At 38.7% G+C, this 52,747-nt stretch overlaps 4 protein-coding genes across 4 annotated transcripts; 2 read left to right on the forward strand and 2 right to left on the reverse strand.

Annotated features, from left to right (window-relative positions):
* Nucleotides 1-1,478: 1,478 nt before the first annotated feature.
* LOC146639933 (uncharacterized) lies at nt 1,479-3,095 on the forward strand. Its single transcript, XM_085356598.1, has 3 exons — nt 1,479-2,192; nt 2,312-2,480; nt 2,996-3,095. Exons 1-3 carry the CDS (start codon nt 1,502-1,504, stop codon nt 3,093-3,095), a joined length of 960 nt encoding a protein of 319 aa, XP_085212724.1. The 5' UTR covers nt 1,479-1,501.
* A 9,343-nt stretch (nt 3,096-12,438) lies between these two features.
* LOC146639934 (gastrin-releasing peptide receptor-like) lies at nt 12,439-15,490 on the forward strand. Its single transcript, XM_085356608.1, has 4 exons — nt 12,439-12,746; nt 13,736-14,087; nt 14,401-14,514; nt 15,221-15,490. Exons 1-4 carry the CDS (start codon nt 12,439-12,441, stop codon nt 15,488-15,490), a joined length of 1,044 nt encoding a protein of 347 aa, XP_085212734.1.
* A 9,776-nt stretch (nt 15,491-25,266) lies between these two features.
* On the reverse strand, nt 25,267-32,299 carry vegfd (vascular endothelial growth factor D). Its single transcript, XM_085356618.1, has 8 exons — nt 32,186-32,299; nt 29,062-29,266; nt 28,862-28,982; nt 27,352-27,421; nt 27,092-27,219; nt 26,891-27,003; nt 26,005-26,170; nt 25,267-25,285 (listed from the first exon to the last, which is right to left on the reverse strand). The coding sequence occupies exons 1-8, from the start codon at nt 32,297-32,299 to the stop codon at nt 25,267-25,269; spliced, it is 936 nt and encodes a 311-aa protein (XP_085212744.1).
* A 2,663-nt stretch (nt 32,300-34,962) lies between these two features.
* pir (pirin) lies at nt 34,963-51,340 on the reverse strand. Its single transcript, XM_085376432.1, has 10 exons — nt 51,273-51,340; nt 49,218-49,270; nt 48,065-48,183; nt 47,889-47,981; nt 46,324-46,404; nt 40,693-40,909; nt 37,182-37,226; nt 35,722-35,804; nt 35,215-35,281; nt 34,963-35,081 (listed from the first exon to the last, which is right to left on the reverse strand). Exons 1-10 carry the CDS (start codon nt 51,338-51,340, stop codon nt 34,963-34,965), a joined length of 945 nt encoding a protein of 314 aa, XP_085232558.1.
* Between the last annotated feature and the right edge of the window lie 1,407 nt (nt 51,341-52,747).

Consider the following 52,747-nt stretch of genomic DNA (forward strand, 5'->3'; position numbering starts at 1 on the left):
GTTGTAGCTTTACAGCTGAATAAAAACTGATAAAAATAATTGTGCGTCTCCAAAACTTGTAAGTAAGCACTGTAATCAAATAAAGACATGACACCACCATTGTCATCTGATATTTTGTAGGCATGAGTCTGATACCGACTGTGTCATGTCAGCTGACTTCCTCTATCACAGTGTAAGGATACAGTGTTTTTCCACGCTCTCCTTCAGGTCTGTCAGGTGGTTGTTTGAGTTTCTAAGTGCATAACCAGTCATAGTCTCCCAGTATAGTTGGTCTGGCTCTGTCTGTATTAGGGAATTAGATTTGAGCATTTTGATTTGATGTTATTTTTCTCACAGTAACATAACTTCTGATATTTTCTAAGTCGTACACTGTAAAAAAGGGCAGTGAAATTGACATAAAAACCATGTAAAACCCCTACAGAAATGTATAGTAAACCCCAAAACACAACTTTCCTGTTTCGATCACAGTGAATTATTGTAAACCTTTAAACAGAATGTTCCTGTTATATTTACAACATGAATGTGTGATTATAATCAAATTTATTGGTTAAAACTACAAATACTGTGAATAAAAACAGTGAAACACCGTAATACTCATAACCAAACAATCATGTTAATTTGACATGCAAATACTGTAAAAATCACAGTTTTAGTCAGTTTTTCTTAAAAACACATGACGTATATGTAAGTCACTTTACAACTGCATGGATGTACTGGGCCTACTTTTAACATGATTCATGAAATGATGCAAAGTCATGGATTGGACTAATAAAAATGTTTTCACAGAAGATGTCATTGTGAACCTGAGAGGTTGCCTCTCCATTTATAGGCTATATAAAAATATACAATTAAAATTGTTTACATCATGTTTTTTTCTTAAATCATTTGCAGCCTATTGTAGGGTAACCAATAAGTAATTATTATTTAACGACTAAGTAATGCTTCTGTCATAATGCTTGTATTCTTTATGTTTCTTTTAATTGCAATGTGATACTTAGACTAGAATACTTTTTTGGGTTAGGTCAGCAATGTCTCATTATTAAAGGCTAAACAAACTTACAGTGCCTCCCATAGGATCTCTATGGTGCCTCATCTCCACAGAGCTGTAAGCTACTTCAGGCCACTCACAGTTGCACTGAGCGCGCCTAATTTTGAATGTGCATCTGAAGCTCGTCTCTGATTGGATAATGACGTGAGGGCGGGAGGAGAAGAGCGCCTAGTTCACGACTATAGCTAACGAGCCAGCACGAGAGAGAAGACGGGAGAAGAAAACATCGAACTTTCAGCAACTATGTTGTTAGGACAAATTACAAACATACGATTTCAAGTGTTTTTTGAGGATCTGTGTTTGTTCGTCAGAAAGTCTGCACGGTAAGTTCAATATCTTGGCGACGTTTTTTCGAGATAAAAGCACCAGTTGATATTTAGACCAAGGCTCATAACCTAGCGCTAGCATGCTAGTTCAGCTGAAAAGCACAGGCAAACTTTAGAAATACTAAAAATGATCATCTGCGTCTTTTGTAAAAAGGTATTGGTCACATTAAGAGGCTATGTACTACATTGCAGAGTGCATAAGAATGAGCCTTGTTGTATTTTTAAATGTGTTGGCGCCAATTGCAGCCAAACATTCACCACGTACTCTGCTTTCAAGGGGCATTTTTATCGTGTGCACAATGCACCTGCACTTCAAGCTACTCCTAAAGCTCTTGTTGCAGATTTAAAATGTGCAGTTTCATTATGTGCCCGCCATTTTCAAACAGTGAAAGAGCTAGTGTCTCACTTAAATGATCATATTGCAGGGGGCAGGTCTGTGTCATGTCCAGTAAGTGGTTGTAAGCATATGTTTACAAAAAAGTCATCATTTACTTCTCACATGTGTAGGAAGCATAAAGCTTGTTCCCCAGATGGTATTGATGACATGTACAAGGAATCTCGTCCTCAGCCCCCAAATGACAGTACAGAATATTCAGAAAACACACATGAAACTATGGCATCTGCTAGTTCAGCCAGTGATATGCCAGAGAAGGATAGTCATTCTTATCTCAGAAACATGTGTCTCTTTTACCTTAAACAGCTACTCAGCTACTTTGAAGAGAAGGAGGAGTCCATGCTTCTCTGTGTTGAAGATACATGTCTGGCAGATGAGGTACAACTGGAGCAAGTGCCTCTGACACCCACTATTATCATGTGTGGTAAGTCTGTTTCATAGCTCTCTCTCTCTCTCTCTTTTTTTTTTTTAAGTGCATTTTTTATAGAATGTCATGTGACTGCCGTGTTTATTGATATAACCTGTTAAATAATTTCTTCACAGGACAGTCCTGCTATTCCTCAAGAAGATACATGCTGAGTGTTGATCGGCACCTCGTCAGCACAAACATATCCTCCTTCATTTCTGCACTGTGCCTCATGTTCGGGAGCTACTACAATTTCAACATCCATTATCCATCTGAGCTGGCTTCCACTTTAGAGTTTCTTCAGAGGTGAACAAATATGGCTTTGTTATTTCTCATAACTGAGACTCTGGGATCTGGAGTCTGGCTTTGATGTGGTTCGAGTCCAGGTCTGGCTCTGAGTCTCGGTCGGCTTTGGAGCCGGTTTCAGTTGTTTTTTCTGTTTTTTGTTGTTGTTTTTTTTGTTTGTTTGTTTGGTTTTTTTAAATACATTAACAGTCTGAATCTGGGTCCAAGCTTGGCCGAGACTCAGGGCTAGACCAAGCGTCAACTGACGTCTGACTACCTATAACCTTTGCTTTGGATTTTAACAATGCTAAAGTGTGACATATCACTGCAGAAGACACTCGTGAAGGGTGCCAATACTTTTGACCATGCATTGTTCACTTCCCCACAGCATTTTGGTTATACTTTGTCTTGAACGTGGTCATGGCCATGACTGTATATATATGTATATACTTAATTTTTACTTACTTTGTATGTGTATTTTAACTGATCAATTATAAAAATGCTTAATAAACTTTTATATGATTGTTATTCTACAGGTGTTTCTTCTCCATAAACCCAGAAAAAGGAACCAAAGTAGAGAACAAAAACTCAAAGCGTCGTCTCAGTGTGAACCCTCGAGTCCTCACCCTGATTTAGGATCTCGCCGACCACGAGTGGCGCTAAGCCTAAATCTTGACTCTCTGTGGACTGTTAGTTTTACTTTGTTAATTTTGTTCCACAATGTGTACTGGAACCTTTTACTGGTCGAATGCATGAAGCCAATTCATGAAGATGTTCTTTCTTTGTAGGAATGTTCTTTATTTACATAAGAAAAGAAAAAAAACAACATGCTGCTACTGCAGTGTTTCTAGACCACATGTGTAGGTTTGTTTCACCACGTGGTTTTGCTGATGTTTTCTGACCAGGGCCATGGTTGTGGTGACAGCAGGGTGCGTGTTGCGTTGCACGGTGATTATGATCATTTTTGGCACAATATGTGTTTTTTGTTTTAAAGTCTTAACAGGTTATTTAACTTTTTCTGGTGGAGGGTCTAACAAATGCTTGTTTCATGAACATGGTTCTTGCTTTGCAGGAATGTTCCACAGCTTTTATAGCCTATATTTTGATTGAATTGTGTAGTTGCTGTGTGCCTTGCATATTGTGTTAGTTGGAAAAATGGATCCATTTGCTGTCATTTTGCTAATGTGGCTGCAAAATAAATTTCCCAAAAGTGATATTTTCCTCTCTTGTGTTTTCTCATGTGTATTTTTGCATGTTTGGGTGTAGGCGTAGCAGTAAGAAATTTGCTGGGTTATGGTTAAAATTTTACATTAAAACATAATATTCAGCATAGATTTTATGTATAATTTACAGAGCAGCTCCATTTAATATGCACAGTTTCACCGTAGTTCTACCATTTTAAATTAGTTCTTTGTACGATATTTCCCTGTTAATTTTGCAGTTTATGGATCCACAAAAAGCATTTATTACTTGTAAAAGATACAGGAAATAGTGTATTTATATATCACATCTATGTGTGAAATTAACTTCTTTTTCCTGTAGATTTAACAGTTTTAATCTGAGATTCATTCACTGTAAATCAATTTACAAGTTGCATCTGTAAAGCGTTTTTACAGGAAGTCCCTGGTAACCCCAGCTACCAGGGTTTTCCTGTAAAAACAGCACGTTTTTTTTTACAGTGTATTTAAAAAAGGTCATGGCATATTTTTATCCCTTCCCTGCTACTCGCTGACTTCCTACCTTTCACTTACCCTTGATGTTGTTTTTGCTACCCAACCATCCTGTCCCAAAAAATTAAAACTGCAATTACCAGTTGGTAAATTAAAAAACAAAAAAAAACAAGCGTCAGTCAGCAACACTGCAAAGAAAGTTGGCACAGCTAATAAAATCTAAACTGATTCAAACAGAAGGCTACCTAAAACCCAATCGTAAAACTGAAACAAAACCAAGGAAGTAGAGAAAATAAAAGTGTATGTGTATGTGTAACACATCGTGTGAGAATACTTTCATGGTTATCATCTGCATGTGGTACAACAAGGGCACTGTTGCCACTTCCTCTCGGTGAGGAGTGCCTTTTTTGACTTTGTTAGGGAGCAACAACAGTTATGTCCCAGCACATTAAAACAGATAAACATTTTTCTCACGCTGCTGAGCATAATAACGTATATTTTTAACTTTCAAAAAGACTGTGCGCATGTCATGAGTGTACCTGCATCAGCTTCTTTATGTGCTGTCACTCACTGGGTGGTTCTGAACATGAAAAACGGAATCCGGGTACAGTCGGTGTTCTTGGTTTAGAGGTTTTGTTAAGTCACCCATGTGGTTGTCTTTCAGTTAAGTTTTCCAGACTGGAAGGCCTGACTAGCAGTTTCCGCTCTAATTCATCTCAAAAGGGGGTTCTATCAGGACTCTGTGCACTTATCCATGGCTTTATGGACCTTGCTTTGTGCACTGGTGCAAGGCATTGATGTAAGGCTGTGACGAGCTGCTTGGCCATTGAAAGCTTTTCCTAGGAGTGCTCTGTGCACTGTTCTTGAGCTGAAGGCCACATAAAGTTTGGAGAGCTGTAGTAACTGACTCTGCAAGAAGTTGGTGACCTCTGTGTCCTCTGCTCTAACCCTGTACGGATAAATATAACAAAAACAGAGTTAACGATAAAAACTATTAAAAAAAAAATAACGATAACACCCGATAAAAACCCTGAAAACCATAAATTTCACACCCCCGAGCCTCACCGGTGGTAGTCCATGCCCCCATCTTTTCCTACTAATGCCCCTTTTCTTGTTTTCTTGACTTTATTATCTCACCTCCACATAATGGCTTCAGACCTCTCTACAGCATATTAAATTACCTGGCAGTTCTTCAGAGCAACATGAATTGGATTAGATATGTTCTTTATCCGTGACACCTTGCTAGGGTTTTGGTTGATTTTTCTTTCTGTGTTTGTACCTGTGAAATCTGTGTAGTATAAATGTTTCTGTGGATCAACCATAATTGGTCTCTCACAGTTAAACTTTCTGCCTGACTGCTTGCATCTATTGGCTCTTTTTTCTCCCTGATGCATGTAAGGTTCCATTATGGTGTGGCAGCTGAGAGTTCATCGCGTTCTGCAGGAACCTGCTGGGCAACTGGCAGATTTGAGGCCACAGGGAAAATCATCTGGTTAGTACATAAGTGCACAAGATCTCATATACAATCCCGATCAAAAGTTTAAGGCCATTTGAAAAATGGCAGAAAATCATATTTTGCATGGTGGGATCTTAACAAGTTTCCAAGTAGAGCTTCAACATGCAACAACAAGAAATGGGAGTGAGACAAAACATTTTTTTGAGAATGCAATTCATCAAAAACAATGCTTAAACTGAAACAGGCCATTTTACAGCTGATCAAAGGTTTAGGACCACATGCATTTAAAAGGCTAAACGTGTGCAAAAATGAGGGTTCATTGACATTTTCTGTCAGGTAGCCACACTGCCATGATGTTCTGATGGCAAATGCAAAAAGCATTCCCGTTTTGAATATGGTCAGGTTGTTGAAAGACATAAACAGTAATTTGGAATTTCTTAAATGATGCTAAAAGTTATGGAACAAAAAAGTCAGGTGGAAGACCCAAAAATATTTCACCAGCACTGAGCGAGAGGATCCAGTTGGCTGTCTGTCAAGACACTGCACGATCCTCGACCCAAATTAAGTCCATTACTGGTGCCGACTGCAGCCCTGTAACCATCAGACGGCATCTGAGACTGAAGGGCTTAAAAAAACATCTTCAATCCCTCGTCTCCTTGAATGCCACAGAACTGACCATTTGGACTTTGCAAGAGGGCAGTATAGTTTAAAATAACTGGCTGAAATGTTCTGCAGATTTAAAAGACTTTAGACCACAGTCTGAAGTGACAAAGGTAATCACCCACACAGCCACTATGCAGTATAATACCTGATGCTAATTGTAAGATTTAATAGCTTTATTAATGGTGGCATTGTAACATTGCACAATATATGCATTCACGCCACCCACCTTCTGACTGAAATTAAATGTGATGACTAATATCCCACAAGGGTTATTCCTTCTCAAATCAACAAAGGTCTTTTGTCTGAATGGTATACATTTGCCTTTTGCAAAAAGGCTAAAGAAAACATGTTGATTACTTTTAACATAAAAATCCTTCCATTCTATTCCACTTACCCTTATCAGGGTCATGGAGGAGCTGGAGCCTATCCCAGCAAGAGGTCACCAATCTGCTACAACCACCACACCACCATGCTGACCAAGTAGCACCAGAAAAACAATAACATCAGAGATAGTGTAATCTGAAAGGAAAAAAAAAACTCCATCTGGAGTTTCCAGATGGCCCGATTATACAGGGAGTGCAGAATTATTAGGCAAATGAGTATTTTGTCCACATCATCCTCTTCATGCATGTTGTCCTACTCCAAGCTGTATAGGCTCGAAAGCCTACTACCAATTAAGCATATTAGGTGATGTGCATCTCTGTAATGAGAAGGGGTGTGGTCTAATGACATCAACACCCTATATCAGGTGTGCATAATTATTAGGCAACGTCCTTTTCTTTGGCAAAATGGGTCAAAAGAAGGACTTGACAGGCTCAGAAAAGTCAAAAATAGTGAGATATCTTGCAGAGGGATGCAGCAGTCTCAAAATTGCAAAGCTTCTGAAGCGCGATCATCGAACAATCAATCGTTTCATTCAAAATAGTCAACAGGGTCGCAAGAAGCGTGTGGAAAAACCAAGGCGCAAAATAACTGCCCATGAACTGAGAAAAGTCAAGCGTGCAGCTGCCAAGATGCCACTTGCCACCAGTTTGGCCATATTTCAGAGCTGCAACATCACTGGAGTGCCCAAAAGCACAAGGTGTGCAATACTCAGAGACATGGCCAAGGTAAGAAAGGCTGAAAGACGACCACCACTGAACAAGACACACAAGCTGAAACGTCAAGACTGGGCCAAGAAATATCTCAAGACTGGTTTTTCTAAGGTTTTATGGACTGATGAAATGAGAGTGAGTCTTGATGGGCCAGATGGATGGGCCCGTGGCTGGATCGGTAAAGGGCAGAGAGCTCCAGTCCCACTCAGACGCCAGCAAGGTGGAGGTGGAGTACTGGTTTGGGCTGGTATCATCAAAGATGAGCTTGTGGGGCCTTTTCGGGTTGAGGATGGAGTCAAGCTCAACTCCCAGTCCTACTGCCAGTTTCTGGAAGACACCTTCTTCAAGCAGTGGTACAGGAAGAAGTCTGCATCCTTCAAGAAAAACATGATTTTCATGCAGGACAATGCTCCATCACACGCGTCCAAGTACTCCACAGCGTGGCTGGCAAGAAAGGGTATAAAAGAAGAAAAACTAATGACATGGCCTCCTTGTTCACCTGATCTGAACCCCATTGAGAACCTGTGGTCCATCATCAAATGTGAGATTTACAAGGAGGGAAAACAGTACACTTCTCTGAACAGTGTCTGGGAGGCTGTGGTTGCTGCTGCACGCAATGTTGATGGTGAACAGATCAAAACACTGACAGAATCCATGGATGGCAGGCTTTTGAGTGTCCTTGCAAAGAAAGGTGGCTATATTGGTCGCTGATTTGTTTTTGTTTTGTTTTTGAATGTCAGAAATGTATATTTGTGAATGTGGAGATGTTATATTGGTTTCACTGGGAAAAATAAATAATTGAAATGGGTATATATTTGTTTTTTGTTAAGTTGCCTAATAATTGTGCACAGTAATAGTCACCTGCACACACAGATATCCCCCTAAAATAGCTAAAACTAAAAACTACTTCCAAAAACATTCAGCTTTGATATTAATGAGTTTTTTGGGTTCATTGAGAACATGGTTATTGTTCAATAATAAAATTATTCCTCAGAAATACAACTTGCCTAATAATTCTGCACTCCCTGTATCTGTGTATTGTGATCCATCATAGATCACGATACACGCATGCAGTTTGAAAAACACAAGCGCAAATAGTTTTGCTACATTAATAGTCCCATATAATGTAGGCTAAAAGCACAGCATTTGAAGAACCTCCTCTCTTTGCGTTTCTAGTGACTGTTATTAATTCAGACGTCCATTAGGTGGCACAATAATATCAAGATATACATAATAAGGTGGAGCCGCAAATTGGCAACACTTAAAAACTAGTAAATGAAAAATCTTTTTAAAATAAACTCAGCAAATGACTACATGTGTTCAGTAGGAGATCAAACAGAGAAGATATAAGTTAATTTCTGTAATTGTGACTGATTTTCAATGTTTTCAGTTAGCCCTTATATGAAAACAACAAGAAAATGATAAATTTTGACATATTAGCATACGCATGGTAAACCAAATGTTTAATTTTTATATAGTGCCCTCTTGAAATGGATGAATCTCATAAATTAAGAGTATCTTCCATATAAAGCATCAGTATCTATATGTGCCATCACATATATAGTCACAGACTTGATGAATCCCACACTTTCCCCAGTAAATAAAGAATTGTAAGGAAAAAAAAAAGAAAGAAAAAAGTAAATACTTTACAGATACTATACACACTGTTGTGGGATTAAAGGTTTTTGTCCGTCAGTTATATTTCCCATGACTCTTGTGAAACCTGTAGACCGAATTTCTGTAAATCCTGCAGAATTATGTGCAGTTTCATAAAGTTCAGCACAGCGTTTCATGCTGTATCACATAACTGGCAGGGAGCTGTGGTAAAAGGTTATTGAGCTGTCTACCTCCACTGTAAAATTACACACAGTGAATCTCTGTAAGAGCATCACAATATTGCTTGCTTGACATTTACATGACATTTAAGGCTTTGTGTAACCTTTTCCTCGTGAAATGATTAATGATTTTACAAGGTCAGAGTCATTTTTATTAAGAGTGAAAAGTAATCAAACAGTTTTGGGTTGCATAAATGTGTTTTCTGTTGTGAAGTGTAAATGTTTCTGTGCTTTCAAATTTGGACCAGATCATCCTTTCAGCTCCAGGTTTTCTCTCCAGGTTCTAATCCCCCTTTGTCCTTGTTCTCTTGACTTTATCTCGCCTTCACATAATGGCTTAAGACCTCACTACCATCATTTGCTATTACAGTTGAACCATATTAACTTAGACTTCTCCACACACACACACACACACACACACACACACACACACACACACACACACACACACACACACACACACACACACACACACACACACAAACAGGGAATAGATTAGATATGTTCTTTATCAGTGACACATCGGATGCTGGCTGGGTTCTTTGTTATTGTTCTGTGAAATCGGTGTTGAATAAATGTTTCAGTGGATCAGCAGTAATCAGTCTCTCACAGACCATTTTTTCTACTTGAGTGTGTGCTTTGGTTTTTCTCTCTGATGCCCGTGAAGTTCCATTATGTTGTGGCAGCTGAGAGTCCATTGAGACATCACTTTCTACAGAAACCTGCTGGGTAATTGTCAGATTTAAGGCCTCCAGGAGATCAGGAAAAATCACCCAAGCAGCTAATCTGTGAGCACACGGCATCAGAAGTAGAAGAAAGCCTGCCTAATAGAGTTCAGGCTACACTGAAGGATAGAGGTGGTCATACCATACATTGACTTTCAAGCTTGTTAGAACTGTACAAACTCTATTTTTGCCTTATTTCTATGTATGTATGCATATGATTCAACTGATTTTCAGTCCCTCCCTAAGGTTCTGATTTCCAAGCTCCTTAGATTACCATGACCTGGATGACTGAGAGATTTCTGATGAGGCTTCCGTGAACAGTGGATGAATCAACTGAACAGCCTGATGCAGCTCGATGCTGGATTTTCTTTTTTTAGACCTGCCACCTTTCTCCTCCACTTGTCCAGTTTCTTCATTCTTTTTAAGCACAGACTGCACACCATGTCAAGTTGTCAGATTTTTCAGCCGATCTTTTGTTGGTACCAAAATACATTTTTATGCCTGTCAAACAGTTTGGCTGTATGACATTTCTCCCTCTCTCCCGATCTATATGCACACAGTGGTGGGAAAATGTGTTTGCCCACTTCCTGATTTCCTTTTTTCTATATTTGTCACACTTAAATGTTTCTGATTATCAAGAAACATGTAAATATTAGACAAAGATAACACAAGTAAACACAATATGCAGTTTCTAAATGAAAATGTTTAGGGAGAAAAAAAATCCAAACCTAAATATCCCTGTGTGAAAAAATGATTTCCCCATAAACCTAATAAATGGTTGAGCCACCTTTGGCAGCAAGACCTGCAATCAAGTGTTTGCAATATCTGGCAGTGTTCTGGCAGTGTTTTATAGTGCTGTGGAGGAATTTTGGCCCACTCATCTTTATAGAATTGTTGTAATTCAGCCACATTGGAGGGTTTTCAAGCATGAGCCACCTTTTTAAGGCGGTGCTAAAGCATTTTAATCTGATTCAGTGCAGGACCTTAACTAGGCCACTCCAACATCTTCATTTTGTTTTTCTTAAGCTATTCAGAGGTGGCCTTGCTGGTGTGTTTGGGATCATTGTCCCTCTGCAGAACCCAAGTGCGCTTCAGCTTGAGGTCAAAAACCTCTTGGATGAGTAGTTGATGGAGCAATTTTGGTTGGCCATCCAGTCATGGGAAGGTCCACCGCTGTTCCAGGTTTTCTCCATGTGTGGATAATGGCCCTCACTGTGGTTCGCTGGAGTCCCAGCTTTAGAAATGGCTTTATAACCTTTTCAAGAGGGAAAGATCTGAGTTACTTTGTTTCTCACTTGTTCCTGACAAGTGTCTGGCTTTTGAGGATCTTTTGGTCAACTCTACTTTCCAGGCAGGTCCTATTTAATGTTTTCTTGTTTGAACAGGTGTGGCAGTTATCAGGCCTGGGTGTGGCTAAAGAAATTAAACTCAGCTTTCCAAAGATGTGATACACAAAAGTTAATTCATGTCGTAATAAGGGAGGAGGTGGGGTGTGGGTGGGATAGCATTTTGGTTGATCTGATATCCTCCTGTTGGTGTTGTTCCCAGATCATCATACTAAATGTTGTTCCAGGATCAACATTGCAAGTGACCAATCAGAATGTTGTGACGTCATACTTTTGCGACTTCGGGGAAAACCGGCGTAAAACAAAAAACTGTACTTAAACTGCGTGAAACCGCCTCTGTCCGCCGATCAACGGACCCTGACCCTAACCCTAACCGTAACCCTTTAATAAACAGTAAGCAGAATTGATATTGTCCTTGCAACATTGGAATTTCATAAATGCACGAATGGCAAAGGAATAACGTCACAACAATGTGATTGGTCACTTGCAACGTTGAACCTGGAACAACATTTTCATGATGGTCTGGGAACAACACCAATTTTGTGTCTACTTGTGTTTTCTTTGTTAATATCAAAATGTAATTGAAGATCATTTTAGTGTGACAAACATACAAAAACATTTTCTATCTATCTATCTATCTATCTATCTATCTATCTATCTATAGTGTAAAAACAGACTTAATATGACCTTTGTTTACATGTTTTCTACAGTACATACCCTCCGTGCTTCATAAAGTAAATACATAGACAAGACTATTTTAGTGATACTTAAAGTTATACAATTATAAAACGTCTTTCTAGTTTGATCCACCTTTAGAGAAAAATGTAACTGTGAAATAATAGATTTTTTTTTTTTTGCTTCTTTTGTGTGTTTCATTTTCAGGCTTTCTCTCTAAAATCAAATACCACTGACACACTTATTGATTGCTCTTTATTGGTGCACTTTGAGTTCCGCTAAGCGCACCGGGTGGCCGCTTGAGACCTGCACACGTCATCAAAATATCACGATAACTTCTCCAGTTGTTTTATTTTTTGGAAACCCTGAAAGGACGTGTTGTCATATCTCAGAGTTTAAACATTTATCCCAAATTATCTCTGGAACAGTCCGTTGGCTTGACGGTGGGGGAGATGGAGCATCAGCATACAAACGCGTCGCGCAGCCTCATTTCTCCTCCAACCCCGGCGCAGACGATGTTGTACACCGGTGTAGCCATCGCTTCTGTTTACGGTGTAATCATTGTGTTGGGGCTAATCGGCAACATCACACTCATCAAGACGTTTTGCTCTGCCAAATCCGTCCGAAATGTGCCGAATCTCTTCATGTCGAGTCTTGCGCTCGGGGATGTTTTACTGCTGGTGACCTGCGCTCCGGTGGATGCCAGCCGCTACCTGTCAGAGGAGTGGCTGTTCGGCAGACTGGGCTGTAAAGTCATCCCCTTCATCCAGCTCACCTCGGTTGGGGTTTCTGTGTTCACTCTCACAGCCCTGTCCGCTGACAGGTAGGTTTTTACCAGTGTAACTCATCATAACTAAGGATAACTTAAAGCAGCATCCATAAAGAAGTTAAACGACTGTATGTCTTCTATTGAAACCACAGGACGTAAAAACTTAATGTCTAAGTAGATATTTACCTGTGTATCGATCCTCGGAAAATTACGCATGACAGAGCTTCTGCTCTGGTCTGTTGCCACGTGTAAGGCTATAAATGCAATCAATAGCTACACAATCATAATTATTTGTTATAAATGTATTAGTTAGAATTAGGAAACTATTGCTATTATATATAACAGTCACTGGTACAGCTTCGTAAAGCAATTAAAAGATGTTCTAAGTTTCGGCTTTTGGTGAAAAACATAAATGCTGCACCTATAATGTTCCTGTGCATCCTGTGCTTCAAGAGTTTGTTATCTGAATAGCCTATAATGCAATCCTAAACCTGATAGAGGAAAAAAATACCTTAAACATATCTTTGACAAGAAACACGATTGTTTACATGTTTGAATGTAAGTATGCGAGGACAATCAATTCATTTTGCTGCACATTTCCTAGACCTCTTTTCTCCACTCCTCTCTAAATAAACAATGTTAAAGGATTTTACATAGAAAGTTTGTTCACAAAAAGCTGCTGACCTCTGAGTTTTCCCAGCTCCAGACTGTTAATGGGACAGGAACACACCTTTGAAAACAACAGAAGCTGTAGATTCCAAACTGGTCTGAGTCAGTCACTATTAAGGAACACTGGTCAATAAGATGGAAATAACGTGAAACGTACTTTGATGGAAACAGGCAATGGGAGATCCTTTATGGGACAAAACCCTGTTTTAGATGCAAGGATGTGGTAGGTTTAATTAATGTCTACTTTTAGATTTCACTTAGAAAGCACTGACTGCCTTGCATGCCTCTACAGAACACACAAGGTCTCTTTGTCTCCTTGTCTAACTGCGCATGCATGTGTGTGTGTTTAATTTACCTCTGTCTGTGTCTTTTAGGTACAGGGCCATTGTAAGACCCTTGGATGTTCAAACATCAACCTCCACTACCAGCATTGTCCTGCAAGCATTGCTTATCTGGGTCTTGTCCCTGATCCTGGCAATACCTGAGGCTGTGTTCTCTGACCTCCACACCTTCAACATCACCTCCACTAATGAGAGTTTTGTTACCTGTGCTCCTTATCCCCATGGAGTTGAACTGCACCCTCAGATTCACTCCATGGCCTCTTTCCTCATTTTCTACATAATACCACTGCTGGTCATATCTGTGTACTACAGTTTCATGGCTCAGAGCCTGATGAGGAGCACCTGCAACCTGCCAGTGGAGGGAAATGTGCATGCAAGACGACAGGCTAGTGTTAAATTTGTTACTTGGCAAGCTATAGATCAGTTTAGGTTATTCTTATGACATGAATCCCCACTAGAAATTTACTGTCAACTTAAAAATGATCGTTGCTTGTCTCTTGTCTTTATTATGCTACCAAGGAAACAAAAACAGTCAAAACAAAAAATTAGGGGAATAATTCTCCATACTGGAAAAAAATGTATTTCCACCATGTTTGTAGTCTTTTAAAATGTACCATATATTTCCCCTGTAAATGTTTGTTATGGTCCTCAAAATCTGAATTAATCTAAACATTTTGTTTTTTGTATGTGAACAGCAGATTGAATCAAGAAAACGCTTGGCCAAGACAGTGCTGGTGTTTGTTGGTCTGTTTGCACTATGCTGGCTACCCAGTCACGTTATATACTTATACCGCTCCTATCACTACTCCCAGGTAGGCAAATATTATTATTATTATTTTTTTTATCAGAATCAGAATACTTTATTGATCCCTAGGAGAAATATTGTTGGTTACAGTGCTCCAGTACAAACAGTAACAAAAATAGACAATACAAGAAGTAAGAAATATCTATCTATCTATCTATCTATCTATCTATCTATCTATCTATCTATCTATCTATCTATCTATCTATCTATCTATCTATCTATCTATCTATCTATCTATCTATCTATCTATCTATCTATCTATCTATCTATCTATCTATCTATCTATCGTGCAAAACGAGTGTAGCTATTGCAGTATTTGCACTGTTACAACTCATCCATCTAACACACTGTGTGTTAGGTGGATGAGTTGTAACAGTGCAAATCAGTTTATTTGTTTCTGTCTTTTTGTGTATTGTAAGTGGAACATATCTCAACTTTAAAAAAAATCTATTCTGCACAAAGTTATCTGATATATCCATTGATTTATTAATTTTGGTTCCATCCCTGATCTGAAAATGCCGTCAGCGCTTTTTGATTTAAAATATGCTATTTAAATAGAAATTGTTGTTTTGGAGTGTATGAGAAATCTGTTCCTGTTGGCTCACATAAAGTAGATCTTTTTAAAAAGAGTCAAGTCAGATGAATTTAGGTTTTTTTAAAAATATTTTTAGATACCTCAAATCTAATCTTTTAATCTCTTTCTCGCCTGCCAGGTGGACACCTCGTTGCTTCATTTCGTCTGCAGCGTTGTAGCTCGTATCCTGGCCTTCACCAACTCCTGCCTGAACCCCTTTGCCCTCTATCTGCTGAGCAAGTCCTTCAAGAAGCAGTTCAACCAGCACCTGTGCTGTTGCTGTCGCATCATCATCAAACACTCACAGAGCCCGATACATTACAGTACACGTGTGACTTCTGTCCGCAGCTCAAATCACTCTATGACTGTCATTAATGGTAGGCAGCTCGGACAGGAGGACTGTGTGTGAGCGTGAAAGTGAACTGCATCATGCATGTAACATATGTTTGTGTGGTTTTCTTGTGGCTTCAGTTCTCCACATGATACAATAAGCCCAAAGAGTGATGTCTTCTCGAAAAACATTACACATCTACACAGTCAATTCAATCAATCTTTTGTTGATGTCCTTGAATCTTTTGCGGTGTGTAATATTTGTCTTTGTTAACTGTTAACTGTCACAAAAAACACAACAGAAATAGAAAAAAACACAAGGAAAGTGTTTCTGGGGAGACAATAAACCGACGGACCAGTTGCAGGAACCCAAAACATGGTAGGTGTGTTTTATCATGATTCATATAATACTGATGACGGATTTTTAGGCTAATAGTTAGGCTAACACACTTACCTCTCATATTTTCTTTCCTCACAAAACTGATAAATCCTTCACTTCTTTTAAGTGTCTCCCAGTGCAATTCTTAGCATATTTTGGTTCCTGCAACTGGTCTGTTGGGTTATTGTCTCCCCAGAAACACTTCCCTTGTGCTTTTGGAAATCTGTTTTTTCCTATTTCCGTTGTGTTTTGTGTGCTTTTGCAGCGTTTTTCTTATTGCTGGTGTTTTCGTAAGTTGCAATCCGTTTGGCCTCTCAGGGCCACTGTAGGATAATCATTTTCCTTAAATAAGAAATTTACACAATATATTAATGTTTTCTATAACTGTTATAGGAAGCGAACAGTTATTCAGTGCAACTCATTTTTAATTTTACAGGGCCAATTCACAACAGTACAACATCTCAAAGCGGTTTGCATTGCTGGGTAACGACCCTGCAATACTAGAAGGAAAACCCCAACAATCAGTTTAGCTCCTGTGAGCAAACACTTGGTGACAGTGGAAATGAAAAACTGAAAAGGAGAATACGTGGGCAAATTTAGCTTAAAGACACCAGAATTCAACAAAAGCAAATCTTGAACTAATAATTCAACAGTATCCTGTTCTTTTAATGACAAAGAAACGGTCCCTAGTGAAAATGTGACCTTTTCATTTCCTACAGACTTAGTGGACTTGCTTTTTTATATAGAGGAGAGGAACAAAAGAGTTTTTTCCTCTCTCTCTTATTTCCCTTGTTTCATGTTGCTGTGTCATCAGCAACATGACTGATTAGTTGGCCAATCATTTTAATTAATATGATGAATTAGAAACAACACCAGCACTGTGTAATTGGATATATCTGGTACTTTTGTCTTCTGCCTTATTTCCCAAAGGAAACAAGAAGGTGAGAAAAACCTCAAGCCTGGATAAATGTTCTGCTTCTTGAGAAATATCTCAAGCTTTAATTCCCAAAGGGAATGAAGCAGACCATTTATCCAGGCTTGAGTCTGGTAGTAGAAGTATACTAGCTTGTGACTCCCCGAGGTTGTTTGCGTCTCCTCCTGGTTTGAACCAGGGATCTTTTGTGTGTTAGCTACCGTACATGTTTTAACCACTGTACCACAAACGGGAAAACAGCTATTGAAACGTTGACACATTCAACAGTATTGTATGCATTTGCTATTATTTTGTTTTTAAAAATAAGCTTATCCTATGTAATCCGTATGCAGCCCCACTGATTTATATGTAAAACTTTGACCAAAACCAAATACAGCTGTGATGCTCACCCTCAGAAATGTATTTTAAATATTAACTGCCTCAGTTGGCATCGTGAGTAGTAAACGGTGAATGTAAATCCACACCTGTGGTATTTGGCAGCACAAGCCACAGCGATATTTTTGTTATGTAATTTTGCATTTAAATGCATTTCTTGGGCAAGTTAAATTTCGAAAACGTCATATAATTTGTCAGACTATCATGTATTGATCACTTTTCTCTTACAACAGGATAAAACTCATTCAAAACCAGAGCCCTTAGTCCTGTTGACCCTGTATATGCTACATATTTTCTACGCCAGCATGCTCACTGGCCATGATTATTCTGTACTGTCACATAACTAGATTTACCATCAGCATGTCACATCCCAATGTCCTAATTTGGTGTTTCACAGTGGGAGAAGATGTTGCCTGTAGTTGTAATACTTGTGTGCATAATTCAGTTTGGGTAGTGTTTGTTTAGTTGTGGTTTGAGCACTTTGCCAAATTTCTGTCCTGCATGGTCTTAACCCCCTTGTACAGACAGGCTCATTCGATGAAGAGTCTCAAATGTAAATAGGTTATTAACTTTAACAGTTAAATAAAGTCAGATACAGACCAAATCCGGACACACACTTTCATTTACGATCTGGAGGCTCCCCTAAAAAGCTCTCGGTTTATTTGTTGTATGTTAAATGTTCTGCCAAATGGTGAGATGTCTTCCCAGCATCTCCTCCTGTTCCTCTGTTGCTGTTTGACTTGCTGCTTCTGTAAGCAGTGAAATTATCAATAAATTCCAGCGTGTCTGTTCCATTTGCAGCTGTATACAATGTGTCCAAAGTGTAAATAGACCACCATGTTTGGCAGATAAGGAGGCATGGTCTGGGCCATGAGCTGTTCCTGTTCCTGTTTTTTTCCCTGCGGTTTTTACTCTGTTAGCTTTGTTTCTGTTGATTGTTCATCTGGAAATGTACATCTAAATCCTGCAGAACAGCCTGCATCTTAATGAGCTGTGCAGTCTTACAAGGGGTTTTCTTCACCATCAAAATGATTTCTGTTCATTTTTTAGTTACTGCTGCGCTCTGGTTAAGTTTAAGTAATGCAATTCAATTAACTTGGTACAAATTTTAACTGTAATTCAACCACTGGCTCTCACTCCTGTTCTCACTGAATGTAGAAAAACTGGGTTTACAAGCTTAAAAAAAATCTAACTGCAGTTAAATTTTCACATGGTTTTTTCAAGCCTGAAAATATGAATCTTGGTGTTTTAGTGTGCATGGCTCTCCCAAGATGCTGACCACATCGAGACATGCTTTAATAAACAGTTTATAATAGTTTAGTGAAAAGTTTATTTTGGCAAATTAACCACCTCTGAAAGCTCTTTTCGTCATCTGCACGGTCACGTCTGTCCTCCTCATACATGCCTGTGCAAAAAGTATGTCTCATTGCCTTATATTTTGCTTTCAAAGAGTCACACTTTCTTGCAGCTTTTTAAAAAATGATCTCGAGCAATCGTTCTCTAGGCTTTCGGAAAGTCTTTCGAAGTTTTGGCTGATTTTTCACTCATTTTAATTCTCGTCCTTGTATATGACCGAAGGTTTTGTTGTTTGTTTCTTAAGCCACTTAACACCGACCTATGAATTATTCAAGCATAAAAAGGCATCAAAGTGCTATTATCTGAAGACTTGGCATATCCCATCATAGCTTGCAGCATGTTCATAAAAACTTTAAGGAAATAGGCAAATGGAGGGGAAAAGAAGAATGGTAAGGCCTGAAAAACTATCTGCAGCAGATGAACAGTATCTGAAAGTCATGTCCTTAAGAAATAGGAAAAGACAAAGGAGAGATGCATCTGCTTATTCATCTACTCTTTACTGAAGTCTCATCACAGTATCAGTGGTAACAGGTCTGATGTAGTGTTTGCGCACTACTACTGTGATCTAGTGACAACTCATTCTCAAGCTAACTTATATTTTTTCTTTTCATTTTTCCATCTTCCTCTTCTTCTTTTGTTTTAAGAGTGTCGATTTATGAACAGAGCCTGAAGAACACTTTGAGTTCTCCTGAACTCGTCACACTTTTCACTCAGCTTCAAGGTCTGCGTTTGTGTAGGTGTGACATCCGTTTACTGAAATCTGTATCGATCTATGTGGCTGGCCACCTTGTTATAGTTAAGTGTTAGAAGACAAGCATTTGACATGTGAAAACTGTCAAATGTCATCATGTTTCCTTTTTGTCTCACTTGATGTCAGTATCCTTTAACATGAACTGTGTCTGATGAACTCACTCCTTTAGTCCTCCTGTAACAAAAGAGTGACACATTTTCAAATTCCATGTACAATTTTACCTGATAGTTGACTGATCGATCAGTGACACAAATCCAGTAACCAATCTTTAAAATGTGACTTAACTTTTAAAATATCACAATGTCTACTGCTCACCTCTGTACTGTATCGGACCCAGTAAATTAATGAAAAGGTTAAAGAAATGAAGAAATACTGTGAAGCTCCGACTCTCTGAAAGAAAGATCATTCATGCAGAAGCAAAAACCTTTCTCTGTTCAACAATGTGCTACACTGTAACAAAATTACAGATTATTTCCACTTAATGCACCATATCTTGAATCTTGAATCTTTTAAACAACAGCGCTTTATTTAGTCATTTTCACTTTGTTCACCTCAGGGAGTCAATGATGTAGCACCAATCCCTTCTTTTGGCCGGTGATGTGAGTCTTATATATGGCTGAACACCTTGAGCTTCAGGTAAGATAAGAGATTGAATAAACTGACATCCCTAAAATGAATAAATTGATCTAACTTAGTCACCTTAGGCAAATTGTACTTAGTTTTTCAAATAGATTTTGCAGTGCACCTGTTTCTGACCAGCTAACTCGTTTTTTTCTCCTTAGACCCTAAATTTAGTTTTTTTTTTTTAAATAAATTTTATTTGAGTTTAAAAGTTAATTTTAGGTATAATTGAAATGAGTATGTTTAAAGAATACTGTAGTTCAGCATTGCTACAATGAATACTTACACATTCAATCTTTTACATAAGTGGTTGTTGTGCCCAAAATGTTGGACAGGATTGGAAGAACAGAAGATAGAAGTTTGAATTAGTTCAAGAAATCTGCTCAAATTTCAGATAAAATAATGCATAATAATGTCACACAAAATATTCACATCATTTTAGTCGAAATGAAATCATCACTGTCATTTTTTCAGTGTTGTAGCTTTAAGTTCTTCATGATATGAAATTTCTACACTTCTCTCATATCCATTTAATATTTTCGAGAAGTAAGAATTAATGGATTTTAATGGATTCAGTTAGCAGAAAATTGGTGAATTAATGCTTGCTTGTAAAAGTGCAAAAATAGCTGTTTCCAATTATGTTTCTCTGCAATTCAAACAGATGAGTGAGGAAAAAGTCATCGCTCAAATTCAGCAGCAAGGGGGAGACAAAACTCTGTGTAGCTGAACTGACCTTTATGAATTTGTTTCCCTGAACTGTGAGACGCGATGACATTCAAACATCGTGGCATTTTGACTCTTTGTGATGAGTGCAAAATCAATTCTGACGCTGCCTAAAACATGTAGGAGACAAAACTGGTGTGCACGACTGAAAATCAATACATCCGCTGAACAACAACAGTAACACATAAATAACCACATTTACAAATGAGAAGTTGTGTTTGTTTTCTGTCTGATTAATTTAAACACTGTTAGAGATGATGGAGGTTATCTGGATGCACATATATAGGACGTCAGATAACAGACAGTATGTCAAATATCACACAAATGGAGATGTTTATTTATATGACAGTCATCAACAATGGAAAAATGGATGTCACGGGTAAATTTCTACAAGGTTATCTAAATTAAAGACACAAATACAATACACAATTATTATTATTTTTTGCAGTTAAATTCACTTTCCCCAAACCAGCATTCAGTAGATGCAGCAGTTTCAGTCTCGAGTGAGGACAGGCCTCTAACACAAAGCACATGAGCAATCACCTCATTCTTTGCAAAATTGATTAAGCTGTCAGTTTGCATTGGGGTTGTGAATGAACAACCTTTTTTCAAGTGCAGTTATTGAGCTGTTGTCTCAGCAGCTGCTCAAGGACACAAAAAAGCTGTTTTGAAGTGAAGTTCTTGTTCTTGCTTCGTTAGAAAACAAGCTTCAGGTTTCCTGGAGACAGCATTGGGTTTTCTTTCCAGAAACGCCCTTTAATACATTCATTTTATCCTCTAAGTCAGTGTATCCCAACTACTGTGCCCTGGAACATAGGTGCGCCGTGGAAGATTATCTGGATCCACCTGGTTAGTACTCTAAGCAATCAGCGTAACGGGTAGAACAATTACATTCTTTTCCACTAGAGGGCAGTACAACTACCTGCTTTAATTAAATGGGTTGCCAGCTTCCAGTAAAAAAGAAGAAGATAAAGAAGAAATTACATAATAGTCATACTGTGTTACAAAACCTATTAGCAATAGATAAACATTTGAAAAGAAAGAGTAGTCAGTCTGAGCTGGATCCTGGAGAAAACTCAGACCCATATGAAGGCCCTAGCATAGTGGTCAGAAGAAAGCAAAAAAGGTATACTGGGGACAAACCGAGCCAACTCCACTATGTCTGGTGCGTGGGGAAAAATTATCAATTCGTTTTTTGTGACATTTTGGTTTGGTGGTGTGCTGTGTGATTTTTCTTATGTGAAATATGTGCTGTGGCTCCAAATGGTCTTACTGCTCTAAGCAGTGGCACAGCATGTCAGCAGGGTAAGAGTGCCTTGGCAGTCTCTACTTATAAGCAAAGATTCCAAGGCTTGCTTTTGAATCAATCTTCCACTGATATGCAGATTCTGATTATGTCATGTTTCATCCGTGCAAATGCTTCCGATGTACGCTGTAGAGCAGGGGTGTCAAACTCAAATACACAGTGGGCCAAAATTCAAAACTGGAACAAAGTCGCGGGCTAACATTAATATTTATTGAAAAACTTCTCCAGATATAAGAATGAATCTTTTCTTATGGACTCAAATAAGTTTTGCTGGAAAACTGAATATGGAACAAGCAAAGCTTAATACTAAACAATATATATATTAGCTGTATAATACCAGTAGGCCAGCTGCGGGCCAAATTTGGCCCGCGGGCCAGAGTTTGACACCTATGCTGTAGAGTAATTTAACATGTTCGCCAGGTACCAAGAAGAACCAGGACCAGGAAGTCTTCATTCAGTGGGTATTATCATGTTAAATTCTCCTGCTTGGGACATTTTTATGCTGAAGTCAAATATTTTGTTCATCACTTCATGCAGATAGGGTACTTTCTCACCTTTTGCCCACAGCTCAGCTTATTGAAATCTCCATAGCTGACAATGCAAGAGTACTCTTTCCAGTAGAAAAGGGGATATCTTATCTTTAAAATCAGTATGACTCACTTACCTCCTTAAAACATGCCGCATCTTTCACAGTTAATCGCACTAATTAAAGAATAAATTCACAATCAATGGCCCTCATCTGGGACTCTCCTCAGCTCTTACTGGAACAGTGGCGCGGCTGCCCCTCTGTTGGTCTTCCATGGTCTCTTGTGTTCTGGGGGCCTCTGGATGTCTGGAGTTTTGATCTCCTCCATACCCGCTTCACACCCTGGAGGACGGGGCTGTGGCCCCCCCACACTCCCTAGCAGATCATTACATGGAGAAACCTTTGGAATGCAAGCATGCTGATCCACACAGGTATGCACACATGGGTATTCACAGACGCGGACTAAAGCTTTCTTGGCTGCTGCCTCAAAGCACACTGTGCGCTGTCTATCTTGCGTGCTGCACAATATCGTTTATTATTTAGTAAATATTGATATCTATGACTAGCTAGTTTATTGTGATGGTGCTTTGTTTTCTCTATTATTATGTTGCTCTTTGTTGTTTGCTGTCTCCTCTGTTTGTTTTTTTTGTTTGTTTGTTTTTTTTTCTCCATACAGGTGACCCAGGAGTTCTTTCTTTTTTTTTTTCTCTTTTTTTCTCTCTCTTCCCCCCCCCTTCTCACCGTCTCTTCTCCCCTTTGGTTTTCTTTCTTTCTCTCCCCCTCTTTCTCTCATTCATTCCCCCTGTCCTATTTATTAAAAAAAAAAAAAAAAAAAAAAAAAATGACAAAGGATGAACTGAAGCTCTGCCATCACGTAATGTCGCATACTGCTGTTTCTGATGTCATTTAAAAAAAAAAAAAAAAAAAAAAAAAAAAAAAGAATAAATTCACCATCAATGGCTCTGTGCACCAAAGTGTTCCTTGAATTTTCTCTATCTGATGGGATTAAATACAATGTAATATGAGCAGCAGATCATAAAACCTCAAAAGATCTGCAAACAGCCAAACAGGGCACAGCACTACTTAAATGAAATGACTACTGGATTACACGCTGTTGCTCTGTGCTTGACAGAATCTGCAGATTTTAATAAGGAGGGAAACACCTGCTTTTTATCAGGGCTGGGTGAAGCACAGCTCCCAGTTTTAGCACTAGCAGGTGTCTTTGAATCTGTACGTCTGCTGCCACTGACGTTCCTGGGAATATTGCTTTCTTTTTTTCAGTTGCAGTTTTCTTTTTTAAGCCTGACCTTTGTGTTTATATTCAACTACTGCTCAGAAGCTTGTCTTTCTTATGAATGTGCATTTTGCTGTTGGTGGCAGGTCCATATACATCCAGCATTCTGCTTTGATGTCTTGAATTTAATCGATATATTTACACGAGTTATTGGCAAATGAATAGCATCAAGGACTTGAACTCATGGAGCAGCAGACTTGGCTGTCAGAGGAGTATAACCAAGGGCTCATTCAAAAATGCATTTGCAAAAACATAAACTCCTGATATAATCCTCACTGTATGATGTCAAACTGGCAAGCTATGTTATAGCAGTGGTTCCCAAACCTTTTTTGCTAGGCCCCCCACGTCCTCCAACCACACACACCCATATTTTGTTTTCAAACTCCATTGCAGTTTATTCCACACCTCAAACCTTTTGTAAACAATTAAAAAAATAAAAGTTAACTGCAATAGAGTACAGGTTGCAATTAAATAAACCACTACCTTTTTTGAAAAAGCAGAAAAACAAACATCTTTAATTATTTTACGTATAGTTGTTTTTGTTTTGTTTTGACTGTGTAAGAATATTCAACATTGTTATCAATATATTTTTCAAAAAATGTCTCTCTGTGCAAAATGGGTTTAAAAACAACTGTGAGATACTGTTTGTCTGTGATTTGAACCGAGCGAACAAATATTGGCAGGATCAGTGTTTTGCCAAGGTGGATCCGGTTTACTCCACCTCCATTACAGACAATTAGACGTGGAAGTAGTGATGCTTTTGGGAACCACTGTGTTATAGCAGTTAAGAGAAGGGCTTTTGAACTCACAGGCCAAACATATTCATGTGCGTTTAAGTTTGAAACTTCTTGGGTCATCATGCAGGGGCCCTGCATTTCACTAATTACAGGGTTCAGCAGTCACAATTTACATTTCCCACACTATATGACAAATGCTTTCTGTTTTATTTTACAGATTAATACATGGCTATGCTGACATTAAAACAAAAAATTAACACAAAATATTTTTTTAATTAATTATTTTTGACTGAATATTTAAAAATATTTAAAAACATGAACTAAAGTCAAAGGAACAAGATAGTCGGGATTTAAACATGCATCTGAAATAACAACCCTTGACTCAGTGGGTGTTGCTGACTGTATGACTGCATTTTTTAAGAGTGACATGTTTAAAAAACATTTCAAATAGATATCTAAGACAAGCTGAGGTTGTCTTATTTCGCTGGGGCAACTTGTAATTCCTGGTTATATCAGTCTTTATTTTCAATAGGGAAAATTAACCAGTACCTAAAAGGAACAAAACACTTTTTAGTTACTTATGAAACAGTCCAAACATTAAGTTCAAATTATAAAAATAGTCTTTTAATATAAACTATTCAGTGCATAAAACAAATGTACAAATCTTCAATTTTACACATTGATTAAAACAAAATTAAGCATGTTAAACATCAATTAACATGGTCATGTGAGCTAATATAATTAGTTAAAGTGATCTGCATAAATAGGACTGTAAATAAATTATAAGTCTTTTTTCTCTGCCTCCAAACATCCTTGGAGGGAAGGTCGTTGTAGTTTATTCCACAGTGGACGTCTACTTGGGCCATCTGCATCTGTGAAGACAAGAGGAGTCGTTTAGTTCACGCCTCCTTCACCCTGCATGAACCTGCACTCAGCAGGAGTGGATGTTGACATTCATCCTGCATAAATAGCTGCTAGGAATAACATTTTACTTTATACAGCATCTCTCTTGTGTTTTAGTCATCTTCATCTCAAAATTTCTGTATTTTCTGTTTGGAGACTGGCTTGTTATATGTGTAATGATACTTTCCATTGCAGATTAGTATATCTGAAAAACCCATCATTAGTCAGACAAGCCTTGGAGACATGTGCCATTTGCTGTGGCACATCATTTCAGCTCAAACAAACTCTCACCCATCTTTGCCCATACTGGGCTAATCACTGTGGCAGTGATAAAGATGGCTGCTGCCGATGTGAATCTGCTCGCTTGCTGGAAAATGGGGGGATACTTTTTGCTGAACAGAAGCATTTTGGTTAGCGGTAAGTACATTCGCCCTCAAGGTTTTCTGTAAGCAATTCCCAATAAGATCTAATCAAACGGGCCATTTTAAACCAAACCATAATCATTCCCCAAACCAATTATTTTTATTGCCTGAACCCAAGGAAACTGTGACTGAAATGTAAAATTATTATCCAATGAAGCTTTCTGGGAGGCTAAATTCTCCCATGAGTGCCTGTTGATAACTTCCCTTATAGATAAAACCTGAACAGAGACTAATTTGCATACTGTTAAGGTCCCTCCCTGGTCTACCTGCATGATGCCTCGTCAAAGCGTTGATGCTTGTGGGCACAGATAGAGGAGTTCACTTGACAGCGATGGGAGGTTCTTGACTGGAGTGTTGGCTCAGTTCTAGGAAGACAGTCACAGCGTTCCACGTCTATCTCACAATCTGGCATCCACGAACTGAGCGGAAGCTCTAAGAAAGACAAAATAATGAGGTAATTTTAGAGCACAAGCAAAGTACGACACAATTAGCTGAATCACTGTATTGTCACAGGGTTATACTTTGATAATCACCTTGCTGAAAAATGAATTTACAACTTTGATTTAAAAAACTGGAATTATGTGTAAAATGTAAATAAAATCTTAATAATAAATAACCCAGATTTTACTCACAAAAGAGCACAGAAAATATATCAAATATTTAAACTGAGTTTAAAAATGAGTTATTTTAAGAAAATATTAGCTAATCCATCCGGATTGTTATCAGTGCTCATTTCAAAAGCCTCCATCTCTGCTGGTGTATCTGTGCATTAGTGCCTCAGGAATTGTCAGTTTGCACATCTGAAATGTACTTTTAAGATCCACATATGCTCCCATTGACATCATTCCTCTCCCAAATATCCATCAGCTGAACTCATCACTTTAATGACCTTTGCAGATTGTTGTTAAAAGAAGAGTTGTCTGTGCTGTGAAAATATGGGTTTGGAAAATTTGCAAATCATCACATTCTGCCTTTATTTGCATTTTACAGTGTCCCAAGTTTTTTAGATTCGATGTTGAAGTACTAGTTCACACAAACAGAGAATTAGACCTTGTAAGGTGGGATCTCATGCCAGTCCCGTCTGTTGCTCACAGCCACACATTTGATCCTAACAATGGAACTATTTGAAACGACAGGAACATGTTTGCATACCCGGTGTACTGGAAGGGTAAGGTATGCATCTTTCAGACGAACAGTCCCAAATGAATCCACTGGCACACAGTCTCTTGGAGTCCTCTGCCTGTGACAGCTGGCCCAAAGCACAGCTGCAAACAAACAAAATCACTTGAAAAAGAGGAAAACAAAAGATCAAACAGATTCAGCTGAGAGACACGAGTGGGGTTTGAGACTCACCCATTGCCCCTGTGAGGTTGAGCGTTCCGTCGTATTATTGCAGGCTCCAAACACTTGCACTCTGTATGGTTCGCAACTTTTACTAGCACAGGTTCTGGTACAAACTTGAATGGGATTACACTGAGGACCTAATAATATAAAAATACACACACATAATCACAAATATGCAGGTTTCACTGACTGACTGATGACAAATCGTGGTGTAATTAAAGGATAACTGAAAAGAAAATCTCTTAGTCTTCTGAGATGTGATCACTTACAGTTTTATTGACATATTCAGTAGTTGTGTTTCTGCAGGTGACGCCCTCTTGATTGCAGCAGCCGCTACATCTGTCAGCAGCAGCAAAACAAGTAAAGTGAAATGTATGCACCTCCAAGTACGCGGACTGAGCACCTATCATTTTTCTTGTTTGAAGATAGTTCTTCATGTCTAAATGATCATAAAATATAACAGGTATGGAGGACCAAAACTGCCAAAATGAAATGGATGTGCTAGTAAATGCATCAGAACATCAGCAATGTTCTTGGAGAAACAACTGTTGGTGTCCATCAGTCTGGGAAAGTTTATACAGCCATTTCCAAACAATCTGACGTCTGCCATTCTACAGCTAGAAAGATTATTCGCAAGTGGAAAACATTCAAGATTGTTGCCAATCCTTCCAGGAGTGGATGTCTCAGGACACTGAGTCCGAGGTCAGTTACTGTAAGGCACGGAGGCATTTTTGCAGAACTGGAGTCTAATTAACTCCTCTCTATACAGTGTTGGGGAGTAACAGAATACGTATTTAAAATACAAAATATGTACAAAAAAATACAAAATAAAAACTGTATTCCTTTACAGTTACCATTTAAAAAGGTGGTATTCAGAATACAGTTAATTGTTGAAATAAATGGATTACATGGCGGTCTTTTCCTGTTTCATAAGGCTATGCTGTTGAGGTAGGTTAGCAGGGCATAGCCTTATGAATTGTTTTTCCTCCAAAACAATAAGTTCAGTTAGAGCAGTCTTTCAACGCCTCTCTCTCTGTCTCTTGCTAGCAAAGCTGACCCAGATAACAAAGTAAAGCTAGTTGTCAGCTACGAGCCCGACACAGTACCCAACGTATTAGCCAGAGGTGCCTTTACTATGGTTCGGAGCCGCGGACCTGTTTTATATACGCGCGGAATAGTTTTCTATACGAGATCGCTGCAAACAGTGCAGGCTTACCTAATGTCCACCTACTGTTACTCATTTTATATTAAGATTTAAAAATGTAGTTGGTATTGTTAAGGCGAATAACCTTCAGTAATAGTAATAAATCACACAGCAAGAGTACATTCATGTAGTTGTAAAATACTAATATAATGATAATATATTAAGTAATCCAAAGTATTCAGAATACGTTACTCTCATTAAGTAACGTACCAGAATACGTTACAAAATACATTTTGGGCCATGTATTCTGTAATCTGTAGTGGAATACATTTTAAAAGTAACTTTCCCAACACTGTCTCTGTATAGAGATTTGAATGTGAAGCGATCTGTCCAACATCTAAAAGTTGGATCAAAAAGGGTTATGCAACAGGACAATGATCGCAAGCACAACTCTATAACAGAAAGGATGAAAAAGAAAAGTGTTGCAGTCAAAGACCAGGCCTTAACCTGATTGAAATGCTATGATGAGAACTACACAAGTCCTGTGAAAACCTTTCAGTTTTTTCAGTGTATACGGTGATGATCCCTTTTGTTATTGGTGTCATTTCTGGATTCATGCTCCATCTTAAACAAACCTGTGGACAGACACACAAGGTGGCTTGAAGAACACTGAGTGGTCGGTGCCCAGCTCCTTAGCCACGTCAACACAGGTTTCCCTGGGCATGCACTGTGTACGCTGCCACTCTTCGTCTATGGCTTAATAGGAAAAATGCAATGTTTCAATGCAAATAAAACATAAAGCCTTGCACATTACACGAAATATGTAGATATCAACCTGTAAGAATCTCCAAGCTGTAGGATTCAGCAGCAAAGCGCGTGGAACGGTGTGACCCCACTGAGAGAGGAGAAGTGAGGGTCTCTGGCTGCTGTAGTCTAAGTCGACACTTCCACAGTTTCCAGTCAGGAAAGTCTGCGAGTCGTAGCAGCTCATCCAGGCTCGAGGACGACCGCACCTTCCTTTCCCACTTTTGGATTACTTGCTGCAATGACAGACATTCTATTTGAGATCTTTGGTTGTTTTGGGATGGAGGTTTTAAATCGATCCAATACTGGGCATTTATATAGCTTAAATAGGTACACTAGATCTATTAGGAGGAGCGCACAAGTATGATTAGAGCCACCTCAGTGATAAATGGAATTTCTTATTCAGCAAGTTTAATTAAGACACCATGCTTTAAAAGATAAAATACAGGTAGCTCCTTAATTTTGTTTTTATTTATTTATTTATTTAATTTTTTTCATTTTTGCCTCACTAGCGCCACAAATGTGTTTGAAGTGCAGACCTGGAGCATCAGTTTAAGGGGTTTGACAAAAGTTTTGGAGTAACTGCTTGAGGCTTACAACCATTTTTAGAGGCTCAAAACGAAAGTACTAGAATTTAAGGATTGAGTTTAATACTTGGATGAAAATCCTTTGCAGTCAATGAATGCTTTAAGACTGGACCCTGTGAACATCATCATGTGCTGCATTAGGTCTTTACTGAAGCCACCTTCAGTTTCTCCCTGTTTTGGGGTCTTTCTGCCTTCAGTTTTGACTTTCCTAACTGCCAACCAGATGGTTGACTAGGCCACTGAAGAAAATCCAATTTTCCCATTATCCTTAGTTAATCTTGGTTTCATCTGTCTAAAGAATTTTGTTTCTACCAGAACTGATCAGGCTCTTGTAGATGTTTTAAGGCAAATTGTGTATTTAATGTTCTTGAATGTGACCAGTGGTTTGCATCACATTGTATTCACACTGCAGTTACATTTATGAGTCTATTGATTGTGGACTTTTTTCCTATTCAAGTAACTTCAAGGTAAACTTCAAGGTTAACCTTGGGTTTTTTGTACTACAAAGGTAGCTCAGTGTTAGACACCATGGTAATTTATGCTGCAAATCTAGATTAGAGATCAACAGGTATGGATTATTCAGTCACCAGATACTGATTCGGTTTTTCAGAGAATGCTGATACTACAGCTGATCTCTGTGCATGAATAGTAGGAGGGTCTACAGTAATTCATTAGTGTCAAATGTCTGTGTTTCCCTGGTGATCGGTAAGAAACATATATTAGATGAAAGTTACCAACTTGGTTTTTTCCCTCTGTTTGCAAACAATTTTACAACAACTAATGTTGTTCTACTAGAAGAAATCTATTATCTTAAACAGAGCACCTATTTGCAACCTACTTGCTGAATTTATACGAAATGCATATGTAGACTAAGCCGACATTTGAATTTTATTTTTATAATTTATTCTGTACTCCAACACTAAGCCTGCCGCGGAAAAAAAATTGATCTGTCTTTCAATTTCATTTAATGAAATACTTTCTTTTAATCCACTAGACAAAGTCAGTCAATTATTCAGTTATGTTTTAGCCTCTTAAAATTGGGAACTATTCATAAAAATGTCTGTTAATTAGGAAAGTTTTGTAAAATTCCTTGAATTAAAGGTGACAGTCTGCACATCTTGATTCTTTGATGTAAAATCCCCTGTAGTGGTATACGGGTGCAAAACTGCAACAAAAATGAATCTTTGCCAATAAATTATAGGAGTAACTTAATTCTTTTCACTTCATGTTTGGCAAAGTTTCATACTTTCAACTTCCGACATCTTGACAGTCACATGGGGGTATAAGCAACTTTTAGTGAACAATGAAGGATTTCCTGGGAAAATCCCATATGCTGATCATTAGCATGTTAGCCGTTTCACCGTTAGCATTCTACAAAAACACTGCCTATCCTGTATGCACATCCTTCGAGAGCTGCTAGTGTGGCGTCAGACGCACTGGGTTAAAAAACAACCAAATGGAGCATAAAACTAAATTCAGTAACAGCTGCCACAGAATACTTGCTTGTTACATTTCCCTGCCTCTGAAGACTGCTTAAAGTTTCCTAACTGTGCTTCCTGTAAGCGGTTTCCTTGTTAACCATTTAAGCCCATGTTGGCCAACATGCATATGCCAGACTTACATGAACACTTTTTTTGTTTGGAACTCCATAAACAGCTGTGACTCAAAACCAAAACGCTGTACGTCATGCCACCGCAGAAGTGATGATGTTGACAGAATAAATTGAAAATACAATGAATAAGACATGTGAGTAACCTTTTATGAAACACAACCAAGTTTTTTTCTCACTCCTCGTAAATCCTGTAAAGGATTACAATTTTTAGCGCTCTGTTGTTGTGTTGACATGCTAAAATAGAGTAAAACACTAAAGAGCAGAGGATGTGAACTACCCAAGCAGGAGAAAGGAGAGAGTTGAGTTAAAATTTTGGAATTCCCCAGTCCCATTTTTTGTGGGGTGTAAGTCAAAGCGTGACACCAGATGGTAGGTCTATAACAGGGGTGGCGGCACGGCAGGATGGATGGTCACGGGCTCCACAGTGCTCGGTTTATTTCCTCTGGACGGCTATATGGATCGAAACCCTCTGATGGGATCAGAGTGTTACAAAAGAGGAGGGTGGGGCAGGTTTGCTTCTACTTAAATGTGAAAGACGTCAACAAAAAAACGGGAAGGGACAGAGAAGGAAGATGGGAACCTAAAAGAGGCTGAATTTTTTGGTGTGGAAATGACTAGTGATGAAGGAAATTATGTAAAAAAAAGAAAGAGTTAAATTATTTTTAAAAAATCCCTCAAATGTAACTACCATGTTAGCTGCACATTTACAATTGTGGTTTCAGCTGCAAATAAACATGTTCACATGTGAATTTAATGGGATCGCAGTAACTGTGGCAGTATAAGTTTGTAAGGCAAAAACAAGGACGAAAGAAGGAAAGAAGCAGCAAAAAAAAAAAAATGAAATGGCTCACTTCAATCAGCTGAAGTTACAGATCAACTTGCACTTTTTCTCACAGACGTTTTACATGTTTTCATAGTTTAGACAGAACATAAACGTACAAACGAGCCGCACTCACCCTGTTTGCTTCCTCCCTGTGCGCGCTGTGGCCCACATGTATCCAGCTGAGCTCCACCACTAGAGTCACCAAGCAAGAAATTCTCCACAGAGTCCGTTTCATCTTCATCATCATCCTTTGACGTTCTTTCTGAGGAAGCAATATGATCTTGGTTCCTTATGCTGCTGGCAGAGAGCACTTAGAGCTGGCTGCCTCTCTGACTCGGTTTCCCAGACCAGCTGAGTCCTTCAGACCACACACAAACACAAAGTCCTCTCAGACCAGGTATGTCCAAAACAAACTCTTGGTCTTACAGACAAAAACTAGTGTGCGTGAGCCAGGCGTAACCTGTCACGGCCACCCAGACACCCTCAAGCCAAATGGAGAAAGGGGGTGTTTAAAACAAGCACCTCTTCCTGTTGAAGCTTTAATAAGAAGTTGAGACGTCCAGTTAAGTGCTGAGGCTATTACAAGTTAAACCTTGCAAATTACCTCAGACAAAAAGAAAATGAAGGTTATCCTGAAGACTTCTTATCAACACACTCTGTTTTAGATTCAAGGCCGATGATATGCTTAAAGGCCTGTGGCTGGATAAACTAAACAAAAACCTCTGTGTTCAGACTTCTAGGTTCCTTGTAACTGCTATGTTACAGTATCCGTATTGAAAATTCTCCACTATCTGTCTTCATTTCTTCCTGCTGTGGTGTTTCGATGCCTCTTGAGTTCCAGGAGGCTTGAATGCCTGTCTTTCCTTCACTGCTGCCGGTCTTGCAGCCTCAAAGTGCAGCTTTTTATGTTCCTCGTGTTCCCGTTTTCCCTTTTTTAATGTCCGTCTGTCAAGTGATCAAGTCCCCTGCCTGTTAAATCCCCCTACCAATGTCCTTTCTTCTGAAGCTGCCAAACCACACAAAGCCAAAGAGCAACACCATGTGTTTTAAATGTGATCCAGACCGCTATAACATGTAAGGGGAAACAAGATGCCGGCACCACCCCTGTCTCACAGACACCACACCCACACACCCCTCCAAGCCCATTTGTCTTTGAATGTAATCCACTAGCAACATGTGTGCTGTGAGGACATATAAATAAAATCAATTATTTGTATGACTATGGATTGCTTTGAAGACTTTCATGTGGTTTATTAGGTTTTAACTGGGCACAAACCAGTACATTTAAAGAATCTCACTTTACTTTTGTTAAATTATTCCCTTATAAAAGCAGTGATCCTAAGACAAGAGCACATGCTAAGCGTCCCCCAAATTATCATGTTATATTATGCTAAAACTTTTATTTGTGATGTTGAGAGAGATGAGAAGGCAGAGCAAACTGGGAATTGAAATTGTGTTTAGATGTTTGTGGAAAATGAACCTCAGACGCTGGCTGAGAAGAGACAGCAAGAAGGGGAGAGAAGTAGGAGCACAAGGCTTGCAATAATGTACATTTTATTTAGCATAGAAACTTTTATTGTGGTTAAATTTGGACAGAAATGCTGACAAACCAGTAAAATAACACGGATGATTCTTATAGTGGTCATTGATCAAACCTTAAATCTTTCACTTTCATTTCCGGCACCAAAGAAAGCACGAGTACATCTGAGAAGAGCATTTACACATGGCATCTAGTCTATTAATCTGCTATGACTATGCAGAAGTCACCACTCATGTCTTTATATTTTGCCAGGAAAATGGGAAATAGGTGCAACAATTTACTGAAACATATTTATACATACATGGAAATACAGTATAAGGCAAATCTAACAAGTTTGAAGGTCAATTTGTGCTTTAAAGCTTTCCAAAGATGGATCAAATGAAAGGTCAGATACATCTCTAAGCTCCTGTGTCAGGTTTTTCTCCTATTTCTTAAGAACATGACTTTCTGATACTACTCATTTCCTGTAGATAATTTGCCCAGTTTCTGCAGTTTGTTTCAAGGACACACTGCACATCATGCTGATACCTCTTCGGAAATCACCTTGCTGGTACATAATTACTAATTTCTGTCTGTCAAACTATGTTTTCTTTGGCATTTTTCAGAGATTCAGCTACAAAAATGGGAATAAATTGTGTGTTTTTGTGAGAGGCTGCTAGTAACAAAGTGCCAATTTAAAATAGGTTCTTTGTTAAGTTGCCTGTTATGTGTAACAACAACACTGGCTTATCTCTTGAATGATTAATTGGTCAGTATTAAATGGCTTTACAAAAAATAAAACAGTCAAGGAAGTCTGGAGAATTGTTGGTTCAGACTTTGGAAGCAAAATATAAAGAAATGAGGTGTGGCTCAAGACTTTTGCACAGTGCTGTAACTCTCACATAAATGATAATGATTGCCCCCCGATTGAAACAGCTCCACAGGTTGTTTGTGCAAACAGCAACCCTTTGAAACACTTGACAGTGACCTGTAGTGGCCATAATAACTCTGGGAGTGTTATAGAGTTACTCTCAGTTGAGTGAGGAGGTCAGGGTAGTCTATCCATTTCCTGTTTCAAACTGATAGCCAGTGTCTCTTCTTACCATGGCCACTGCATTACTGTAACCTTAACTTCATGTTAAATGATTCAAACCCTGCTACTTTGTACCAAAACACAACGAAGTTCTTACAAGCATATTTCCTGCTGTGGTCATTTCATGTAACAAGTTTAATTTAATCACACATAAATCAAAGATTAATAAATAAAAACAAGTTCTCAAAAACTAAACTTTTCCCATCTTTATATGATTATCCCAAACTAAAACCACCTTATGTTTTTTCTGTAGTAACAAATGTTTTCTGAGGGGTAAAAGAGTGTCAGGATATGGTGGTCAAACAGAATCCCTGATCTTGGATCTCCAGTTTGGAGCCCTCTCAAAGCCATTTCTGCCATTCTGGTAGTCTCTGAAAGCTTCTCTGATCTCGTCCTCTGTGGTCATGACAAATGGACCTGAACAGCAGACACAACACGAGTGTTACATCACAGCTGTGTTACATCAACTATACCCTAAAAACACAAAGCATCTTTTTTTGTCTGTCAGTGACTTTGTGCCGGCATGGAGGAAAGGACACCAATGACTAACCGTGTTGTACCACAGGCTCGTTGATTGGTTGTCCAGCGATCAGCACAAAATGGGAAACCTCGGAGCCCTAAGGAAAAAAACACAAGAAGAAATGAAGTAATATTTGTTTGAATTTAAAGTGGACAGACTAACGTTTTTCACAATTCAAAGTCAGTAGCTCCCCGCTTAGAGATAGGGACTAAAGACATGTTCACCATTTGGTAAATGGACTGGTGCTTTAATAGCACTTTTACTACAAGTCTCATTTACAAGGCACTTTATTCTAAAGCTTTAAGTGCTTTCTACCAATCACACTGCATGAGGAAAGATCTAGGGTTCAGCACCTTGCATCTTGACAGTTCACACTAAAAACACCTCACAAAGGCAGAAAAATCACCACTAGAGCTTCTTCGCAAGCTCCTTTGACTACGATGACCTGGATGACTGAGAACCTTCACAGACACCACTAGATGACATGGGGGTGGAAAATTCCCATAGCATACTACTGGTGAAAGACATTTTTCTAACCTTGTTTTCAAATTTGACACAGTCTCCATCCCCAAACACCACAGTGTGATGAGGCTCCACCTGCTGCTGCTCCTCATCTGGGCCTTGAAAAGAAAGGGAAGTCCAATATTCCAGGCATGATATTTGTGAGCGAGTAAAAGCAAAGCACAAGTTCAGCTGCGTGATATTTGTATCTTTTACCGTGCTGCAAAACAATTCAATGTGATGATCTCACGTTTTATACTGACATCAGTTTATATATTTTTGCTTTGAGTAAAGGTATTCATACTTGTTTTAAGATGCCATAAATGATCTCAAACATATTATAAGTTTGACATATTGATAATGATAATAATAATATTTGTTAAATTCTTCATTTATATTTCTAAATGTGACAGTTTCCCAGCATTTTGCCACATTAATCCCATTTTTTCTTATGACGAATGAAACTGAGTACACATTTCATCCATAGAATTGTACTTCGCCATAAATCATGTACAGAGCAACACAAAATACAAATATAAGTGATTAAGTTTGTGGCTTGTGAGTCGAAATAAGCATCATTAGCAACAAAGAGTAAATTTGCCACCTCCATGTTTCAGCCATTTACACTTTCAACCTGCTTGAGCAGTTTGTTCGCAACACCAACACTAAATGCTGAGAAACACAGCCAATCCCACTTGTGTTGGATTCATTCATCAAAGCCAGCTGGTGCTGATTTGGGAGGACTGCCTGTAGAGTTAGAGACTTTAAAATCAAATAACTTCTTTAATCTTAGAACTCATTTTCATCCTCTCGTGTCATCAAACATCTGCTCGAAATTACAGCCAGTCTGAGAGACCCTGCAGTGTAACAATGGAGCAACTGAATCATAATGAAGGATATTAAAAGGGAAATTCTGACAGAACACAACAGGTTTCAACAAACTAACAAAGCCTCTGAAAATGAGTTCATTCTCTGAGAGAGTTTGTTCGCATGTGAGGGGAATTCCCTGATCACACCATGCTGTTCAATAAGCATGAAACAATATAGTTCACAGACCAAACAGGAATACTGACGCAGCATAAGAAGCCAAGCAGTGAGATGGTGGTATTTTACACACAGGTGCACTATTATATTTCCAGAGATGCTGGATCACCTGCAGTGATCTAGTCTAAAGAGATCATAGCTGAGTGACAGTCGATATCCATCAAGCTGAAAGGAAGATGCAGCTGGACTGAGATCACACACATTTTTGTAACGTTGATAAGGCCCCAGGACGAGCGAGGAGGGAAACCAGTGCACAAATCCAAACAGAGCACTACCCTCGAAAGGCTGTCTGCCTGCCAGCAAGCTCACACAAAAATGACCAGATCAACTTTCAGGAGAATTCAGGTGGAGCACAACCAATCTCCTTACATTAATCTGAGCTGTTAAACAATAAGAAACAATAAAATAGGTATTAGGAAAGTAATAATTAGTCAAATAAAGAAGAAACTTACCAACATGAGTGGATCCTGATAGTGTGTAGATGAACGTGGTCCAACCTGTCAAGCACAGAAACATCATATCTTAAGTACAGGCGTAATAACAAAATAGGTCAATTGTTTTAAAAGACAATTCACCTCCACCTGAATTTATTGTGTTTTTGGACATTTGTAGGCATCGGAAAAAAGGTTGTTGACACTGACATAAATTTAATTTAATTCACAACTTCTCAGTTTTAACATTTGACAGGTCATTTATGTTTTAATGAAATAAAGCCTTATAATTATTTGCAGATGCATTTTGCTATTTACATTTTGTGCTGTGATCTAGGATTTGTATTTATTTATTTATTGGAAAAAGGAACATATGAAAATTTGAAGATTATAGAATACCAAGTCTCAAAGTGGTATCATGGATAGAAACAAGAGGCTTTATTAATCATGGATTCAACCTAATTTTTATTCTAAAAAGTCTTATTTTAAAAGCCAAACATTTGTTTGGAGTTTGTTTTACTGTTGCTTTAGAAAAAAGTAGTTTGAAACACTTCTTATATCCAGAAGCATTAGTCATTGTTCTGTCTCTTTTACAAATATGCCAATATTCAACACAGCCTGTGGAGAACACAGTCCCCTCCTGGCAACAACACTGGAGAACCAATAGTTCAGTAACAGACGGCGTCATTCCAGAGTGACCACAAGATGTTTATGTAAGCATCATCAAAGACATGATTAAGAATTTTATTATTATCAACTCATGTTGGACTAAACAAAAGAAAAAGGAAACAGAAAAAGAAAACAAGAGAGAGCAAGACAGCAACAAGGAGAGTTACACAGTTATTCTTTTGTTTGAAGATATAAAATATTTGAGTATATTTGAGTAATTGTTAAACAGTTATTATATTTGAATAGAATAGAATAGAATAGAATAGAATAGAATAGCCTTTATTGTCATTGTACAGAGTACAACGAAATTGGAGTGCCACTCCCTTGGTGCAAGTTTCAATAATAAATATAAATGTCAAATATAAAAAGTACAAAAAAAAACAATCGTAAGTACTCAAACAATAGTATGTACAATATATACAGGATAGCAGCATTAATATAATGACAGTATGAATAGCAGCATAATATAATGACAGTGACGGTATGGAATAGGTTCAATTGTTTTTGTGCTTATTTACTACGGTGATAGCTCTGGGAAAGAAGCTATCCCTGAATCTGTTTGTCCTGGTTTTATGTGACCTGTACCGTCGGCCTGACGGTAATAGTTCAAACAGTTGGTTGCTGGGGTGAGAGTGGTCCTTGATGATATTGCCAGCTCTGCTGAGGTACCGAGAGTTTGCAGTGACCTCCAGGCTGGGCAGAGAGCAGCCAGTGATCTTCTGGGCTGTGTTGATGACCCTCTGCAGTACTTTCCTGTCTGCAGCTGAGCACCCTGCATACCATGTTGTTATGCCGTACGTTAGGATGCTCTCTATGGTGGCTCTGTAAAATGTCACCAGCAGCCTCTCCTCCAGGTTGTTCCTCCTGAGCACTCTCAGAAAGTGGAGACGCTGCTGGGCCTTTTTAACCACCGCTGTAGTATTTGCAGTCCAGGAGAGGTCATCAGATATCTGCACGCCCAGAAACCTCATGGAGTGTACCCTCTCCACACAGCTCCCGTGAATGTAAAGTGGGGCCGGGTCTGCTCTGCCCTTCCTGAAGTCCAAGATAAGTTCTTTAGTTTTCGTGGTGTTCAGTTGGAGGTTGTTAACTGAACACCACTCAGTCAGTCTGTTGACCTCATCTCTGTAGTCCGACTCATCCCCCCTTGAGATGAGTCCAACCACTGTGGTGGTGTGGTGGAGTGCGATGTGGAGTCAGCTATGGTAAATTAAGACTAGTCTTAGTCTTAATTTACCATAGCTGACTCCACATCGCACTCCACCAGGCACCTATGTAACACGTACCGGTGCAATACTCGCAAATACAATTTCTTACAGCACATGACTGAAAACACAGTTTTTATGAGTTTTGTATTGCAGTTTATCAGCTGCATAGCTAACTGCTGCATATTCTCTTTCTCCATTGTTGTTATCTGTAACAGGCAGTTGTTTTCAACAGAAAAGAGCGCTACACCTCCTGCTCAACATCAAACAGCAAGCAGACATTTTTAACAAATAGCTGGTGAAGCATGTGAGGATATAAGATTCACGCATTTCCCTCAGACGTTAGTAGAGACCCAGAATATTGCCAAAAGCAAGCAAATACTGGTCAGTTAACCAGAAAAACAATTCCACTGTAATAATTATGTTAGTCTATAGTTCAGACACATGATTAGTGCTTTGACATAAATGCATTAAGATAAGGAAAAAGTCTCCTTCAAATGTGAATGTCATCACATTCATGTAGTACTTTGTTTATTTATGTCTTACTTTGAGGGACTCAGTAACAGTCATAGGCTACATTTTTTCCACTTTGGTCTCTTTATTTTTGTTCCAGATGTGTATTGTGACATGGTTGCTGTCCCAAGAAGGCTGTACTGTAAACAGCTATTAAAAGTGTATTGTGAAAACATTTACAAAGTGTGGGAATAAAACTGGGCACAATTAAATTTAAACTAACTTGCCGGTTTAAAAAAATAGATACGATGGCAGGAGACCAAAGTGATGAGCTTAACCAATAAATGTAATGTTGGTGTCATTTGAGGCTTTTAATGCTTTCTTTGAACTGTTCTTTTTACACAGCACACATCAGAGGATTTAATGTTACCAGCAGTAACCTTGTTCATCACACACACACACACACACACACACACACACACACACGTATATCACAAGCAGCAAACTGTTTCCAAGTCCTTTTACTATGGCCTTGGGAACTTTGATCATTTCTCACTATACAATCCCTCACTGTACAAGTGTGTAATATATTGTATTATTTAATTTTGTTTGTTTAGTTACTTTTCTTACTGTCGTGAGGAACACTGACAACATAATGTCTTCTGGTATTAATAAAACATTCTGATTGTCGGTATATTAGAGTCCACATACATGGATGAACACAAACACATACTTCAAACAACTAGTTGGATCAATTTCCTTCACTTTCAGTCTTACATTTAACCTAAAATGTGTCAATAGTGCCCACTTCCTTAAACAACCTCCACATCAACTTCCACCGATGTTCACAAAAGTATTAGAACAAGCACAAAGGCAAACCACAACTAACTAACAAGTCAACCCTCACAGCGCCGAACAATCTGCTTCTTATTTGTAGTTTCCTCTTTTCAGACACTCACTCTGGTCAAACAGTGCAGTAACAGGCTCCTTCCCCTATCCTAGATGCACACACACACCCACATACTGTTTGTAGGCTTTTCCTTTTTGCCTCAAGCATCCAGCAAATGAGCAATCATCATGAGATCAGCAGCTAACAGGAAACTAAACACCATGCCCAGTTTTAGGGTGGTAGTCTGATAGACTTGGTAGGACAAAGGTTTTAGTGACATCAGATCCCTGCAGATGAATTACAAAAACAAACACACATGCACACACCTTTGCTCCTAAAGCTTCTCCAGATATCACAGTGACTGCAACTCCTCCCTGGCTGGGTTTGGGGATATCTGAGCCTTTAAGCTCCTGGTACGCAGGTTCCACCATCTTTTCTTGCCTTGACAGGTTAACCCACAACTGTAAGCCCACTACCGGCTCCTCTGACATGGGCATCTCAGCATGGACCACCCCCCGTCCTGCAGTCATCCACTGGTGGACAAGGAGAAATAATTCACATGTACAAAAGACACACTCACAAATGATGTGCAAGCATGTGTATGATAGGACTAATGAAAAGAATTACAGTTTATTATTGTCTGTTTGAATTTTGTGTTTGGATTAGAGGTGGGCTGGATACTATTTGCATTTCAATGGTTTGGTGTAGGGCCTAACACGTGTGGATGGTGGTGATCAGCGACTGATTCATCACTTTGGAAAAAACAGCTTTGAAAAGCTGACAGTGGATGTTGAAATTTTGTACAGACATAAATCTCCCTGAGAGGATGTGTTGAAACCTTGGTGATCCCCTCATTTTTGGTCTGGTGTCACCAGTATGCCAATGTGTGTTTTTTAGATAGAAGAGTGTGTATGTACACAAATAATGAAATATAACTTAAACTAAGTGCAACTATATTTATTGGGTTCTTCTAGGCGGGTGTCCTGTAATACTGTTTGACAGCCACCTAAACAAAAAAACCCCCCCAAAAAAACACCCACACAGCACAGCCCAGAAGGAACTAGAACCACTGATAGACTTTGAAAAAAATTGCAAATTTAGATTGGGAGTCTCTCCTCATCTCCTTTAGAAATTTGAGCTCACAACCTTGTTTAACTATATCTGCCCACTTATCATTTATCTAAGAGTGTTCATCATGCAGGTTTTTATTTATCAGTTACTTGATGTAAACTGGAAAATTAAAAATGTATAAATGTAGCAGAAAATTAGTACAAACCCTTAGGAAATCCCAGAGAATAAAATTTGAAAATTAATAATAATAATATCTGTTATCATTAAATAGGTATGAAATATCTGTAACTTAGAACAAAGCTTCTGGTTTGGATTTAAAAAATGAGTCACCATCTAAAATCGACGCTCCATCGTATCTGAACTTAACCCAAGAACATTCTCAAACATTTTCTTTGCTGATCGCTTCTTCACCTCTTCCTCTAATGAAAACCTGCTTTCATCTACATAGTCTAGATTTTCAGTTAGGACAGGCAGGCGTCTGTTTGAGCATCTGCAGCTCCCACAAGAGCCAACTGAGGGTGCACGGGGTGGGTTAGAACAAATCCAGCTGAACGGACTAAACCTCTGCTGCACACTGAAGCTGAGTCAGTGGGCTGTGTTTGTGTGAATATTGCTTTACTACTTTAAAACAGAGGAAACATCCCAGAGGCCACAATATCCAATTAGTGTGAGTGCACAACATTGTAATGCATATGTAATGAGTTTTGTGAGGATTCATATGCTCTCATAAACTTAAGTCTTGTTCTACTGTTGAAGCCTTACTGCATAGGTGTCAAACTCTGGCCTGCGGGCCAAATTTGGCCCGCAGCCTAATTACATTTGGCCCGCGAAGCCATACCAAATTACTATTAGAGCTGGCCTACTGGTATTATACAGCTAATATATATATTGTTTAGTATTAAGCTTTGCTTGTTCCATATTCAGTTTTCCAGCAAAACTTATTTGAGTCCATAAGAAAAGAGTCATTCTTATATCTGGAGGAAGTTTTTTTTTCAATAAATATTATTGTTAGCCCGCGACTTTGTTCCAGTTTTGAATTTTGGCCCACTGTGTATTTGAGTTTGACACCCCTGCCTTACTGAATCCAAATATGAGGCTATAGTCAATAGAGGCTTAGCGCAAACACTGGATATACTGGGAAACAGCTGTGCTTGGTTCAAAATCCACATATCAGTGCCAACTGGCAGCCTCTGGGACTGGAAAATTAAGCCACTGTGGGAGTGAAAAAAAAAAAGAACAGCTACCTGAATGACCACTTGAGGCTGTCTTGAAGAGTGAATGAATCCATAAAATCTCCAGATTTATAAGGGCTATATCCAAGTTTGGTTTTGGTCTCTAAAACTAATTTCCCTTTATATGACAACTATAGAGTGTTGATTTGTTAGCACTCTTGTTTAAATTGTGATAAAAATATTGAACTTACCAAATGGAGTCAGCTAAAGTCTTAGTTGTCTCTCAAAACTTCGGCATTGCTAATTCAAATGGCTGAAATATACCACGTTTGGCATTGGTGGAACATTTTAGTTGAATCATCGGAATTTTAGTATTTTCTTTGACTGTTGCACTAATTAGCTGGTATGTACGGTGGCTGGGAAGTGCAAAGCGCAAGAAATTAAAAATCCGTAACAAATTAAAAATCCACAACAAATTAAAAATCCGCAACAAATTAAAAAACCGCAACAAATTTAAAAAAACGCAAGAAATTAAAAATCCACAACAAATTAAAAATCCACAACAAATTAAAAATCCACAACAAATTAAAAATCCGCAACAAATTAAAAAACCACAACAAATTAAAAATCCTTGACGGAAAGGGATTGTCTGAAATACCGGAAGTAACACAACGATTAGCCTAATAGGGCTTTTGGAGAGTGATGTCACGAGAGGGGGTGTGGCCAGGATTTTTGGTTGAGGCGCCATGTTTCTGGGCTGAACAAAGCGCTAGTGAAAGAGGAGCGAAAGTACACGGATAACCCCAGCTATGGTTCGTACTTGCTGTGCGGTCGGTTGTAAAGTTAGATCGCACGACCGGCAAGGGAATAAGGTTGAAAATGGTTTATCTTTTCATTCTTTCCCCACCTGGAAGCAACATGAGGCAGCTCATGTATCGGATGTTACCAAAAGAAGGCGTCTAGTCTGGATAGCAGCTGTGAGATGAGCTGATATCCAGTTCTCTTCCATCTCCAAATATCTGTTGGTGTGCTCCAGACATTTTCATTCCGGTAAGTTATAGATATGTTCATATCACTCTTTATCCGGTCTTTTAAGTCTGACATCACTAGCCGTGTCTTGGTCAAACTCCACTGCAGGTCCATAAATCACACGATCACTGTGGCATCACTGAGTGTTGAAAAACTGTCTAAAGTCTTTCATCTGTAATAAAATGATCAGCGTTCTGCTCTACCATGTGTAACAATTGAGTTTATCACCCAGGCATCCATGAAAACGAAATTAGCAGGAAGTTAGCTCGCTAGATTCCATCTAAATACAATATAGCATGTCCTAACTGAGGGATTTTGGAAACAAATTCTATACAGCACAAGACTTAAGAATATTTAACAGGAGCAAGTTTCATTTTTCCCTGGTTTTACTACCACACTGTTCACCAAAACGGCAGCAAACCTTTACTGTCTTATCCAGAAGGGTCACCTCTTCACCCTCACATGGAAGAAGTAATCTGATTGGCATGGTGGTATGTTTGAAGCAGGTCCCTTGTGTAGCGCTGGAACCCAGTCACGATGTTTCATCTATTTCATTGGCTGGTTTGCTGCAATAATGCCAAATTAGCAAGTCTATAAATAGAACGTAGTTCTGCAAAATCACTCATTAGGATGTTTTTTTTTTCTAATTTGCTATGACCTCAGAGTGCATCGAAAAGAAAACTAATAGGCTATCTGGTCTTTAAGTGATGGTGTGACAAATCCTGCTTCCAGGCCTAAAGTAGTCTGCGTTTAATATGGGTTTTGTGTTGTTAACATGTTTAAAGTTTTGTATTGTCTTCTATTTAATCTCAAAAAACTCCTAAAAACAGTAAGTGATCACTGTTGGCCTCCCTCTGCTTCTATCACCACTAATCATTTGAAAGCTCAGTTTTTAAAACCTTACGATGTAGCTACAGCCCAGCCCATGCAGCAGTATATGAATGACTAATCCTATTCATCCTTGTGGATGGATTATCTCAGTTGTTCTCCTGGCTGAAGTTTGGTCCGTTTACAGCATCCTGCCATGAGATTACATTTGTTCCTGACCACCGAGAATCCTCACGATAACTTTTATCAAGTGGAAAAAGTTAGAGTGTTTATATATTGCTCACATAGCTGTGTTGCTAGCCGTCACGTAGCACATCATTATACGCCAGCTAGCCAAACTTCAGTAACCCTACAAACGTCACTGCTGTTTAGTTTTCTGTCTTCATTTATGTTGGAAGTGATAACAGAGCTGTACGTTTGAATTTGTTTCCAAAATCCCTCAGTTAGGACATGCTATATTGTATTTAGATGGAATCTAGCGAGCTAACTTCCAGCTAATTTCGTTTTCATGGATGCCTGGATGATAAACTCAATTGTTACACATGGTAGAGCAGAACGCTGATCATTTTATTACAGATGAAAGACTTTAGATAGTTTTTCAACACTCCGTGATGCCACAGTGATCGTGTGATTTATGGACCTGCAGCGGAGTTTGACCAAGACACGGCTAGTGATGTCAGACTTAAAAGACCGGATAAAGAGTGATATGAACATATCCATAACTTACCGGAATGAAAATGTCTGGAGCACACCAACAGATATTTGGAGATGGAAGAGAACTGGATATCAGCTCGTCTCACAGCTGCTATCCAGACTAGACGCCTTCTTTTGGTAACATCCGATACATGAGCTGCCTCATGTTGCTTCCAGGTGGGGAAAGAATGAAAAGATAAACCATTTTCAACCTTATTCCCTTGCCGGTCGTGCGATCTAACTTTACAACCGACCGCACAGCAAGTACGAACCATAGCTGGGGTTATCCGTGTACTTTCGCTCCTCTTTCACTAGCGCTTTGTTCGGCCCAGAAACATGGCGCCTCAACCAAAAATCCTGGCCACACCCCCTCTCGCGACATCACTCTCCAAAAGCCCTATTAGGCTAATCGTTGTGTCGCTTCCGGTATTTCAGACAATCCCTTTCCGTCAAGGATTTTTAATTTGTTGCGGATTTTTAATTTGTTGCGTTTTTTTAATTTGTTGTGTTTTTTTAATTTGTTGTGAATTTTTAATTTGTTGTGGATTTTTAATTTGTTGCGGTTTTTTAATTTGTTGCGTTTTTTTTAAATTTTTTGTGGATTTTTAATTTGTTGCGGATTTTTAATTTGTTGCGTTTTTTTTAATTTGTTGTGGATTTTTAATTTGTTGTGGATTTTTATTTGTTGTGGATTTTTAATTTGTTGCCGTTTTTTAAATTTGTTGTGGATTTTTAATTTGTTGTGGTTTTTTAATTTGTTGCGGATTTTTTATTTGTTTTTAATTTGTTGCCGTTTTTTAATTTGTTGCGCTTTGCACTTCCCAGCCACCGTAGGTATGTCATATATGGAGGTACCTTGCTAGCCAAGCTTAGCTGGTAACTTATGAACTCTGGCTAACTTTCTAGTCGAAGTCAGTTACAAAAACGCGGCATAAAAATTAAAGGGTGACATCATGATGGCTCTTTCCATCTTTTATGTACAGTGTATGATTTGTTGAACAAGGTCTGAGTTTTTAGCTCAGAGGGAATACTCCTGCCAGTGCAGAACTCCTTATTTGAAACTTTGACCTTGTTTAATATGAGCATCCACCACTTTAACAGTATACTGTATACATATGAAAAATCATTAGAGGTCCCCTTGTAGAAAGCCATACTTGCAGATCTCCAGATTTCAGTCGTCCTGAATGGCCGCAAAAGTCTTCATGCGCTATGCTCCCCTCTAAAAGATATGTTACCTGAAAGACACATATAAACAGCATAATCACCCATTATCAGTATTTAGTCACAGTTAAAATTGAAAAAAGGCATGATTAGAGTTTTTCCCTTTTATGGCACCTTTACTAAACAGGTTTTGGCAAAATCCTTTATAAAACATAAAAAAAATTTTCATTAACTCTACCATTGTTTTATTTGCTTCATTAACACAAAAAGGCTTGTTTTCACTTATTTTTAAGCAGGAACTTTTAAAAATATGGACTTTTTTTCAGAGTGGTCAGAGTAGACAGGAAGAGAAGTACTGACAGTAAGGTCAAAAGCTCAAAGGTGAACATCTGTGTAAGAGAGGAACGCTTGGGCTCCCGCAGTGAACTGCATGCGATCTGTCTCCACAGCTGTGTGATTTCAAAAGTCATGTAAGTGTGTACAAACACACCTGCTGAAAGGCATGCTGGGAGTGAAGCCTAGTCCTGTCCACCCACACCAGGAGATTTAAGTCGCATCTGCCAAATCAAATAAAGTTGGGGGAAGTCCGGCAATCTAAGGACAACGTCTGGGTTTTCAAGACTATGAAGACACAAGTCAAGCCTGCCACACTTCATTGATTCATAGCTATGGTAGCAGCTTTGCTGATGTTTTGTGTAAATTGTGATATCCATTCTAGAAAGAGCTTTGGCTACTTCATATTTAATTTGTGTGATCCATAAAACGATTAATGAGTAAAATGCAAAAGGTGAAGACAACATCACCTTTTAGAAAATAATTTGCTTTAAAAAAAAAATCACATTTAGACCTTCAAGCTTCTAAATGTGGATCACAAATTCAGTAAAAAAATATGCACAAATATTTGGCATTTATTTTAAAATAACCTCTCCCACAAAAGTAAAGTTGCTCCACTAATAGCTGGGGCATTTGGTCATTTCAAAATAGGGGATTTTTTTTTTTCTTCATTTGATTCTTTGCACGTTTCCTTGCAAAGCATTCTGGGTAAAAGGTGAGTTTATGCAAACTTTACAGTGGCATGAAATATTAGTGTTTTTTCTACCTTGGACTTTATCTATGTTTTAAAAAGGTCAATCAACCTGAAATAATGTTTGTATAAATGAAGGTGGTACATTTATCTCCTGGGCCTTGTCCTAATGTCACCATCTAGTGACAAAAGGAGGAATTTCACCTGCTGGTGATGTACTAGTTAAACTGTGTGACAACGTTTAGTTGAAAGGTTGACAACTGCAGTACTTTCACGTTGTACATTCATACGCTGCTTTGCAACCTGTTGCAGATTTTGATTTTAAAAATGCAAATTTTAAATCTTTTCTTTTTTTGTCTATTAAGTGTTGTAAAACACTGAAAGAATTCTCATAATTTTCTAAAGGAAAAATACAAAACTGATTGCTCCCCCCCCCAAACAGAAAGACCAAACGCAGGAAGGAAGAGCAGCAAATTCCCAAACTTGAGAATCTGGAACTTGTAAATCTTTGGTCACACACTCACACAGCCTCACCGTCTCAAATCCTCTGTGAGGATGGTCTGGAAATCCCGCTGGCTTGCTCACTCTAAACTCATCCAGCATCAAAAAAGGATCCAGGTTCCTCAGCTGGAAATAAAATATGCAGCATATGTTTGAGGAGTGCTGTTGAGTGCATTTTCAGCAAGCAGCATGACAGCTGAAGAGCGTACCTCCTTTCTCCCAATGCTCCTGCGGACCCGAGCGCCGAGCCCCTCTTCCTGTTCCACACTCAGAACTGTCTTTTGCACTCTCCTCACATTCATCGTTCTGGGGAAGATTTCGGTAGTCACTACAACGTATACAACATATACATAAACATTCAAAACAATGATATAAAACAATACATAACATACCTCAGCATTCACTAAAAAAAGGATAATAATAAGAAGAAAATCTTTATTTTACCCGTGACATGCCTTTTTTATTTGTTGATTTGCTACTTGTAATAACTTTTGTGAATAATTTTCATTTTATATCTATTACTCAGATTTCAACTCTCCATCTTTATTAAAGCACTTCCTTACTCTTAAAATGCACCAGTGTAAGTTTCAGTTCACCTTTCTTTTCTAAAAAAAAAATATCTGTATTTATTGACTGTAGTGTCTCAAATGACTTAGAAGTCTCAAAGTAAAAAAACGTTTTTAATAGATTATTAATTATTTCATCCTGAAGAAAAAACCTCAACTCTGCTGTAGGCGACTATTCTGAAATAAAATACTGTAAAATAGCAAGATATGACAAAATAGCCCCTATTTCATTCCCCGATTTTTAAACACTTGATTGGGCGAACTGGAGGATCTCAGCTGATCTGGCGCCACTGCGAAAAGCTCATAGAGTCTGACGGCAGTGATCAGCTGATCGGTCAGCTGATCATCAGTTCTCGCTGTCGGCTCGGTCCTGTAACTTTCGCTGTATTCATTTGATACTTCTTCAGACCTTGTTAGGCCTACGCCGTCTCTTTTCGCTCCCGGCTCTGTTGTGTGATCACTTCCTGAAACGATGTCCGTTGATGATTTGAAGCCGATTTGCAGGCTGGTCTGGTGATCACGTGACCAGCAGTCCCTTGTTTTCTGTTCAGTGAACAACTTTAACAACACTGCGTCATTTTCTAGGAAATAAAGGCGCACCGTACTGCATTACCTGCCATGAAAAACCCTTTCGGCAATGTTTAAATGCGACTGGAGAATGACGTTTACAAAAAAAAAAGCATACCACGGTAAAGAACAAGCCCGTTCTCACTCTGTGTAGAAGCACTAGCCGTCTACTTCTTTTTAGAGGCTATATCCAGCTCATACAAGCTTGTTAGCTTGTAGTTACACTCACCTGCCGGACAGGAGCGAGTTTTTTTCTGGAACTTCACCTGCTCAGATTGCAGCAGAGGCGGAGCCAGACATTTGAAACACCCGGGGCTTAGCCCAAAGAGTAGTATGCATGTGGGATTTTTTTTTTTTTTTTTTGGGGGGGGGGGGGGGGGGGGGTGTAGAAATGACTGAAAGATTAATAGGCTCTGTTCAAAAAAGAATGACTTCATATAGGGAAAAATATATATCACATGTGCAGGACACCTTAAACTAGTTTTTTAATTAAGCAGCAAGGCAGAACAAGGTCAGGGCTGTATCAAGACACGAGGACTAAACCCCAATTCAACCAGACCCAGAACTGATCCAGAATTAAAACAGGACTACAACAGTTCAAAATCAGGACTACTGAGGACTTAACCAAGACAGAACCAGAATCAGAACTAGATGATAGCACTAAAAATCATCATAGACCTGCACTACACTTATTTTTTAATTCTACCAAAGTCCACTATTTAGATTGAGAAAAGTTTATATAATTATTTAGCCTTGTTGTGCAAACAAGCCTGCAGAACTTAATAAATACAGAATTTGAAAAATAACAAACCTAAAAAGAAACACTAGGTACGAGATACATGAGTACCTATGATACGGTGATACTTTTGGTAAACAACCATTTGACTAACATGTGTGTCTCACCTGCTCTTGTTCATCTGTTCTGTCCTCGTTCTCCTCTCTCTCCCTCTCTGTTCCTCTCTCTCCCTCTTTGTGCTGACAATCATCAAATATACAGTTGAAACCAGATATTTACTCTTCAGATAAAAACACTTTTTTAATTGTAACATCAAATCAGACTAAATGTTTATTTTTTTAGATTGATAAATATAAAAAACATATTTGTTAACTTTAAGAGTAAAGAGAGAAACTATCTGTATTTCTTAATTGCAAATGGCACCAAATTGTATTCAAACTTGAGCCACATTTATGGAGCTCCACAGTTCTTTTCCTGGTGTTTTGGTTGATATCTCTTGATTTTCCCATGTCAAAGAAACAGGCTCTGTGTTTTGCCTTATATGCATCCACAGGTGTGCCACCAATTTACTCACATGGACTCTACTAACCTATCAGAAGCTTCTTCAGCTCAGAATGGAATCGTCTGGAGTTTTCTTATTAATTAACAATAAATTTAGTGTACATGTACTCCTAAATTTGATGAAAGTGATAAAAATAGCTCTGTCTCTCTTTATTCTGAAATTTAACTAATTCAAAATATATTTCAATATTTATCTAAAACAAAAATTTACTCTAAATTGATGTTGTACAGTAAAAATGTTTTATGTTTTCTCCCTAAAGTGTATGTAAATATCTGGTTACAAATGTGAATATCCTGCTGTGTACTGAAATCCCTCTTGTTTTGCATAGAAATATACTGAACAACATACAAAGCATAATATATAAAATAACATTTACCTGAGTTTTTTCTTTGAAAGAACCCTCGAATGTCCATTCTTATGTTTCAGTACATAACTGAAACCGATTTAGTCGGGGAGGGTAAGAACTGAGAATATGAAATAAACACACGTAAGCTAAGACTCTAAAAAAAAATAGCATTTGTTCGGCTTTTCATTTTGCCATTTGTTGATTCACTTGAAGAGCAAGTAACGTAATATTGGTCAAGTGATCAGTTTCATATCAATCTTTCGTGATGCACCGTCATATTATTTGTACGGTACGAATGATTTGCTTTGGTACCTGGTCAAACTTAAGCTCTCCTTAGTATGGCTGGCTCCGTCTCTCCAACAGCGCACTCACGGGCAGCAGCTGCCCCGCCCCCTCGCTCAGTCGCTTAGTGCCTGAGCTTGGATCATACCAATATCAGGGGGGGATTCACGCACAGTCGTAAATTCCCACAGTGTGCACTATGTGCTTCGAATATTGTGTGTACTTTTTGTTTTATACAGTTGTCAGCCAGGCATCTAACTATGAAAAAATTACACTCCAAAATACCCCGGGCTTCTGACAAAACAACCCGGGCTTAAGCCCCGTAAGCCACCCCCCCGCTCCGCCCCTGGATTGCAGCCTACTATAACAAGCCAGGGGCGGAAGCGGGTGTATGTTTGTGTTTTGGGCGGAGGGATGACTAATCATTTTTCAGCCTTATGATTAAATGCCGCAACGGTTGTGTCCCTAGGCGCAGGTATTTTCCCACTGCGGGCACACGGGGCGCGGTTTTCAACCTCTTTAAACCGTTTCTATCGCCCCCTGCCATCTGGCTGCAGTATAGGTCACAAGCCACAATCATTGCTTCAAACCTGCTCTCCTGCAGTCCTCAAAAATCCCAACAGCAGGTGGTTGAGCAGTTTCGTGAAATATACTGAAGTATCGACTCCTCCCATAGCAGATATTTATGTTCAAGAATCGATTCTCATATTAACATATCAATATTTTAGTAATCTGGGCAAATTTGGATTTTATCAGTAACATGAACAAAATAGAAAGTAATTAGGAATGGTAGGAACTACTTCTTCCCCCCCCTGTCGTCGTGATACGCAAAATACGGCTGTATAAATGGAGCCGTATAAATTTATACAGACTCACGCGTGTTCGCTTATTAAGTTAGTCTTAAGTGGAGTCGTGTAAACAGCCAATATACAGTCTGTGACATATGCGGCAACACCACAAACCTTATCAAACACAAAAAAGTAAATTATAATACAGAATATGATGATAAATTTATGATGGACAGGCGCTGCTAGCGCGAGACAGACATCGCTCGCGCTCGCTTTGTTGCAGGCAGGCACGAGTACAGAGGGAGAACGTGGAGCTGTTGGCGGACGTGTAGCAGGTGACGATTTGTCACCTAGTGTAAAATGTTACGCTTTGGGAGTGAGAACGGGTTGGCTCTGCCACCTGGGCTACAGCCAGGGAGCATTTTGAGTTGGTTTTTGGTCAGTTGGGTGGGTTTGCCAGCTTTCAGTTCTTGTTTGTTTTTGTTTTGTGTGTTTATTTTTTTTATCTTAAAATGTGAAAAACTTAAAATGTCAGAAATCTGCTTTTCATAATATAAATATCCTTATATAACTTAAGAAACACTTCCATTTGACTTAAATTTAATATTAAAAAAATATGCATTTTTAAAATAATCTTAAAATGTTATTCTACAAAATGCGCAACAATTTAATTTTTTTTAAAATCGTTTTAGCTGTCTGTGGGACCCAGGAAGACGGTATACCTGTATATCTACACTTTCTGCACTCCAGCGTCTTCTGTTCCATGTGAGAGGATTTTCTCTGAGGCAGGAGAAACTATCTCCAAGAAAAGAAACTCGGCCATCACACAGTGGAACAAATTCTCGTCTTAAATAAAAACCAAACGGGATGACCTTAAATGCATCCATCCATCCATCCATTCGCTTCCGCTTATCCTTTTCAGGGTCGCGGGGGGCGCTGGAGCCTATCCCAGCTGTCATAGGGCGAATGCATCACGTTTTTAATTTGCAAGTTCATAAGCATTTTCTCTTTCCGGTTCACAATCAATTCTACCCTCAGGTCAAAA

The sequence above is a fragment of the Diplotaxodon limnothrissa genome, linkage group LG1, assembly GCF_057381915.1.
Source record: "Diplotaxodon limnothrissa isolate DT_005_m linkage group LG1, D_limnothrissa_male_GT1.1, whole genome shotgun sequence".
NCBI lineage: Eukaryota > Metazoa > Chordata > Actinopteri > Cichliformes > Cichlidae > Diplotaxodon > Diplotaxodon limnothrissa.

Excerpts from the sequence above, each read along its gene's own strand:
- LOC146639933 (XM_085356598.1), top strand. The coding sequence starts at position 1,502 with ATGATCATCTGCGTCTTTTGTAAAAAGGTATTGGTCACATTAAGAGGC. Across the intron at positions 2,193-2,311 it reads ACCCACTATTATCATGTGTG|GACAGTCCTGCTATTCCTCA; the intron begins GTAAGTCTGTTT and ends ATTTCTTCACAG. Across the intron at positions 2,481-2,995 it reads ACTTTAGAGTTTCTTCAGAG|GTGTTTCTTCTCCATAAACC; the intron begins GTGAACAAATAT and ends GTTATTCTACAG.
- LOC146639934 (XM_085356608.1), top strand. The coding sequence starts at position 12,439 with ATGTTGTACACCGGTGTAGCCATCGCTTCTGTTTACGGTGTAATCATT. Across the intron at positions 12,747-13,735 it reads ACAGCCCTGTCCGCTGACAG|GTACAGGGCCATTGTAAGAC; the intron begins GTAGGTTTTTAC and ends TGTGTCTTTTAG. Across the intron at positions 14,088-14,400 it reads ATGTGCATGCAAGACGACAG|ATTGAATCAAGAAAACGCTT; the intron begins GCTAGTGTTAAA and ends TGTGAACAGCAG.
- vegfd (XM_085356618.1), bottom strand. The coding sequence starts at position 32,299 with ATGATGATGAAGATGAAACGGACTCTGTGGAGAATTTCTTGCTTGGTG. Across the intron at positions 28,983-29,061 it reads CAGCTTGGAGATTCTTACAG|CCATAGACGAAGAGTGGCAG; the intron begins GTTGATATCTAC and ends TTTCCTATTAAG. Across the intron at positions 27,004-27,091 it reads CAACCTCACAGGGGCAATGG|CTGTGCTTTGGGCCAGCTGT; the intron begins GTGAGTCTCAAA and ends GTTTGTTTGCAG.
- pir (XM_085376432.1), bottom strand. The coding sequence starts at position 51,340 with ATGATTAGTCATCCCTCCGCCCAAAACACAAACATACACCCGCTTCCG. Across the intron at positions 40,910-46,323 it reads TGAAATCTGGAGATCTGCAA|TGGATGACTGCAGGACGGGG; the intron begins GTATGGCTTTCT and ends CTTGTCCACCAG. Across the intron at positions 35,805-37,181 it reads ATCAGGATCCACTCATGTTG|GCCCAGATGAGGAGCAGCAG; the intron begins GTAAGTTTCTTC and ends TTTCTTTTCAAG.